Source organism: Solanum lycopersicum, chromosome 2 (assembly GCF_036512215.1).
Source record: "Solanum lycopersicum chromosome 2, SLM_r2.1".
In the NCBI taxonomy this organism is placed as follows: domain Eukaryota; kingdom Viridiplantae; phylum Streptophyta; class Magnoliopsida; order Solanales; family Solanaceae; genus Solanum; species Solanum lycopersicum.
This window is the reverse complement of record NC_090801.1, coordinates 49625503-49684768: the sequence shown is the minus strand read 5'-3', so window position 1 is coordinate 49684768 and position 59266 is coordinate 49625503. Positions and strand designations below refer to the sequence as shown.

General features: G+C 34.3%; 4 protein-coding genes and 1 long non-coding RNA gene across 12 annotated transcripts; 2 read left to right on the top strand and 3 right to left on the bottom strand.

Annotated features, from left to right (window-relative positions):
* Positions 1-21544: 21544 nt before the first annotated feature.
* On the bottom strand, positions 21545-29155 carry LOC104645983 (la-related protein 1C). Of its 4 annotated transcripts, none has more exons than XR_740217.3 (7): positions 28327-29155; positions 27574-28141; positions 27343-27487; positions 27147-27237; positions 23120-23191; positions 21774-22331; positions 21545-21681 (listed from the first exon to the last, which is right to left on the bottom strand). XR_740217.3 is itself a non-coding variant. In XM_010318946.4 (6 exons), the coding sequence occupies exons 1-6, from the start codon at positions 28711-28713 to the stop codon at positions 22107-22109; spliced, it is 1488 nt and encodes a 495-aa protein (XP_010317248.1). In that variant the 5' UTR covers positions 28714-29155; the 3' UTR covers positions 21545-22106. The 4 variants fall into 4 exon arrangements, 2 of the variants coding, with proteins under 2 accessions (XP_010317248.1, XP_025885013.1); XR_011214591.1 differs by having other exon boundaries at positions 27343-27460; positions 28327-29149; XM_010318946.4 differs by having other exon boundaries at positions 21545-22331.
* Positions 29156-31148: 1993 nt separating this feature from the next.
* LOC138341721 (uncharacterized) lies at positions 31149-38844 on the bottom strand. Its single transcript, XR_011214590.1, has 2 exons — positions 38708-38844; positions 31149-31629 (listed from the first exon to the last, which is right to left on the bottom strand). It is a non-coding gene; the product is annotated as an uncharacterized lncRNA (long non-coding RNA).
* Positions 38845-39766: 922 nt separating this feature from the next.
* LOC101255266 (la-related protein 1C) lies at positions 39767-45736 on the bottom strand. 2 transcript variants are annotated; one of them, XM_004233520.5, is made up of 6 exons: positions 44813-45736; positions 43883-44468; positions 43654-43798; positions 43462-43552; positions 41469-41540; positions 39767-40578 (listed from the first exon to the last, which is right to left on the bottom strand). In XM_004233520.5, the coding sequence occupies exons 1-6, from the start codon at positions 45332-45334 to the stop codon at positions 40282-40284; spliced, it is 1713 nt and encodes a 570-aa protein (XP_004233568.2). In that variant the 5' UTR covers positions 45335-45736; the 3' UTR covers positions 39767-40281. The 2 variants fall into 2 exon arrangements, with proteins under 2 accessions (XP_004233568.2, XP_010317249.2); XM_010318947.4 differs by having other exon boundaries at positions 43654-43771; positions 44813-45703.
* Positions 45737-51055: 5319 nt separating this feature from the next.
* LOC101255465 (uncharacterized) lies at positions 51056-55063 on the top strand. Of its 2 annotated transcripts, XM_010318949.4 has the most exons (9): positions 51056-51345; positions 51462-51566; positions 51746-51832; positions 52410-52460; positions 52725-52818; positions 52907-52991; positions 53125-53358; positions 54178-54275; positions 54473-55063. In XM_010318949.4, the coding sequence occupies exons 1-7, from the start codon at positions 51214-51216 to the stop codon at positions 53294-53296; spliced, it is 726 nt and encodes a 241-aa protein (XP_010317251.1). In that variant the 5' UTR covers positions 51056-51213; the 3' UTR covers positions 53297-53358; positions 54178-54275; positions 54473-55063. The 2 variants fall into 2 exon arrangements, with proteins under 2 accessions (XP_010317251.1, XP_004233987.1); XM_004233939.5 differs by lacking the exon at positions 54178-54275.
* A 118-nt stretch (positions 55064-55181) lies between these two features.
* LOC101255758 (L10-interacting MYB domain-containing protein) lies at positions 55182-58795 on the top strand. 3 transcript variants are annotated; one of them, XM_026029226.2, is made up of 3 exons: positions 55182-55424; positions 57341-57700; positions 57983-58795. In XM_026029226.2, exons 2-3 carry the CDS (start codon positions 57341-57343, stop codon positions 58520-58522), a joined length of 900 nt encoding a protein of 299 aa, XP_025885011.2. In that variant the 5' UTR covers positions 55182-55424; the 3' UTR covers positions 58523-58795. The 3 variants fall into 3 exon arrangements, with proteins under 3 accessions (XP_025885011.2, XP_010317250.2, XP_004233570.2); XM_010318948.4 differs by having other exon boundaries at positions 55209-57241; XM_004233522.4 differs by lacking the exon at positions 55182-55424 and adding an exon at positions 56180-56427.
* Positions 58796-59266: the final 471 nt, after the last annotated feature.

Sequence of the window (59266 nt, the reverse complement as noted above, 5' to 3'; positions counted from 1 at the left end):
TATTTAATAAGAAAAATTTGAATCATAAGAGGAAAGAATATGTAAAACTTATAGCTTGTTAGACGGTGTTAGGACTTTGAGTGGTAATTATATTCACTCGTAATAACTTCTATTATCTCGAGTCTAATTCAATAATTTTAATATTTTATTATTTTAAAATAAATATTATTCGATACAATTTGATATTTTTAGGGCAACTTTCATATATAACAAATAAAAAATTCATATTTGTACGCTATAGCAAAGTTTGCATAATTGCGCTCTATAGCAAACATAAAAACTGTATAATTCGCTATACATATACAGTTGAAGCAAATTGTATAAAACGAAGTGTATAAAACAAGAAAGAGAAAGACACTTGGACAGAGAACTGTATAAAAACGAATTGTATTATTATAAGTGTATAGAACGATTATATACAATTTGAATTTGTATAAAATGAGAAAGAGAGAAAGACAAAAGAGACTTGACAAAGAATATACAATTGAATCGAATTGTATAAAACGAGAAAGAGAGAAATTAGATACAATTAGAAAATTGTATAAAACGAGAAAGAGAGAAAGACAAAAGAAACTGGGCAGGGGAGTATTTTTATTGTATAACTTTAAGTGTATAGGACGAAAATATATGTACTCGCATGTGTATATACAATTTTCTCACGCTTTACACAAACGAAAACACAATTTATACATTTCGCTTCTGTTTGTATAAGTGAGAAAGGCGAGGGTGGCGAGCGAGATTTGAGAGAGTGGCGAGCGAGATCTGGAAGAGGGGAGAGATAGAAACAAAAATATATGTATTTATACAATTTTCTCTGCTTTATACAATTAGAAACAATTTTATACACTTGTTTTTGTATATAAAGTAAGGAAGCGAGCGAGATATTGGAGGAGAGTGGCAAGCGATATATTTGGGAGAGAGGTGTCTGGCAATTTTTTGCAAATGTTTATTATGGAGCAATTTTAAATCAAACCCTAGCTATTCAATTTATTTTAGGTTATTAGTTTGCTATTATGTACAATTTTCTCTATTTTTTATTAGCTTTTACAAAATAAAACTCTAGCTAATTATTCGAAATGGTTATAATTTGTATAAAAAATACTTTATTTTATTAAAAGAAACCTAAAAAGCAGTTAGGTACTATTTGATTTGATCAATTCTTTTTAAAAATCATTGACACCTGCTAACTGATTAAACAAACACAGCCTTAATTGAGCTTAACCCGCATTTTTTTAACTCATCTCACCCCGCATAACATTTCTTTTTTTCATTTTCAACCGGCCTTACCCCAACCTACATAGACCCATTCCGCATAATATTTTAAACATTTTTTTCTAACTAAGTTTGGTACTAAAAATAGAATTCATAAAAATAAATTATTTTTCGTTAAATTGTATTAATTTAATAAGAATTAAGATAGTGACTTAAATTTTAATTTTTAGAAGTCAATTAAGAAGCATGTAAGAAATTGAATTATTTTTTATTGCATCATTACATTTACTATATTGAATATTTTTTAGTAGCTTTAAAGAAATTATCTTAATAAATAAATAAAAATTAAATTTAAAATACCTACAACCCTCTCCGCCCCCATAAGCGCTGATACATTAATCTAATGCACGAGATACATTAATTGCTAAGTAAGATACATTACATTTCATACATGATACACTGATTTGATGCGCGAGATATACTAATCTGATGCGCGAGGTACATTTTACACATAATATACTATTATGATGCATTAGATACACTAATGTGATGCACATAATACATTAATTTGGAGATGCTGCGTAGGGATGGCAATGGGGTGGGGTGGGGCGGGTGGTGCGGGTTCAAGGTTGTGTAGGGCAGGTTTAAAGAGAGGGATTAATTTAGGATTAAAGATAAAATAAAATGAGTCATATCATATTTTTTAATGGGTCGGGTTAGGTGGATGGATGACTAAATGATTTAATTTATTTTTTAAATTTTTGGTTTGTTAATATCAATAAATTTTAATTAAAAAATAATTTAATAGATTGAGTGACATTCTGAGGAAAGAGTGGATAGTTGAGTGACTTTTGAGTTAAAATTCAAAGTTGAGTGACTTTCTGAGAAAGAAGTGCATAGTTGAGTGACTTATTGAAAGTTGAGTGACCTTTGAGTTAAAATTGAAAGTTGAGTGACTTTCTGAGAGAAGAGTGCATAGTTGAGTGACAATCTGAGGTATTAACTCCATAAAACGATTTATAAGTACGAATTGCAGAAAGCTAAAAATACCACCCAAGAATTGGTGTCATAAGTATAAGAGCTTCTAAAATACGATACAAGTCTGAAACTAAAATGACAAATCCAACATAAAGGATATCCTGTCTGAATACTAAATAACAGAATAAGTAATAGATAGAGGGAGGTGTGAGCCACAGAACAGTCAAGCAGCTCAACACAACTCCAAGACACTCCAAACTCGGACTCGAATTGCTCTACGAGATGTGCTCGTACTCGAAATCGAATCTGCACCAGAAAGATTGCAACAAGTGTAGTATGAATATGAAATCACGTGTACCCAGTATATCTCATTGATTAACAGCGAAGAGTGAGTGACGTGGGTTTATATAAGAAAAATCAATAGAAGTAATCAAACGTCTAGTACTTTTCAACCACCAATAAAACACATAATTATCAAGAATAAAGGATGTCATGAGATGCAATACAATATGACACCATGAAATGATATGCCTTAGAATATCCAGTACTCTCTCAACCGTATATACATGATACTCCTAGAAAATACATCGAGAGTTCATGACTCATGGGGGACTCGCGAGATCTATATACCGACACGAACGATCTCCACGTGTCTGTGCGAACGATCTCAATGCACTATTATAAAATCAAACAATTTCCGCACGGACGATCTCCACGTGCCTAACTTATACTCAATCTCATGTCAATGCATGTGCACAATATTATTTCAAATAAGGGGAAGATGATGCACCTCAATCAATCGGATATCGACATAATACATACGGGTGTAATAAAGAAAACACAAACACACAAGTATTTCAACTCAATAATATATCAGCTAATGCCCACATGCTTTGACATTCTCAAATTACAATCCACATTCTATAGTAGTAACTTTTCCTTTTATAACACTGTACTCGTACAATGCACGTCACATCATTGATACGAGACCCCCATCTTTCGCCCTTACCCCTTTGTCTATTTCATTTTTAATTTTTAATTAGGAAAATATCATTCAACAAATCTAAAAGTCTTAACATACCTTGAATGCCGAACACGCCCACGAATACTTAAGATGGTTCCTTCACTTTTCGCAAAATTTCGGAACATAAAAATTTCGGAACATTTCCAATCTACCAATAATGCAACATTCGTAAGTAAGCGAATTTGTTGACATTCAAATTATTATATGTCTATGTACACCCTAAAACTCATTCATATCTCTAATCAAGCTTCAATTCTTGATATAATTTATTTGCCAAAATTATCATATTTGCTAAATTTCAAGCCAAGAATTTTGACCTTAAACTCTCCAACTACCCTAAAATTCAATGTTAATCATATAATACACCTAATAATTAATTACCTATCTCACTATATCAAAACTAGTATCTTAATTTGATATATGAATAAAATAATAATAAATTTCAAAATTAACAGCGCAAGCACTGCTGCAATGTGACCCTTCTTCTCCCTAAAATCCATTCTGCAAATTGTCATCTCCTTAAGGCCAACAGCAATTCAAAAAAAAAATTGTCTTCTAAACCCAAGAAAACAACACTACGCTATACTCACTGCGCAACATAGAAATTTTCCAATTACTTAACAACCTTAATATATGATAATATTTTAGTTTTGAGACTTAGCAATTAGGCATGAAACACTTTTTTTAAAAGAATTTATTCCATCCACTCACCTGCAATTATAATCGATATCTCACGTCTCCGCCTGTAAGTTTGTGCCCTTATTTCTTTCACTTGCTCAGATTATGATAAAATATATTAACCGTTATAAAATCAAGCTCATAAAAATATAATCATAAAGAGAAGAAGACAAGAGAAGTAGATAGAAGAAGAGGAATTTTCTTCTTATTCAAGTCTCATATGTATATCTATTACAATAGTGAATGAACAACCCTATTTATAGAGTGAGAAATCACTCCAAAGGTCATCATATTAAGTATCATAATTGTTGAATGCCTTGAATTGGACCCTTAATTATCTGTCAATTCTGTATTTTGGGCCCAAGCCTGTTAGGGCGTAGCTTAGCACTATATAGAGACGCTATGGCAAACCCTATTCTGTAATTCTGTTTTTGCCTCTCCATAATAAAATTGCTCCCCCTCTTCCCGTGGACGTAGCCAATTTATTGGTGAACCACGTAAATCTGTTGTCTTATTTTTTGCATTTATATTTTCTCGTATTATCTCGAATTCCGCATAACAAATTGGTATCAGAGCCTCTCGGTTAATCGGTGTTCTTGGAGAATTTCGAGATGTCTGCTTTGAACGTGAAAATCGACAAATTCACAGGGAGGAACAGTTTCAGTTTATGGCAGATTAAGATGCGGGCTTTGTTGAAACAACAAGGCTTCTGGGTGCCGTTGTCGAAAGACAAGAACGCCGTCGTTACTCCTGAGATGGCGATTCTGGAGGAAAAGGCGCACTCGACGATCATGCTGTGTCTCGCGGATGACGTCATCACGGAGGTCTCGGATGAAGAGACTGCTGCTGGTCTGTGGTTGAAGCTGGAGAGTTTGTACATGACAAAATCTCTAACCAACAAGCTGCTTCTGAAACAACGTCTATTCGGTTTACGAATGGCTGAAGGTACACAACTCAGGGAACATTTAGAGCAATTGAATACTTTGTTATTAGAATTGCGTAATATCGATGTGAAGATCGAGGATGAATATGCTGCCCTGATTCTGTTAGTATCTCTCCCAATGTCGTTTGAGAATTTTGTTCAATCGTTCATTGTTGGGAAAGATACTGTGTCGCTGGAAGAAGTCAGATCGGCCCTTCATAGCAGGGAATTACGGCATAAGGCTAACGACACAAGTACAGACATACAACCTTTCAGTCTGTTCACCAGCAACGAAAAGGGAAGGAAAAACGGCGGAAAGAAAAAGAAGCCGATGTCGAAGGGTGCAAAGCCGGATGATGTTTGTAATTACTGCAAGGAGAAGGGACACTGGAAATTTGATTGTCCGAAGAAGAAGAAGCAATCGGAAAAACAATCAGTTTCTGCTGCTGTTGCTTAAGAAGACACCAATTCTGAAGAAGACATTGCCCTAGTTGCGGATGAGCACACTCATCATTCAGATGTGTGGGTTCTCGATTCTGGGGCATCCTATCACATTTGTCCTAGGAGAGAGTGGTTCACGACTTATGAGCAGGTAGACGGAGGCAGCATCACGATGGCCAATAGTTCTGTCTGCAAGGTGGTTGGGACAGGCTCGATCAAGATAAGGACACACGACGGTAGCTTTTGCACATTGAACGAGGTCAGGCACGTTCCATTGATGACGAAAAATCTGATATCTCTCAGTCTTTTGGACAGCAAGGTATTCAGCTGGTCGGGAAAAGATGGAGTCTTGCGGGTCTAGAAGGGTTCAAATCTGATTCTGAAAGATGTCATGCGTGGTACTTTGTATTTTCTACAAGGTTCCAGGGTTACAGGTTCAGCCCATGTTGCATCGTCAGAAGTTCACCAGAAGGATATGACTAAGTTATGGCACATGAGACTTGGTCATATGGGTGAAAGAGGGATGCAAATTCTTTCAAAGGAGGATCTTCTTGCTGGTCATAAGGTTAAGAGCCTAGAGTTTTGTGAACATTGTGTCTTTGGAAAACTACATCGCAACAAGTTTCCAAAGGCCATTCACAGAATAAAAGGTACACTTGATTATATCCATTCTGATTGCTGGGGTCCATGCCGTGTTGAGTCTTTGGGAGGCTGCAGATTCTTTGTGTCCATTATTGATGACTACTCAAGGATGACTTGGGTGTACATGATGAAGCATAAAAGTGATGCTTTCCAGAAGTTCAAGGAGTGGAAAATTTTGATGGAAAATCAAACAGGGAAGAAGATCAAGAGGTTGCGAACTGATAATGGGCTGGAATTCTGCTGGTCTGAATTTGATCAATTCTGTAAGGATGAAGGGATTGCTCGACATTGTACAGTCAGAAATACACCATAACAGAACGGTGTAGCTGAGCGGATGAATCAAACACTTCTGGAGAGAGCAAGGTGCATGCTCTCTAATGCTGGGCTAGATAGAAGATTCTGGGCAGAAGCGGTTAGTACAACTTGCTACTTGATTAACCGCGGACCACACACAAGCATACAGTGCAAGACACCTATGGAGATGTGGTCAGGAAAAGCTGCTGATTATTCAAATCTGAAAGCTTTTGGTTGTACGGCTTACTATCACGTCAGTGAAGGTAAGTTAGAACCAAGAGCCAAAAAGGGAGTATTTGTGGGCTACGGAGATGGAGTGAAAGGTTTTAGAATCTGGTCTCCAGCAGAAAAGAGGGTTATTATGAGCAGGAACGTTGCCTTTTATGAAAGTTCTCTGCTTAGAACCATTGTGAAGCCTACAACTACGTCAGAAACTGGGAGTCTTGATAAACAGGTGGAGTTTCAAGTCATTCAGAACGAGAGCGATTTGAAAGAACCTGAAAAGGAGGATCAAGAGCCACAGACAGAAACTGATATTCCAGAATCTATGCCATCAAATATCCATCAGAGTATAGCTCAAGATCGGCCAAGGAGGGTTGGAGTTCAGCCACCTACAAGGTATGGTTTTGAGGACATGGTGGGTTATGCACTGCAGGTTGCTGAAGAGGTAGATACATCTGAGCCGTCTACTTACAAAGAAGCCATTTTAAGTCCTGATTCTGAAAAATGGTTTGCTGCTATGGGAGATGAGATGGAGTCCCTACACAAGAATCAGACATGGGATCTGGTCATACAGACTTCGGGGAGAAAGATAATTACTTGCAAATGGGTTTTCAAGAAAAAGGAAGGGATATCACCAGCAGAAGGAGTCAAGTATAAAGCCAGGGTTGTTGCCAGAGGTTTCAACCAAAGAGAGGGAGTGGACTACAATGAGATCTTCTCACCAGTGGTCAGACATACTTCCATCCGAGTGTTACTAGCGATAGTTACACATCAGAATCTGGAGCTTGAACAACTTGATGTGAAGACAACGTTTCTACATGGAGAGTTGGAGGAAGAGATATACATGACTCAGCCGGATGGTTTCCAAGTTCCAGGGAAGGAAGATCACGTCTGCAAGTTGAAGAAGTCCTTATATGGACTTAAGCAGTCTCCAAGGTAGTGGTACAAAAGGTTTGACAGCTATATGGTGAAGTTGGCTATACTCGGAGCTCATATGATTGTTGTGTCTACTACAATAGGCTCAAGGATGATTCATTCATCTATCTGGTGCTTTATGTAGATGATATGTTGATAGCTGCAAAGAAGAAGTATGACATTCAGAAGCTGAAGGGTTTACTTAGTGCTGAGTTTGAGATGAAGGATCTGGGAGCCGCTCGGAAGATTCTAGGGATGGAGATCATTAGAGACAGAGAGAGAAGGAAACTTTTCTTGTCACGGAGAAGATACATTCAGAAGGTCTTGGCGAGGTTTGGCATGTCTTCATCTAAGCCTATTGATACCCCCAGTGCTGCCAATATCCATCTCACTGTCATGTTCGCTCCACAGCCAGAAGAAGAGAAGGAGTATATGTCACGAGTTCCTTATGCCAGTGCCGTAGGAAGTTTGATGTATGCTATGGTCTGTACAAGGCCAGATTTAGCACATGCAGTCAGTGTAGTGAGCAGATTCATGGACAACCAGGGAAAGAACATTGGCAGGCTGTGAAGAGAATTTTCCGGTACCTTCGAGGTACATCTGACGTTGGTCTCATTTATGGAGGTGATACTCAGTGCTTGGTTACTGGCTATTCTGATTCTGACTATGCTGGAGATGTTGACACAAGAAGATCGATGACTGGCTATGTGTTTACCCTTGGAGGATCTGTCGTCAGTTGGAAGGCAACTTTGCAACCTACAGTGACTTTGTCTACTACGGAAGCGGAGTACATGGCCTTGACAGAGGCTGCAAAAGAAGGGATTTGGCTGAAAGGGCTTGTTAGTGATCTTGGTCTGCATCATGATCAGGCTACGGTGTATTGTGACAGTTTGAGCGCAATTTGTCTAGCCAAGGATCAAGTCCATCATGAGAGAACCAAGCATATTGACGTGAGGTATCATTTTCTGAGAAGTGAGAAGAGAATCAAGGTGAAGAAAGTAGGAACTGTTGATAATCCTACTGATATGTTCACAAAGCCGGTTCCACAGAGAAAGTTTCAACACTGTTTGGACTTGCTCAACATCAGAAGCTGTTAATTGCCCTGCGGGGCAATTCTGAGGAAGAGGGGGAGGCCTGGCACTATCATAGTGCGTCTGAAGAATCTGTTTGGAGAATTCAAGTCAAGGTGGAGATTTGTTGAATGCCTTGAATTGGGCCCTTAATTATCTGTCAATTCTGTATTTTGGGCCCAAGCCTGTTAGGGCGTAGCTTAGCACTATATATAGACGCTATGGCAAATCCTATTCTGTAATTCTATTTTTGTCTCTCCATAATAAAACTGCTCCCCCTCTTCCCGTGGACGTAGCCAATTTATTGGTGAACCACGTAAATTTGTTGTCTTATTTTTCGCATTTATATTTTCTCGTATTATCTCGAATTCCGCATAACAATAATAAATAGATACATTCTTATCCAAAAAGGTTCATGTAACCTAGTGAATATGAATGGTTGTTCATGTACCAACCTTACTGACTATCCACTCATTCAATGAATTTATAACACTCCCCCTTGGATGTCCATAGATAATGTGCCTCATTAAAACCTTAGTAGGAAAAACCCTGCGGGAAAAAATTCTAGTGAAGGAAAAAGAGTACACATACCTTTTGATACGCACCATTTGTTGCCTCATTAAAAACCTTGCCAGGAAAACCCAGTGGGAAAAAACCTCGATCAAGGGGAAAAAGAGTGCAACGCGTATTATACTCCCCTGATTAAAACATCACTTAATTTCTTGTGATGATGTCTCCAATGTTCATACATTGTGGTTGGTATATTCCCTTTTTAAAGAAAAACCACACATTTCTTGAATATGGTGTGTCATTTATCTCAACCAGATGCACTTTTGACTTGCTTCATGGAGGACTTTTATTTCTGCAGAGCAACATTTGCTTCATTGATCCCCAGGATATTATTGTGCCTCCACGTACAAACACATAGCGTGCTTGAGATAGAGCTTTATGCGGATCAGATAAATATTCTGCATCTGCATAATCAATCAATTTTGTCTTGAATTCCTCGGGATAGAATAAACCCATAAGTATGGTCCTTCGAGGATATTCAATCATGTGCTCAACACCATTTCAATGTCCTTTTATCGGGGAGAAACTGAATCTTGCCAGTAAATTTACCGCAAAACAAATATCTGGTCAAATATTGTTAGTAAGATGCACTAGTGCCCTGATTGCACCAAGATAGAGTTTCATCACCAAGAAACTCTTCATCCTTCTTTTGAGATCAAACTGAATCATCATTTATGTCAAGTGATCTCATAATCATTGGGGTACTCAATGAATGTGATATATCCACATAAAATTGCATCAAAATTTTTCAGTGTATGTGCACTGTTAGACAAATATTTTATTTGTCAAATTAACAATCTGTAGGTCTAAACAAAATTTTGTCTTACCAAGACCTTTTCATAAAAATACAAGGAAAATTAGGGTCATTCTTTTGTACCCTTTTTCTTCCTTGACTATTTCAATCCATATAAGGATTCTTGAAGCTTTATTGGAAAAGTTTCTTTCAAACTCTTATATGCTTCAGACACCTCGATTGTTTCAAGAATTTTCATATAACCTTCATTGTCTAGATAGACATTACAATTATTCATTTACATGCATTCAAGTTTTCATATGTTGCCAGATCAAAACAAACCTCATTTCATCCACCAAAGGAGAAAACATCTTCACTAATGTCAGGATTTTTGCGATAAACCTTTATGCCCCAAGGCACAAACCGTATTTGATATCTTACGGTTATACTATCGCATAATAATTTATTTGTACCCCACTGACATTATACCTTGATTTATGGACTACCAGTCCAAAATGTCACTTTTCTAAGTGAAACAAAATATACTTGAATTGTGCATTTTACTTGGCCAACTATTTATCTGTTCACACTATATGACAGATTTGAATACAAGATCCTCATCACAATTTATATCATTGAGCGCTACCTCATATCAAAGATACCGTCGACGGTTATTTGATATCGATTTCAACAAGACATAACTTATCGAGATATCTTCATTTTTCATTATTTCAGGTACCTGAACCTTTTTCAAGATTTTATGAAGTGATATATGTCAATGTGCTCTTTTATAGCACTTGCCTCATTATCATGACCATATTGATCATTTGCTCCTTCCTTCTTAAGGAATTTTATATTTGGAATCGATTGGTCTATTACGCTTCCGGCGTATCATAGACTCTGTCCTTCAAGGACTTCATATTGGAGCATTTGCAGCTGAATTATATCATAGGGTCAGTGCATTCATCTGACAACTGATTTGCAACATTATGCAACTGAATTATCCCTTGAACTTTAAGTTCACATATTTATTTTAATGAGGATCTAGATAATTCATAATTAATCTCACACATAATTTTCAGCTGTCAATCATCTCTCCCCCTAATGTTAGAAAATCTAACATTCATTCCAACCTTATTTGGAAGTTCATCTTTGTGCGTGGTGGAGCAATTAAAATCATAATCGCACATTCAATATTTTAGATGAAAATTATATAGTTCCTGACCCTGAACCAATTTTAATGGGGAAACCTTGTTGGTTTGATGCATACATGTGTTGCTACATGTTAAATAAAATTATCTCATACCAAATCTTATTTGGGAGTTTTGTTCTCATAACCATGATTTAGCTATAATTGGAGGCATACAATTTCTGCTAAATCAACCAGCATTATCAATATAATTTCATAATTTGGAACTATGCTATTAATTTTAACAATTCGAGCAAACAACCTTACAAAAACCAATTTGTAAGTTGACAACAAAATATATGTGACCATCGCATAGATGCATTAATCATATAGTTGCAAATGATCCACATGACAGGTGAACAGGCCCATATTCACCCTTTTATATGTTCCAAAAATTTTTAGGGGATTACAGTCCCGACCTTAGCTGGTACAATGACATTTTATCAAGAGAACAAGCAACACAAGAGAATTCTTGAAGAATCTTTATTTCTTCATCATATAAATCACCTGAATTCTCAATCACGTTTGCATTACATTTAATCGGAATGGTCAACCAGTAATGCCAACTGATCTTTATTTTAGTACACTTATAATTTACTTTTACATGTGATTTCATTAGCATGTACATGTTTGTATGGAACAAACAGGAAGAAAAGTGGGGTAATCTTTTACATAAACATTATAACCCTCTTCGGTTGTAGTGATTTATAGTCTCAATATTTATTTTCATTCATCCGAAACTTAAAAAGTTTTTTTTGAGACTTACTACAACCCCAATATTATTCCTCTAATAATAGCACAACTCGTTAGAGCTTGCAATTAATTTTGTGTACTATCACATATTGCATGACATCATCCCTTTGGTGAGCATCTCCTTCAAAGAGGAAATTATATTATTATTGTCATGGTCAAAATCATTACGAGCAAGACGTCTTTCTTGCTTTACTTTTGTTGTTCCATAGGTACACAACCAATGACAAATTTGTATTGCCACACAATAATGAACACAACCCTTATAGGCAAGAACTATTTCTTTCTTTTGCCCTTTTGGTAGTTTATATCATAGTGACGTATAAAACGTACAATACAATTAGTCATTTCTACCAAATAAAATTTATTTCCTCTCAAATCTCCCGTAGAGATGAGAAGTGACATGTATCATTTTTTTTTCTCAAACCTTCTATAGAGGTGAGTTGTGACATATATCCAACCCATAATGATTTTATCACATCTGAACCCATTCTCTTATAGAATGGTCGAGCATTCACGATACTCATTACAAGTCACATTCTCTTCAAGGATTGGACTAATTATTTATATGTACTTTATAAATTTGCATTATAAGCACATTGTCATGGCTTTAAAATTCATCATATTTCCATGACACACCTCAACATCACTTTGAAAGATTAAGTGCTCCATCACTTTATCTTCTTGTATCATGATAGAAGATTTATAAATTTGTCAAATTATTGGGTTGACAACATTCACAAGTCTAATGACCTTTCATACCATTTTGATAATAAAAATTGCCTTCACATTTTGAAGGACTATTTGTAGAACTCATAGTGTTCTTCCTTTTATCATTACCACAATGATGACTATTATAATTATGTCCCTCCACACCCTTATTCATATCATTAATCATTTGTCATCTTTCAAACTAACATTCACATCTACCACATTCATATGATTGAATGGAGCAAGTTAACAGGCGAATTTCAGAGTTATTACATGTTGCTACCACATTCTTTTCAAGGAATGAAGCAAATTCAATAGGACGAATTTCAAGATTTTTCATCAAAGCATTAGTCATCATTATATCATCATTATGGTGCATTGACTCAAACTCAATGTCTTATCCATATAAGGCGTTTTACGCCATAATTCTATGGGACTTGAACCCAATCACGGTGCATCAAAACTCAAATTGACATCTTACCCTTTTGGTGCAATAGAACTTGAATCTATCGTCTTATCCTCAAATATTTTTCATTATGGTGCATCCAGACTTTAATCAGATGTCTTACCCTTTTGGTGCGATGAAACTTGAATCCATCATCTTACCCTTAACCAACAGTATAATAGACCGAAGTACAACATGACTCACCCTTTCAGTCTTTCAAAACAATCAAAATAACATTCAAACTCATGCTATTAAAATTTTATATGTCTTCGGTTCTTGATAATTGTTAGTGACTGAATATTATTTTTATTCTAAATCATAAAATATTCTAGAAAATACATACCTGATTTTATGCATATAATACCTTGATTCTCATAACGAGATCAACCAAAACATGAGTTAAAGAAAAACTAAAACTCAATCTTAATTGGCTAGAGATTTGTGCTGATAACGTGTTATAAAATCAAGCTCATAAGAATATAATCATAAAGAGAAGTAGATAGAAGAAGAGAAATTTTCTTCTTATTCAAGTGTATTCAAGTCTCATATGTATATCTATTACAATAGTGAATGAACAACCCTATTTATAGAATGAGAAATCACTCCAAAGGTCACCATATTAAGTATCATAATAAATAGATACATTCATATCCAAAAAGGTTCATGTAACCTAGTGAATATGAATGGTTGTTCATGTACCAACCTTATGGACTATCCACTCATTCAATGAATTTATAACATTAACCCCCTTTTACTTATTTTAATTATGTGGGCCAAGTGATTAAATAATTAAATAAGTTATGGGCTTGACTCATTAATTATTCAACTACATTATTATGTAATAATTATTCATCAACTAAATATTCGTAGCTATCAAATAGTTTAAAAGTATTCCTTTAAATTTTTTTAAAAAATCAAAATAGTCCTATTTATCAAAACGATCTAGCAGGTTGTTACAATATTTCAACAACAAATAAACAAAATATTGAATCGATCAAAATTTTCTAAAGGGTAAGAGATTTAGCATTAAAATACACGAGAAATTGATGAATGCAAGTAAAAGTTACAGTGTATAACTGATTAAAATACTATAGAAGATGATCTTGACGATCATTGTGCTCAACACAGAACTCCAAAACAAACAAACAAAGAGTAGAGAGAGATGAGCTTTCTCTCTCCTCCCTTTGCTGTATTTTCTACTTTGCTTAGCAGTAGATAAATCCCTACCTTAAAGTTCTACTTGCACTGCAAAAGTATTTCACGGTCTCCAAGTTGTCAATTAATCCGGTATAAGGTAATTTTAAAACAAAATATAAGATTACTTTATTCTTTTGTTTGAATATCATAGCTATTTTTAATATTATTTTTTTAAATATTTGCAAAATAGGGATAAATAACTTGTTTCTGTTATAAAATTAAGCTCATAATATAACAGAAAGAGAAGTAAGATGAAAAAGAGAAGATTTTTCTTTCTATTCAAGTGTATCCTTCAAATGGTGAGTGATATTTTTATTTATAGTGTTGAGATATTACTCTCAAAAGTCATCCAACTAGTAGATACATGCTTATACCTTAATTTTCTTATCACCTTGGAAGCATCCATACCTGAATTGGATTAATTCTTGGATAGACTTAATGGACAATCCACACAATATAATGAATTTATAACACTCCCCCTTGAATGTCCATAGATTATGTGCATCGTTAAAATCTTACTAGAAAAAAATTAGTGGAAAAAAATTCTAGTGAAGGAAAATGAGTACACATATCTTCTGATACGTATTATTTGTTGTCTCATTAAAAATCTTGCCAGAAAAATTCAGTGGGACAAAACCTCGGTCAAGGAAAAAAGAGTACAACGCGTATTATACTTCCCCTGATTAAAACATCACTTAAAGTCTTGCAATGTTGTCATCCAATCTCATACACCAGCTTCTCAAATGTTGAAATTCACTGTGTCTTTATGATTAAATCGCATTAACAAGTTATTGCATGGTTGAACCCATCCTAATATATCATTGTCTTATTTCATCGATATGACGAGGCTTTGAGCTTAGCCGAATAGATACTTTAATATCATTTTATTTGTCATGACCTCGTAATTGCAAGTAAATTGCTTATTAAACTTGTTCACGACAATCATCTTATGGCCACATTCGTTTGCAGATGAATATCTTCGTACATTATGGTTGATATATTCTCTTTTGAAAAAACTACATATTTCTGCAATATTGTGTGTCGTTGATCTCAACCATACGTACTCTCGACTTGCTTCATGAAGGACTTTTATTTCTATATGATTCGAAGAAGTGATTACCAACATTTTCTTTATTGATCGCCAAGACATTATTGTGCCTCTACATGTAAACAAATAGCGTTTTGTTACTGAATTTTATGCGAATCAGATAAATATTCTGCATCTGCATAAACAATCAATTCTAACTTGGATTCTTCGAAATAAAATAAACTCATGTCAATGACCTTTTGTTGGGGGAAGAACTGAATCTTGTTGCAAAATAGATATCTGATGAGTATTGTTAGGAAGATGCATTAGTGCCCTGATTGCACTAAGATACAAAGTTTTATCACCAAGAAGCTCTTCATCATTCTTTTGAGATCAAAATGACTCATCATTTATGTCAAACGATCTCATAATCATTGGGATAGTCAATGAATTTGATTTATCCATATAAAATCACATCAAAAATTTTCTATGTATGTTGATTGATGAAAAATATTTCATTTGTCAAATTATCAGTTTGTAGGTCAAGACAATTTTGTCTTACCAAGACTTTTTCACATTTTCAAACACTCAACAACTTTTGAAAGCTCTTTAAAAGTGCTAATGATGTTCAAGTCATCAACATACACAACCATTATAACAAATTCAGACCCTGACTTTTTCATAAAAATGCAAAGACAATTAGGGTCATTCTTTTTGTACCGTTTTCTTCCTTGATTATTTCAATCCATTTAAGAATTCTTGAAGTTTTATTGATAGTATTTTTAAACTTTTAGATGTTTCAGACACCTTGATTGCTTTAAGGATTTTCATGTAATCTTCAAAATTGTCTAGCTAGACATTATAATTATCTATTAGGCTTAAGTCATATGTAGCTCCTTAAAGTTGTCCACGTAATTCATTTAGACACCTCAACTAGAGGTAGTACCTATTGAACACGTATACCCCTTAAAATTGATACCTATTTGAGATTTTTTGACAATCAACCAAATATATGAGATGTGTGTACTACACACGCCATGACATGACAGTGACATGACAAATTGGTAAATTAAATGATGACATGTGGCATTTAAATTCAAAAAAATTATTTAAAAAATGATATTCTAAAATACAACTATTTTGGTATATTTACTAACTAAAAAAAATTAAAAAGAATTTTCTGAAAAAACTACCCACCAATAGAAGGATGACACATGGATTGAGTTCAATTTTTTTAAAAAGCTCTATTTAAATAATTCAAAAATAATTTTATAAATATAAAACTTATTTTGTTTTTATTGTTTTATTTAACCCCCGCCCAACCTATTGTCTTCACCGCCGCCGGCGACAATTACGACGCCAGCAAATCATCGCCTTACCTCTTCCTTCTCTTTCATTCAATTTTATCTCTTTCACTGACATAACCAGTGCATTACCTTCGTGACTTTGGTCGTGAAATGATTATAATTATAACATTTTCTGGTAACAAATAATTCGCCGAATCAATATTTGAGACGTAGATCTAAAAAAAAGTAAAAAACAAGAGAAGAACCATAAATTGTGAGAGAAAGAGAGAGGTACAGGGCATGGGGTGGGTTGTCCATAGTTGCAGGTAAGGAAAATAGTGGGGTGGGTTGTGCATAGTTGCAGGGGAAGAAGACAACTCTTTCTTTCTTTTTTATTTTTGTTAATTATTCCTTTTTAAAAAATATTAAATTAGGTGTAAAAGTTAGAGAAAAAAAGAAAAAAAATTATTTTGATACCTTTACGTGCTTAAAGAGAGTAAACGACACATTTTTTTTGACATGTCAGCATTTTGTATTCAATGGGCATGACATTTGAACCATTAAGGTGTTCAATAGGGACATCCTATAGTTGAGGTGTCTAAGTGAAATATGCGGACAACTTTGAGGGGTGCATATGACTTAGGCCTATCCATTATATGCATTCAAGTTTTCACATATTGCCACATCAAAACAAATTTTATTGCATTCAACATAGGAGAAAATATCTCCAATAATGTCAGAATTTTTTCGACAATCTTTATGCCCAAGGCACAAGTCGTACTTGATATCTTACGGTTATATCATCGCATAATAATTTTTTTTACCCCCACTGACATTATACCTTAATTTATGGACTATCAATCCAAAACATCACTTCTCTAGGTGAAACAAAATATACTTGAATTATATATTTTACTTGACCAATCATATATCTGTCACACTCTATGATGGATTTGAATTCAAGATCCTCGGCACTTGAGTGCTACCTCATATCAAAGCTACCGTCGATGATTATTTGATATCGATTCCAACATGACATAACATATATCTAATTCATAGTATTTTTTATTATTACTTGACTCATTCACTTTCAAATTGATCGAACATGCATCATATTTATCACAAGTCACAACCTCTTCATGAGTTGCCATAACCATTTAAACATGTGACATATTTACTGACTCACCTCGATGTCACCTTGAAAGATAAAGAACCCATCGCTTTACATTCTTTCTTTTGATAGAGTATTTATAAACTTAACAAATCAGGTTGTACGATAACCGCCTATCCAATGACCTTTCATGTCATTTTGATGATAAAATTATTTTTCACAGTTCAAAGGAATTTTGAAAAACTCATATTATTCTTACCTTTTATAATTACCACAATGATGACTATTATATTACAATATGTCCCTTCACGCCCCTATTTATACATTTAATCACTTATCGTCTTTCAGACTTATTATTCACCACTACCATATTCGTACTATAGAATGGAGCAACTGGACAAATTTTAAACTTATCATTTACTCTTACCACTTTCGTTTTAGGGAATGAAGAAAATTCAATTAAACGAATTTCAAGAGTTTTCATCAAAAATATATTATTTTGCCTTAGTCATCATTTTATCATCATTATGATGCATTGACACAAACTCAATGTCTTACCCATATAAGGCGTGTTACGCCATAATTTTATGGGATTTGAATCCAATACATTATGATCAAGGTGCATCAATACTCAAATTGATGTTTTATCCTCTTGACACGATAGAATTTGAATCTATCTGTTGACATCCTTTGAATGAGAGCAACGTCACAGTAACTCAAATTAAAAAAATTAGTTAAAAGAATTTTAAAATATTTAAAAAGGGTTAAAAGGGGGTAAAATGAGTTTAAAGAATTAAAAGGAGTCGCCACCTAATTTTTTAGGAAAACTAGGAAACTGATTAATTAATTAATTAATTAACTTAAAAGAGAGTTTGTGAAACTAATTTAATTCTAGGTGAGGGGTTCAAGTTATTCCAAAGGGAAGGAGTCAGGCTTCCTTCGAAATCCACAACTATGGTTTCCGACTGAGTTCCTTTTTTTTTCAAATTGAGCAGGAGAATAAAATAATGTACAAATATAATAAACATGCAATATACACAATAAAATAAAATAACAATATCGGCCTAAGGTCTACCTAACATCAATATATATATATATACAAAATAATGAATTAAAAAAATATAATTCGAAGTCCTTTCGAATAGCTTCAAGTAAGCAAGCCTTGGATATCTGTAAACACACTTAGTAAAAGTGTTAGTAATAAATAAATATGAATAAAATTGAATACATGAAATAATAACTTAAAAATAAAAACTCGTCTTATTAACATGGGAGGCCTTGGAAATTGACGGTAATTTCTTCATCAGCCAATTTTAACAAACAAAACATAAATATAAACATAAGTTCCGTATTCTAACATTGGGGAGGCCTCCAAAATCGGTGGAGAGATTTTTTCATTGGCCATTTTAACAATTTTAACAAACAAGTTATATGAACTTAAACTAAAAAATTTCCGCCTTTTAATAGAAAGAAGATGACAAGAGAAGTAAGATGGAAGAGAGAAGACTTTTCTTCTAGTCAAGTTTATCCTTCAAATGGTGAGAGATACCTCTATTTATAGTGTTGAGATATTACTCTCAGAAGTCATCCAACTAGTAGATACATGTTTATCCCTTAATGTTCTTATCACCTTGGAAGCATCCATACATGAATTGAATTAATTCTTGGATAGACTTAATGGACAATCCACACAACACAATGAATTTATATCAATTTCATATATATGGTGGGATAACTTATTTGAGATAAAAAAAAAATTAATGATTGTGATGTTCTGGTTAATTTTCTCGCACCTCAACTAATTTCATAGAATACAAATACAAGATAATTCTATCTAACAAAGCTAAGTCATACTCTTAGGTGCTGGGACAATTAATCACATGATAGATAACATGTTCTCAAACAACCCCTTTCAATCTCGTATAGTAATCGGATAAGAAATACGCTATTTATGTATTGATTTTAATATAATTTATACAATATTTGTTAGTTATATAAGAAAATAAGTTGTTAAGCGTGAAATGAATTAAATGTCAAAAACACTCATACATTATTCCTCTTTTTTTAGCTTCATATCTTAACTATTTAGAGTGCGAAAACACACCTAATCTATCAGTCTTTAGTTTAAAAAAACAACACCTCAATATTGATTGGACCAAATGTGTGCTCAGGCGCGTTTGGCTCAAAATTTTGTTCACATGACGTTTTTTGTTTGTTAACAATTTTTTTATCAAGGGTAAAAAATAGATTCAATTCAAACTAATTAATCATTTTTAGTGTCATACATAAATTATTGATAGCGTGAGAAATACACCTCAAAACTGAGTGGACCTAAAATGTTCATCCACGTGGCTTCCTTTTTCTTTTTTGCTAACACATTCATTTTCATAATTTTTCAATTTATTTTTAGAAAGTGATGTTATGTGTTTCGAGCTATATTTTTAGTCGGAATTGTCACATGATATTATCACTATTTTTCCTTGCCCATTTGTATGAAATGTAACTGCAGTTCCTTTTTCCATTTTTTATGAATAACATTAATGTAGGTATAATTTGATAGACCACCTTGTTAATAGAGATTTTCTTTCTCTCTTAGGGTCCGTTTAGCCATGAGATATCAAATTATGATACAAAATTATGATATGGTATCATAATATGAATCATCAAATGAAATTAAAGTATTGTTTAGACATGCAATATATAATTTTTGTGTTATATCTTTTCTTATAAACACAAGAATCTTATAAGTTGTAAAACTGTTAAAATAGCCCCAATTGTCTAATTAATTTTACCAAATAAACAAAAATTTATAAAATTGCATTATAAATTATTACAAAGTTATTTGTTCCCACTAAAGTAACTGTCTCATCAAACTTTAATTCAATAAAAAAATTAAACATAAATTGTATTGAACTAGTCTTTACTCTGTAATATAATTCTCACATAATACGGACAATCTCCTCACATTGAACTTGCATTTCTTGATCATGTGATTGAGAAGACGAACCAACATTGTTACTTTGAGCCATTTATTTGTCAATATGATTCGCAACTATATTTTCATGCTCATAGACCATAAATATTTCAGCACTCCTTTAGTATTCTCACAAATAATTATATAACACTGCACAAGCTATCACAATTTTCACTCATATGTCAATATCATAATGGTTCATGCCTTGAGTCAGTATTCTATTCTGAAATTTTTCCAAGTTTCAAAAGTCCTTGAAATTTTATATCGTAATTTTTGGAGAATATGAAATTACATCTCATGATAAGGAGTCATGAGATGTAATCAGCGTGAAATCGCATATACAAACGCTGATTCCATTTCACAATTCATATGGTGATATGGTATCACATGATTAAACGACTACACATGTTTTCTTTTTTCCACAAACTCCCTCACTTGTAATTTAAGGGACAACCTTAAATATATATTTTATCTAATGAAGTACATTAATCGCCCACCGTTAATTAATAACCAAAGACAGCTGCATTCTCTCCATAATAATACCCTATATATTGATACGGTATCACATGACTAAACGGCTACACGTTTCTCTTTTTCCACAAATTTCCTCACTTGTAATTTAAGGGACAACCTTAAATATATATTTTTATCTAATGAAGTACATTAATTGCCCACCATGAATTAATAACCTGAGACAGCTGCATTCTCTTTGTAATAATATCCTATATCGTGATATGGTATCACATGACTAAACAGTTACACGTGTTTCTCTTTTTCCACAAATTTCCTCACTTGTAATTTTAGGGACAACCTTAAATTTTATCTAATGAAGTACATTAATCGCCCACCATGAATTAATAACTTGAGACAGTTGCACTCTCTCCATAATAATTCCCACTAGCCCACAGAAATGCTTCCATACCATTTGAGCTATCGGGGAATGGGGAGTGTGTAAGCAATACATGGGAAGTGCCATTCAATCAATAGATATTCTTTTTACATGTTTACCTTGTATAGCAGTAAGATAGATTATCACGAATAATTCAATAAATCAACAGCACACACGTATATATAGGTTCCTCATACACACACACAAGACACATGTGTGTGTGACCAAGTATATCACAACCAAGCATGAAGATCCTTCTTAGGGTTTACAAGGGAAATAAAAGGTATAAATATAAAAGAGAGTCATCAATGGCGTCATGTTTGAAACGAACAAAAAGAAATTACAAGATAATCATGTGCCCACAGGTCTTCACAGCAAATCCAGCAAGACCATTCTCCCTCCTGATCAGGAAGACGAAAAATCAGAAGCCCCAAAGATTTTGGTTTTAAAAAAACAATGCTCAGGGGGGAAGTAGAATCAAAATTCCCCCTACCTGTATAACAAATAACCATGACAGAGGAACAACATAACATAAAAGGAAAACAAAATACTAAATCCCAAACAAAACAAGATATACATCCCCAACAAAATCAAGCTACTTAAAAGTCGTTATAATTCTATTCAAAATTCTGTTTCTTCTCTTTTATTCCCCGTCTATTTTCCTTCATTGCCATCACCAAATGTAAAGACTAAACTCATTGATTGCTTGAAGAAGCACACAATAGCTTCCAACCCCTGGTCGACGTAAAAATCAACTCTTTAACTTGGATTTACAACTGGACTGCGAATGTTGAGCACCAGCTTGTCCAGCCATCTCATTGCCACACTAATTAGATGGAGTACTTAATTCAGCAGATGATGATCTACTAAGATGTGCTTCGACATTTCCATGTGTTACAGTCTTATCATCAAATGCAACACGTTGGAGATTTTCAACAAGTAAATCAGAAGCAGACTTTGGTAGAGATTGAGGACTTGACACTGTTGAATTCTGAACTGATGGTGGCATGAGCCAATTAAACCAATCATTTCTCCGCCTTAACTTTTCACCCTGCAACACAATGAAAAAATATTTCAGAACCTCTGACACAATTTTGAGGCAAATACTACCCGGGTGTCCTAATTTAAGCATATCCACTATACTTTTTGATAACCATGGTGTCTGGGCCAGACAACACGGTCATCAACTAATTCCACATGATACCTGTCACCTCCCACAAGCAACAAGTATCAAATAACTCTGTCCACCATGACTTACGGCAGATGAGAAGAATCACCTAGTGTTTTTCGTCTCCGCTGGAATTTGAACTTGAAACCTCGTGCCTCTCCTAGTTATGAAGCACTAAATGCCGAAATAGGCACATGCAAGAGTGTAAATGCAAATACTACCAAAATAATTTCATGGTTAGGACATCAAAGCAATTTCCTCATTCTGAAGCACTAAATATCTTACTTAGCTCCGGACATCAGCAAACAAACACTATACAGTTCAAACAGCAGCGGCTGTGAACATAACAGGGATAATACGACCCATAATATTGTTTCTAGCAGATCTACTTCAAAGAACATGGTGGACAATGCATAAGGTTATTGACTTCTTAAAAATCATTTAAAAGGGTAACAGACTCTAGGTGTATACAAGATTCCATGCTCACATCTCTAACAGCTTTACAAGTGCTCCATTCTTTTATAACACAAGCACTCCACCAAAAACTCAAATAACACATAGTGAACCCTTATTTTATTTTATTTATTAAATTAGTGACCCCTTTCTTTTTGGCCAGAGAAAGTAGAGACTAAAAGTCTAAAAAGACCACAAACCACATATAGAAAGGATACCTGCACTTCTACTACAGTAGAGGACCTCGCAGCATTCAGTATTAGTTGTATATTATCTGTCAACTCCATTACCTGCAAAAATGAAAATGTGGTTCTTATCTTAAAACTGCAATGTATTTTATTGCATGTAAATGAGATGTAGAACCCAAAATCGAGATAAGAGTATGTTTTGGTCTACAGTGTTTTATTAAGTACAACTAATTTCATTTAGACATGCATTGTTCACAAAATTTCGGGCCTTCTTTTTCATCTCTAATGATTTGACAAATTCCGCTTCTTGTAGGACAAAAATTTCTTTCAGAAAACACCTATCCCTTCTGTTAGAACAGGAATTCATAAGAAAAAATAGATTTGATTGTATAGTGTACAACCATAGTGTATACAGAAATGACAGGCCAGAACAACTCGAGTTTTTCAATGGCAAACAAAGTTACCACAAAAAGAATTCTTAAGGCATGCATATAAGTGAGGTTGTGCTGAATTATACTGAAGAACCGTTGATCTAAAAGGATATCCACAGACTTCTGATCCACCTTCCACTCAACCCTGAAAGATTAATCATCCGGCACCACTGCCTTTGCAGCAAAAATGACGAAAAGAATCATCATAATAACATTATTATACAGAGAGAACATCAGATTGAACAAAAGCATACAGTCCAGTGCAAACTCCTATACAGATCAGAATTCTTTATATCATCTTAGAATATCAGGTAATCAGCGCAATAGTATGTCACAGCATACTTGAGTTAGTGTTAACTTCATCCCTCGTCGTTGAAACATACGATGTGGAACTATATCACATAATAAATAAGTTTCTTGTATTCCTTTTTCATCAAATTCTCAATAAATCTCTTCACTTCCCACATATTTAGACCAGTGTTGTCAAATGCGCGCTTTAAGCGCGTTTAAGCCCTGAAGCGAGGCTCAAAACATGTTGAGCTTCACCTCGCTTTATGCGCACTTCAGTGTCGTCATCAAGGTTCCACGGCAAACTTTTCCTTGCCAATGAGCCTCTTCTGAAGAAGTGACACTAAACAATTGACATTTCACTTTATCGTAAAAAAAATAATTTCTTTGGTCATATATATATTTTTTTGGATGAAATAAGTAGTTGTATTGAAAAGGCATCAAGGAGATGCTTGAAAGATTACAAATCAAATGGTTATAACTCCAAACAGTGCCCAAAAAAAAAAAGTAAGAGCTGCGAGTTGAGAATCAAAAGCAAAAGGCTCAAGGCTGCTAAGCCGCTAAGAGGGAACTGATAAAATCTATAAGGGGGATGAATGATGATATCATTTCCCGGGGAAAGGTAGGTTGCTCCACTCCAGCTATAAATTCTATGGTCATATATCTGCCATTCATTTTTTAAGATTATTAGTCTTGGACTAAACATATATATATATGTGTATTTTTTTTCCTATGCGCCTTTTTCATTAAGCACAGGCTTAATTTGCGCTTAAATCCCCAACAGACGTCAGAGTTTTTTGCACTTTTCGTCATTGATAACACTGATTTAAACAACCCTTCAAATGATTATCAGTTGCAATATCTTTGAGGTAAGACCGTAAGATTACCTTTATAAGTTATACTCCTTGAACAACAGAAGTTCAACAAAAGGCAGCAAGGACCCTACCACCTACTGTGGCCGGATAACCTTTAGCAAAGAACATTCACTTATTGCATTCCTAACCATCACATTAAACAGGCAATCATAATAAAAGCATTTTGTTCAAGTGGCTCTGGAGATTTAGCAGGATGAAAGAGTAGTCTGGAATAAATTAACTGAAGCAGTCTATGGCAGCAAATAAGGCTGGTATCCCCCCTTCAAATGTTCTATACAATAGGGAAACAGATCTCCATATTTTTTTTAATTTCTTTTTATGCCAAGGAAAACACGCAGCCGCTACCCTTTGGGTGCACAAAGGGTAAAACCCCTGCTCCTGTGCAATAACTCTCGCAAACCACAAAGGAGAGGTAACCAGCACTAGGCAAGCCTGGTGTGACGAATTCTACGCAGAAGGCAAACCCCTTGCTTTCCCTGGCAAGGGGATTTGAACTTGAGACCTCCAACATGGAAGTTCCAAGCTCAAACCACTGGGCCACCCCGATGGGTAAAGAGATCTCCACATTATTGGCAGAGTTACAACAATTTACTAGATTGGAGGTGGGAAATGATGCGAAAATAGATTTTGGACTGACTTATGGACTGGTGATGAGTTATTGAAACAAAAAGTTCCTCTTTTTTTCAGTTGTTGCAGTAACATAACAAAGATGGAGTTGTGACTGATTTTTTTTCCAACACCGGGTGACAGATGAATTTTGGAAGGAATCTGAAAGATTGGGAAATTAAGGATTTTTGTCAACTACAACTCAATTATACCCACATTGATCAGAGCAAGGGGGATTTACCAGTATGCTTATCTAGTAAGAAAAAATCATTATAGGAATGAAGTGTTATTGTCTTCCAATGAAGCATACGGAATATCAGGATACTAGCTGGCCATGGAAAGGGATCTGGATTCTGGGGAACTAATGCTCCTACTAATTGGTTCGATTGCAACATGGGGAGCTGCCTTAGTCGGGATAATCTTCAGAAGAAAGACTTTGCACTAAGTAATATATGTTACTTATGTGAAGTAGAGTTGGAGACTGTGAATCACATTCCTATGCATTATAATGTTGGGAATTTCTTTTTCATTATTTGTGGGATCTCTTGTATCATGCCTCAGAGTATGAAGGAATTATTGGAGAGTTGGCAGCACCAGAGAATGCGAAAAACTTTGACGGAAATTTGCAGAATCATACCTTAGTGCATATTCTGGACTATTTGGCTAGAAAGAGAAAGAAGTAACACTTTTAGACGGGCAAAAGGACCATATTTATAGAGTTCAAAACAAGTGTTTATATAATTTGTTTTGTTAGAGTAGAAGTAGTTGCATTGACAACATAGATCAATATATGGACTTTCTGGAGTTGCTAGGGAGATGCTGTAATTGACTGTATGGATACTCTCAAGTCTTCTGTAACTCTTGGTACCATCTTGGTACTTAGTCAACACAGCTTTACCTTATTAAAAAAAACATTATAATAGAACATTGGTGAATCCAGCAATTTGATATGCAAACAGTCATTTCTTGTGCTGACATGACTTTCTACTCATGATGCATAAACATTCCAGTCTAGTGACTTCGAACTCCAAATAAATACAATGGACATTAATACTTGGAAAAAACATCACAACAGAGCCCCATATGACATAAATTATACCATAGAATGATCAAATCCATCCAATTGCTTACAACTACCTGGTCATATCATAGACATGTCGAAGAAAAGAGGGACTACAAGATCATGCAACTCTACAAGTGTTACACCCCGGCTAGTTCGGATAATGTAGGAAATCTTTTCCTCGTTAAGGAAAGAGATAGAAAAGTTCATTAATTTGACCTTTTTACTCGTGTAACTAACTGAGGAAAAGCAACAATGATACGAGAGATTGAGAATTAGACACAGAGAGACCTCCGATTGAAATGACTACTAACTACCCACGCTCCCCCCCCCCCCCCAAACTGTTTTTTTAAAATAAGAGTATGGATCTCCAGCTGATTCTGTGCTCAAGTATGTCCTATTTTTGACTAATTCTATTATGCTGTTACCAAATCTTGAGGATAATCCTAAGGATATCAAAAAAAATTGTTACAGAAGACTAAAGAGGCTCACACTTTGCACCAGAAAAAAAAGTACAAACAGAGAAGGGAACTCCAAAGGATCAAGTAGAAAAACATCAGTCGATGTCTGTCCCCTTGTCTCTCCCTGTATGAGGAGAAAATACCATTGGCGTTTTCTAACCCATAAAAAAGAGCAAAGACAATTAACCAGGCTCAGCAACATTATTAAGATTTAAGAGTTATCAGCAATAACTTGAATTAATATGCCGTGATGCTTTTTCAAAAGAATGAGCTACTAATACACCTGAAAATATTAATCACGAACTAAGGGTCAAGAGAACACTCCAACCAACTCACTTTATTGAAGCCCGCTATTAGTGTAACCGGAACCCATCCATGTTCATCCATGTTCTTTCGCAAGAATATGTCCTTAATCAAATTCTCATTACTGCAACAAAATATAGTGACAATAAGACTTCAGAATACCAATTCCCAGTTAAGGCAGTTACTAAATAAGAGCAATTACATGCAAATAGAACAAAGACATATCTACCTGAAATAATAATCCATCTGGTTCACTATTCTAGTTTGCAACTGGGTATCTGGTACATGAACGAAGACAGGCGGCACAGGAGAAAGCATAGGCATTCTGAGTGGATCAGGGAATGGACCTGGAAAATAAAATACAGGTGGAACTTCTGCATATTGGTTTAAGTATCAGTAGAGACACAAAATGGGGTTTAGTAACTCAAAAAGAAAGATCTCGAGAAGTAAGACATCTCACCAGAGTAAACCATGGGAGGTTGATAGGGCTGTACAGGCATGGGTCCAGGTATATAAGGTGGAGATGTATGAGGTGGGGCCCCCATGAATGGCCTAGCTGGACCTCTCTGCGGCTGCATGTGTGCATCCCTATTCCCCCAACCTCTGTGGGGTTGCCGTTCCTGATCACGCCTACCCCCATGACCATTATGATACATGCCATCTCCACGGGGGTGTGGACCAAAATTGCCTCTCCTATTTGCATTTCGTTGATGTTGGTGGTCATTTCCACCATGTGATTGAGCTCCAAATCCCCCCCAGTGTCCACCATCTCTACGATTGTTATCCCTCGAAGAAAACTCAGCACCATAATTAGCTGACTTCCCAGAATTATTAAGGACTGTTTCCACCTCAAAACCATGTGCCTGTTGCTGAGAGAAGACACCATTTGCTGATATATTATGGTTTGAGTTACCACCACCGCGCTTCATAGACCTTTGGCGGCTGGGTACAACATGGTTCAGCATTGTATTAGGGTTTGCATTGTTAGTATTAGCTTGCCTGTGAGAAGCTGCTACCATCCCAGTGACCTGTAAGATCCACACATTTACATATAAATGAGCTGGTGGAACAATTAATTCATAGTTATGTTGCTCTAGCATGTGCATAGAGCAAAAACAACAGCAATTAGTGTTCTTGAATCCTAAGGTAGTTAACATCAGGTATATTAATTCTCAGTTCCAAAAATCATAGCATTGAGGAAAGTGGGAATAACCTGTGTTTCAGAAACTGATCCATCGGGCAGTGTTCTGGGTGAATCAGAAGACGATTTAAATGAAGCCTTGGTGGAGTCAGAGAGAGCAGGCCAAGAGATAGCACCCATAACAGGACTAACATCAGCTGTACCATTTGAGGGCTTATTCCAAACTGTCTTTTTAGCCCCATTGCTATTAGTGTCACTCTCAAACGCACAACCGTCCACTTGTTCAGAAAGCGAACAATCAGAGAAGTGAACTACTTGTATATTAGATTCCGATTGACCAATCTGAGCCCAGGGCGAGTAAACACCACGCGCGGCTTCTTCTGGTCGGCTAGACTGCTGTGGAGCAGTGTCAGCGGCAGCATTCCAGTGAGAATGATGGTTAATAGTAGATGTAGCCATTAAAACTAGGGTTTGTTATCGGAATCAAAAAATTTCAAAAGTGATAACCCTAATTAATCTCGAACCAGTGTATCTATACTTGAAATCCACTGATTGACAATAAACAATACATCTATCGAATGGATCAAAATTTTCTACTGATTAAGCATTAGAATGACATGAAAGAAATCGGAAAACGGAAAGTAAAAGGTTAGAAGAGAGTATAAACAAAGCAACTAACGATGGTTTGGCCGATCAGTCGAGAGAGAGAGAGAAGCCGTCTCTGTATCTCTCTCTGTTTTCTTCTTTGCTAAGCACTGGTGAAAAACCCAACTCACATTTGTTGTTGATTCAGAATATAAATTTACCAACTACCCTAGTCTTTTGGCAAGGACGGGCTTGTTTGGCAAATACCTATTTTGAAAAAGTATTTAGTTAATTATTTTTAAATCTAAGTAGAAGTAATTTTTCTATTCATCCATATATAGATATATATACTCATTGCATGTGTAAGTTATCGCATTCTCTCTACATTTGTAAAGCAGTCTTGCCACGAGTATGTGCATTATTATTGACGTATTAGAAGTGTACGTTGTGTTAAATAGCTTTTACATGAATGTATGTGGTAAATTATGAACGATAACATCAACTTAGGGCCTGTTTGAATTGACTTAAAAATTGATCTAATCTACGTTTTTAAGTCATTTTTAGCTTTTGAAAGTGTTTGGCAAGATTAAAAATAAATTTAAAATGACTTTAAATAAAAATTAAAAAATCAAAAGCAGTTCTCTCCTACTTTTTATTTTTTTGACTTAAAATTTTTTTAAGTCAATTCAAACGGATAGAAAACACACGCTCCCACAATGAAACTCAAAAGAAAATTGAAATAATTAGGTATATTTTCTTACCCTTTGAACTCATTAAATTAATAGTGACTAACAAAAGTTCGGACCAAATGTTATTCAAAACATTGCCTCGTAATTAAGGGTATTAATTAATTATAATAACTTTCTCTAGTTCAACTAAGGAGAATGTAAGAATTTTTTGTTGTGATGATATATTATAGGAAAACGTTAATTTGCAGTAATTGCATATTTGGTACAAAATTTCTTAACTAATTGCCTAATTAGAACTCTTATGTTGATGATTTAGTCAACCCATTTTTATTAGCCGTATTACTTGGATTCATAAAGAACACACACTCATAATATTTATATGGTTACCCTTCTTTAGGAAAGCAATTATTAGATATAAATTTTAAATATGTAATTTAATACTTTTAAATAATTTAATTACTTGTTAATTATCATCTAAGATCAAGTGCCTTTTTAGGACAAACTCAATTCAATTCATCTCAATAAATTTCTTACCATTTTCTAAATTATGAAAATCTTTCAAAATTTATTAACTTTCTATTACAATATGTATTCAAAATATTATATAGGTAAGAACAATATGAAAACGATTTATTTGAAGGGTTTTCCCCTCTTGTGAGAAGCAAACTAAAATAAGTTGAGCTTCTTCTTTTTTTAATTGCTTTAAATTTCCTTTCTCAAATGGCTTCGCAAAATTAGATTTTACCAAGTGAGCTTTTAATAGATATCATTTTTAGTTTTTGACATTTCTCTTCTTTTTTATATTAAAAAAATAAGTTTCAATATGTTTATATGGTATTTTCGATTCTTAATGAGATGATCTAGAAAGTAACTGAGGTGTTTGATCTCAAAAGAAAAATACTTGATTTAAAATATAAAGTTGCGAATTTATTGACTGGAAAATCAACTTACTCTTGAAGAAGAACAAATGAAACTTCTCATTAAGTATTGTGAGGAGGATTACCAATTGAATGAAGAGATTAATTTTAATCATATCATCAAATATTCATTTATAAAATGCTCTAATTAATTGCTTACTAACCTTATGTGATCGTTCCTTTTGCAGCATGAATTGGTTAAATTTTCTCAAATTTTTTTAGAAAATAGCCTGTGAAAACTGGTGTTGGTTGCGGAACTTTTTAATGACATTATATTTTACATATTTATTGCTTTAGCAATAAGAGAAAAATGTTGTATATTATTCAAAATAAATTTTAACTTTCTCTTTAAAAATTCTTATTGTACTGAAATGCTTTTGATAAAATATATTAGGATTTTCTTATGATTCAGTTTGTATTAACATATATAAAGTCAAATAAATAAAAAAACATTATAGCAAAAAAATACAAATGGAAATAATCATTGAAAGAGACAAATGTTTGATGACATTGTTTCGCTATCAATTTATATATTTTTGAAAAGAATCATTCAAAGGGACTGATGTATTTTGACAAAATATCAACAACTATTATTTCTAAACTCATAATTTGCAGAAAAAAACCATTCACTGCTAAAGTTTAAACTCATCGAGTTGATATTCTTAATCTATCGATATATAATTATCAATACAACACATAAAAGGAAAGAAAATCAGAAGTCCATTGTTCAAATGTTTGAACTCAATCAATTCGATGTTTCCCACATTGAATACAACAAACTTTTGTCCTCATTTCGTGTATTATAAAAATAATTGTTGACATCCTATGAAATGTAGTATTATAAAATTAATTAGTTGGCATGAATAATTTGATCATCTCAAAGATGTGCATACTGAGTAATAGAGATACATTGAAGAACTAAAAGATTATTTAAGAATTCTCTATGTTGCTTGTTCTAGTGATAAGTTGATTGGATTAACTAAAGTTGGAACCAAATTCCCAAATTCTGAAAAGTATAAAAGGTAAATATGAATCGGTTCACCTATCATGTGATATGATAAAGAGATACATTTATAATATAATCACATGTGCGTTTGTTGTCAACTTGCAGTTTAATTGAGTTAAGAGCACAACTTTCAGAATATGAAATCATTGCTTGTGAAAATAAAGCTCCATGTACTGATCTGAAATATCACACATACAAAAGTAATTGTATGCATCAGACCAATAAATTATGAATAAATTTTATTTCAATTGATTTATGGTTCAGGACCACATATTTTTCATCTAATTATTTTGATATGCAGTATATAATCAATGAATTTACAATGATGCACAAGAATAGATTTTTCAAAAGATTGAAATATATGTTATTTTGTCTAACATAAGGAGGAGATTAGAAGCAACACAAGAGTTGTAAATACTCCTATTGAATGTCCTTAAGGATATATTCTATAACATGCATGAAGCGTGATAGACTAATCAATTCTAAATAAAATAATCCTTGAAAAAAGGGAGAAGATCAAAGATCAAAATGATCATAATAAGGAGACAATGTGATCTTGAAGAGCTTACGACATTACAGTTCATGAAACCTTATGAGAGGGGTATGTACCTAAAAATAATGAAGTGATGAGATCTCAATAAGTTATGTCATATTGTGAATCGATATAAAATGGTATATCGTTGACGATATATTTGATACAATAGCGCGGAATATTGTAAAAAACTACGAGGATATGAATTCTACATCAATTAAAGCATGTTGATGTAGAAATAATTATCAAGTGAAAAGTGGAATGATGCATCTTGGTAAGCGCAAAGTTTATTTAACTTGCAATCTAGGCACTAGAAAATGTCATACATCTGATATTGAATGTTGTCACTTGACAAAATTGATATAAAAGTATTCAATGGGTTCAATATCTAAAGCATATACAAGTTTTTGAGAACTTATTTATAGTCTTCATAAGGACAAATTGATTTAAAATGCATAAAGTACATACAAGTATTGTTATGCAAGTTGATGACTAGAATTGAAACTCTTCGCTTAAAGAAGTTGAAGTAAGGAACTTGCAGAAATCTTTGATTATGAAAAAAAGATTCATAAATGGAGATAGAAGGAAGCATAATTCGTCAAAGTATTTTTACACTCATGAGCTCCCGAGAATGACGATATCAACATACAACAAGTTTGTTCAAATAATATTTTATTAGATTTATTCACCAAGTCTCTACCAACTACAACTTTCAAGAAGATGGTGCACAAGCTTGGAGAACGAAGATTCAAGTTTTTGGATTGACGTTCTCATTAGGGAAAGTTAATATGTGATGTACTCTTTTTCCCTCACAAGGTTTTGTTCCATCGGGTTTTCCTTGTAAGGTTTTTAATGAGACATTCATAAATCGTATTTTTAGATATGTGTACTCTTTTTCTTCACTAAATTTTTTTCTCACTGGTTTTATCTAATAAGGTTTTAACGATGCACATAATCTACCGACACTCAAGGGGGAGTGTTATAAACATATTTGTGTTATAGTAAATGTCTAAATATATTGAGTCCTTTTAGGATATGGTTAGAAATCCTACTTGGGAACCAAGTCAGATTTTCCCTATAAATAAAGGGTTTTCGTTCATTGTAAAGAAGATCTATGATTTCTGAATATACTTTAAGATGAATAAGAAGGTTTTTCTCTTCTCCCTACTTTATTCTTTTTGTAAATTTATACAGTTTCATAACACTCTTTTTTTTTTTTTGAGAAAATTTCAGTTGCATTATCTCTTTATTACCATCCAATTTCTAACAAAGTTGTAATCAACATTCGCTGTCTTGTCTTGATCAAGCGCATCTTCTAGCAAGACTATCCTAGACTAGTCGAAGGTCAGACAAATACATAGCCTTTTTAACTTGTCCCTAAATTTTATTTTGACAATTCAACTCAACTTTATTTTCATTTTAACCCTCCCACTTCATTTCCAATTTATCATTTAAACACAAAATACTAACTGCATATATTAATAAAATTATTCACATTTAAAAATGTTTGAGGCATCCTTTTTAGCGTTAGTAATCAATATTTTATTGTTAATAACCTTCTCCTCTATTTATTTTCTCTTCAACCCCATTTTTTCCTTCATATCTACTTTATCTATCCATTTATTTTCTTTTGATGTAATTGTGTCTTTCAACTTGCCTTAGTCAGCATATATACCCTTCAACATTGGATGTGCATAAATAGATCCTTAAACTTGTATAAAATTAAAGAAATGAACACATTCATCTAATGTGACGTCTTACGTGTATTATGTCACGTAAAACATGTGTGCCTACTTATTTAATTTTATACAAGCTTAAGTGTCTACTTGTATGCTCTCAAAGTCTAAGTGCATATATTATGCCTTTATATTATAAACTTGTATTAGTAATCTATCTGAGTTGGAGGGTTAAAATAGAACAAAACTAAGTTGAATTGAAGTGCCAAAATAAAATTTTGAGATTGAGCTAAAGGGGTTGTGTATGATGTTATGACCCTTTCCAAGTCATAGCATCATACATAGATAGGCGATTCCAGTTCAATTTGTTTAAGTTCAACTAAATTAACCAGTGCTAGAACAAACAAGCAAATGATTGATTAAAAAATTAAAAGTAATTTTTCTTATAAGAGCAAAAAGAAAAACAGCTCAACTCAGCTAATCATATATAGGTATGCATCGATGTACTCAACTGTGTGTAAGCTATTTAACATTTGCTAGCAGATTTTTATAATCTGTTTTATGGATATTTTAAATCGATGAATCCAGCTATATGCATATATAACTTCAAGTATTATTTCTAAGCAACTGAACATTTTCTATAGAAAGCAATCAACTCTCAGGTTCATATATCACGATTGGTCTTGGTGCTGAATCTATTTTAAGATGTTATAAAATAACAACAGAAAGAAGAATAAATTAAATCATAGGCAATAATTATACATGAAGGATATTTTAGTACAAAAAAATTATTCAACATATATTCATTATCTACTTTGTTATGAATTACTATTAAATCAGTTTTTATTTTGAAAACTTTTGAAGTATTTGTTATTAAACTTTTTGATTAAAATTGGTGAAGTTCGAGCACTAGTAATTGTAAATATAATTATCAATCTTTTTATTTTCATGTTAGGTATCCAATATTTATATTCTAATTTGTATATTTTATTATCAATCCCACTTTCATTGACCATTTTAAGTCAAAAATCACAAAAGGGCTCGGAAAAATATCAAAAATCTCAAAATCTGAAAGAAGGGTCAAACTAGACCAAACTCGGCATTCCGGAGCTAGCCGCGCTGACGGAATTCTCATCCGAGTGCATTTACTCAGAATGTTGACTAAAGTCAAACTTAGCCTTTAACTTAAAGTTAAAACTCCTAATCACACCAACTCACACTAAAAACTTTGAGAGTCATGTCGACAATGCTACTAGCCTAAAATGACCCTTTCGAAACTGATGGAATCGTCAGAATTGGATTCTGATGTCATCTTCTTGAACTTTTAATCGAGATGACCTCTGATGGAAATTTCGACTGCGCCATTGAGTCCGGAATGTCAACTTTGGTAGGGTAGCATATCTGTTTTATTTTTATCAGGTTTCGAACGGATTTCGAGCACCCGTCGGAGACTTTAAAGAAATTACACAAAGCTGAAATCTGGTGCAGCCCTTTAACAACCAGAATTTGGGGTTTTAATGACCAGATTTTTGGGTTTATTAGCGACCAGCTTCGTCCTTATAAAAACCCAATTTTCAGCCTTTGTGTTTTACTTTAAAATTTTGATATTTTGAGCAATAGAACTCCAAATTGGGCGATTCAAAAGGCTAAGTTGTGAGATTTTTCGAGGGCAACGCATTGGTGAGCTTGGAATCTGATTTGGGGACCCGATTTGAGGTAAATTTTGTGTTTTAACAGCTGTTATAGCTCATTTTCGAGCTCAACTTTTGGGAAACTTTTAGAAGGTGATTTCTTGGCCATTTTAGGTCCGAATCTAGTGATTCAAGAGCCTATATTGTGAGATTTTTCATGAGGATCATTGTGGTGTGATTGGTTTTGGCTGTTGGACCTTCATTTTTGGTAAATTCTTGTAAGTAGCTGCTGCCATTGTTACTGATTTTTAGCGTAGAATTTGAGTTTTTTGTTGCATGTTCATGTTGGGACTGTCTTGAGTCCTGAATTGTGTTCCATTCTGGTACACAAGTTCCGAGAGTTGTTTAGGACTTTTATTTGGGGTTAATTCTGAATTTCTCAACGCAAATCCCACTTTTTCCATTTTGACCGCAAAATTGACCCGTCTCCGTTTCTTGCGATTTTAGTGTTTAAATGACCGTAATAACGTTATGACTCTATTTTTGATAGTGTATCAATATTTCGAGGCCTTTTAGAAAGTAAAAGATCCGGGGAAGTGAATTTTGGAGCGCGCGTGATCTGCGTTCAGGTAGGCTACGGTTTCTCTTCTTAGATTGAACTCGAACATGTGAATGCATGTTAATTAGTTGGGATTTGGGTTGGTTAGTTATTGGATCATGCATAGGTGTTAAAAATCATATTTTCGGCCTTTTTCTGAGAATTATCGGGTAACTGTGAGCATGTTTATTGTTACTAATTGACCTTCTTTGCTATATGGATTACTTGTATGTTTGAATACTGGTTATCAGAAGTATGTTGGGCCTTAGTTTAGGTTTGACTAGGGTTTTCCTTAGAAATGCATGATTCAAAGTCGGTATGACTTAGTTTAGCCTCGACGTCGCTCAGTCGGCTTAAATCCTTGTAGACTGATGTAGCAAACTTGAGTCTGATAGTTTGGTATTTATCTAGACGATGAGCTCGCTCCAGCGATAGTTACTCTTATTTCTTCGATGTTACAGCTTCTCGAGTTACGTCAATGACAATGAATTCTGCTCCGTGATTCAAAGTTGAGTTTCGATTCGGCTTTAAAGACTTACATTGATTAGCTAAGTATGGATGGTGTTCCACGGGTATATATGATTATGGATAGATAAAGACTCTTTCAACAGCTATTTGACATCTTTGTCGGGTATTCGAATTTAAGGTCCGGTCTCGACCATCCACATACTTATATAGAGCATCCGGTTAGAGGTCCGGTCTCAAGTATGTAGAGCATCCGGTTAGAGGTCTGACCTCATTTACTTATATTTTGAAATTGGCTACTTGTGTAATTCTGGTGAGCATCCGGTTCAAGGCCTGACCTCCGTACCGTCAGATTCTACTTTTTGGTTCGGTGTTCTTTGGCCTCGAGTTCTATTCTCCTTAAGTTATAGTTATTTTGTGTACTCGTCGGGCTTATGGGGGTCCGTTCGGGTTTTTATTTAAACTTGCGCACGAGTGTACCTTCTGGGCTTATGGTGGCTCCAGTTAGGTGTAGTTAACTTATTTGTATTAATTTAGTTAGATATTTATACACTCGTGTGCATTACAGTGTTACTTAGCCTTCCGTTCTTGACCTCTAGTTTTGTGATTCCGTCTTTTCATATTGCTTTACTTTTCTAGTTCAGTCGGCCTATGATGCCTACTGGGTACCTGTTATTTGGTATTCATGCTACGCTCTGCATCTATTTTCGTGATGCATGTCCGAGCACCAGTAGTCAGCGTTGATCGAGTTTGGAGCATTTCCGGTCTGGAGACAGGGGTGAGCACACAGCGTTTTGTACTATTTCAGTCTCCATCTATTTATATAAAGACTTGTCTTTTACTTTTCGAGACAGTCTAGTTTCGGTGGTCCACTGTTGGGACTTGTACTCGTTTTGTTGGTAGCTCTGTATTAGTGAGTTCCAGGCTTTGAAAGGGATCCTTAATTGTATTTATGTTTTGGTTTGCTTATGTTGTTATAGTAATTTTTCTTAGTCTTGTTTAGTTTCTACCCTCGCACCCATTACGTGTTGTTCTGGGTTACGGTTTGGCTTACCTACTGGTGGGTTATAGTATGTGCCTTCATGGCTCGAGAAGTTGGGTCGTGACAAGTTGGTAACATCATCTTTACTCTAACATTGAGTGAATACTTCTATGTCAAATCATGATTTGATAACATGTTTAGTTGATTACTAATTATAAGACATCTAATTTTTTAGAACATATAGCTCAATAAGATAAAAAGAAATGTTTTTAATAAATAAATAAAAATAAAATAAAATGATGAGTCCCACCTCCCACACTTTTTGACTTGAATTACACTGGTTAGTCGCTATAGCGTAATAGAAAAAGTGGCGCGACGCCTCGAGACCGGGATTGTGGGGCCTGGGGGCTCGAGGGTGGGGGTATGGGGGCTTGGAGATGCGACACTCGAGGCTTATGGGATGGGGGCCTCGGGGTGCGATGCCTCGAGGCTGGGGAATCCTCAGGGCGAGACACCTCAAGGTTTGGAGTAAGAGGGCCTCGGGGCAAGATGCCTCTAGCCAGGGGTGGGGGGCTTGGGGCGCAACATCTCGAGGCTCTGGGGGGTACCTTGAGGTGCGGCGCCTCGAGGCTTGGAGGAGGCCTCAGGGGGCGACGCCTTGATGATAGGGTAGGAAGGGCTTGGGGTGCGCGCCTGGACATTGGGGAAGTGGTGGCCTTGGGCGCAATGCCTGGAGGCCGGCGGGAGGGGGACCTGGAGGCCTAGAGGGGGAGAAGGGGGCGACGCCTCGAGGTTGGGGCAAAGAGGACCTGGGAGCGCGACACTTGGAGGTTGGGACGGGGGAATTAGGGGCGCGACACCTGGAGGTTGGGGTGGGGCCCTAGGGTGTGATGCCTCGAGATAGGGGAGGGGGCCTCGGGGCGCGATGCCTCAAGGTAGGGGTGGGGTGATAAGGCCTCGTGGCGCGATACCTTGAGGATGGAGCCTTACAGCACGAGGCCTTGAGGGTAGGGTAAAGGGGCCTCGAGGGTCCTCGGAGGCGGGGCCGACCTCGAGAGCCCTTGGAGGCGGGAGGTCGGCCTCGAGTCTTTGTAAAGGGGTCGGCTTCGGGGCTGGGGCGAGGGTGGCCTCGGGCATGGGCTGCCTCAAGGTCGTGGGGGGCAGCCTTGGGGGCACGGGTGGCTTCCAAATATGTAAAAAAATCATATCTAAAAAACATACATGCATTTTCAAAGATCATATACACATTATGCATCAAGATACAAAATTGAGATACGTCAAAATTGAACATTAAATACATATCAAAAATCATATACAGAAGTTCATATACAAGATCTGCGGCTTAAATAATAGATGAATAATATACACATACCTCACAATCACATTTTGCCGTCTACGGTTGAAGGTAAAAACACAATTGAATGATTAAAGTATTATTTTTACAATTCTGCTTGAACCATCTTATTGCTCGAATTGTGCATTTGTGGGTGTAGTCATTCTAGCACAATGGAGGACCAATAATGATGGTGGAGAACGTGGTTAGAGAGAAGGCAGGAAGACCAATAATGGTGGTGGAGGACGTGGGTGGAGAGAAGGGAGGAAGACTACGACTGGAAGATGAGAATTTGAATTGTTAATGTACCTATAATTAAGGAGTTCAAATTTTAAGATAATTATCCAATATCATATTTAAGAGATCTGTATATCTGACTTAACTTTTAACAAGTGATACTATTTTTAAACTGGTAAAAGATTATAAATATGGTAGTTAAGTATGTAGTTTTAAGGGGGAATAAAATTATTTGAAAGATCAAGGTGCAATAACTTATAAATAAATCACCTACAATGTTTCAAGGCTAAATTTTTTAAATATGTGAAAGACTTCCATGCTAGAATGTCCCCGATTTGAAGTAGTACATCCCATCGTCGCGCTGACATTGATCTCAGAATGGCTGAGTATGATGCCACTACAGACCCACATGAGCACATAATGGTGGCTAAAGATAATGGCTTGGCTTCAGACGAGATTGAATTAGTTCTGATCAAGAAAATTGACAAATCTTGTGGCACTTGGTTATTTACTTGCAAAGTTGAGTCTGTAGAAAGAACATCTCCGTCCATTATATAATCAGAGATGAATCACATGAACATCTCCATCTATTAAGTCGTCAAAAATGAATTACGCTAGTATCGTTGGCGCTATCATTAAGAGCAGATGATATACTTCTGTACATTAGGATAAATGAGTGATAAGCAGTTGGAACCTCAAGTATGGCGAGCTTTGTTGTAGTATTTGACTTGTTCTACATTTGACATATACTAAACATATTGGTGACCCCATTGCATTCAAATCCATATAGTTGCGTTTGTAATAAAAATAAGTAAATCACAACCAAGCATAAATAAGTGCTGCAAGGGCAACAAATGCCACTTTTTGAGAAGGTATAAATATGTATACATAAATATAAAAGAGTCAATGGTGCTATCTTTGGAACAAACAGAGACAATAACAAGGTAACCAAGTGCTCAGAGCCAGCACAAAAGATCAGAAGCCAGCAACTCCATACCTTTCAGTAAGCCTCTACTTCAAAAGATAAATGCCCCAAGGATTTTGGCTCAAGGAGATGAAGCTGAGGGGCTGCATGGGGAAGTAGAACCAAAATTGCCCATGCCTGTATAATAGATAACCATGACAGAACAACATAACATAAGGAAAAGAAAATACTTGTGTCCCCAACAAAACAAAATATACACCCCAACAAAATCAAGCTACAAGCATGCTTAAAGAAATTATAATTCTATTGTCAATTCTGTTTGTTCCCCTTTTATTCCCTGTCCATTTCCTTCATGAGATGTCATATAGCCACCACCAACACTATAGACTAAACTCATCGATAGCTTGACGAAGCACAACAGCTATCTCTTCACTCCAGAATAGTTAACTCTTTAACTTGGGTTTCCAAGTGGCATTGGCTGTGAATGCTGAGCATCAGCTTGTTCAACCATCTCATTGTCAAACTGCAGAAATGGACTACTTAATGCAGTAGATGATGATCTACTAAGATGTGCTTCAGTGTTTCCATGTCCTGTAGTCTTATAATCAAATACAACACGTTGGAGATTTTCTGCAAGCAAATCAGGACTAGGCATTTGAGGAGATTGAGGACTTGACATGGTTGAATTATGTACTGATGCTGGTATCAGCCAATGAGACCAGTCATTTCTCCGCCTTAACTTTTCACCCTGCGACACAAGGAAAAAAAAAATTTAAGACCCATAACAGTTGAGAGACAAATACCATCATGTATTTTCTAATTTTAGTATAAACACTACGCTTAAAGCCCATTTGGATTGGCTTGAAAAGCAGCTTTTAAGAAACAACTTTTTGAAGTTAAAACTTCAATGGCTTATAATTAAATCAAAAAAATAAAAAGTAGGGAGAATCCTACTTTTGACATTTAACTTATTTGAAGTTATTTAAATTTGTCAAACACTCCCAAGAGCTAAAAATGACTCAAAAGTAGGTTTGACCAACTTTTGATTCAGTCCAAACATACTCTAATACTCCTTCCATCCCATTTTCTATGACACCCTTTCCTTTCAGTCCATCCCAAAAAGAATGTCACCTAACTATAATTGAAAGCACTAGACAACAAAATAGGCCCATGAAAGAGTGTAAATGCAAATACTACCCAAGTATTTTCATGGTTAGGATAAGGACATAAAGCAATTTCCTAATTCTGAAGCATTAAACAATCTCAATCAGCTTAGAAGACATCAGCAAATCATTAAATAAATCAAACAGCACAACTGTGAACCTAAAACACATTAACAAGGATGAATTGCAAACCATTATTTTGTTTCTAGCATGACCAACTTCAAAGAACATGATAGGCAATGCATAAGACTACTGAATTCTTAAAAACTATTTACGAGGGAAACAGGCTCTAGGTGTACACAGGATTCCACGATCACATTCTCTGATATTTTAAAAAAGTGCTCCATCCTTTTACAACACAAGCACTCACCGAAAAACTCAATTAACACATATTGAACCTTTCTTTTTAGACAGAGAAAGTAGAGACTAAAAGCCTAAAAAGACCACAAACAATATATAGAAATAGAACGGATACCTGCACTTCTACAACAGTAGAGGACCTCACAACATTCAGTATCAGTTGTATATTATCCGTCAACTCCATTACCTGCAAAAATAGAAATCCGATTCTTATCTTAAAACAAACAATTTGAGGTATTTTATTGCCTGTAAAAATGAACAGTCCATAAATCGAGATGAAATATATTTTGGATTCTATATTAAGTTCAACTAATTTCATTTAGAACCCGCATTAATCACACAATTTCTTATGCTACCTTTTCAAAAAAAAATCACGAAATTTCGTATCTCCCGTACTCAATAATTTCCACAAGCACAAATTCTACTTCTTATATGACCAAAATTTCTTTCATGAAATACCTATACCTCAATTCGTACAGAAATTCATAAAAAATAGATTTGATTGTAGTGTGTAATTGTACACATAATTGGCAGGCAAAAAGTAAGGCAGGTTTTTCACAGCAAACAAAATTATCACAAGAAAAAGGCTAAAGGAATTCATCAAGTAATGCTGCACTAGGATATAATGAAGAACGGTTGATCTCAAAAAATATTCACACATTTCTCCAAGGGCCTTCACCACAACCTCGAAAGATTAATTATCCAACATATGTCACGGGAGTGTCAGCAAAAATGGCCGAGCTATCACAGAAAAGGTTATTATACAGACAGAACACTGGTTTGAACCAAAATCATACAGTCAAGTACAAGCTCCCTAAAATGTGGTACAGATCATCATCCTTTATACCATCTTAGAAAATCAAGTGTTCAGCGAACTAGCATGTCAGAATATTTGAGTTAGTGTTGAGTTTATCCCTCATTGTGTAGATATAAGATGTGAATTGCATCTCCCCCAATGAATAAGTGTGTCCTGTATTTTCCATTTTCGTCAAATCCTCATTAAATCTCTTCACTTCTCTTATTTTCTCACATATTAGGACAACCCTTCATAATAGTTCATACGATTTTCAGCTGTCAATATTTTCAAGGAATTACATTTTCAAGTTATACCCCTTGGACAACAAAGTTCAACAAAAGCAGTCCTACCCTACAACCTACTGTGTCCAGATCACCTTGTAGCAGAGAGCATTCACATATTGCACTCATAACCATCCCATCAAACAGGTACTGACTCAAAATAGCCCAGCTGTACTATATACATAGAACATTGGTATATCCAGCAAACATCATATGCAAACAGTCATTTATTTGACATGAATTTCTGCTGATGATAAATAAGCTATTCAGTTTAGTGACCTCAACTCCAAATTAATACAGTGAACATTAATACTTTGAAAAAGCATCTGGATAAAGCACCACATAACATAAGTTATACCATAGAATGATCCAATCCATTCAATTGCTTACAACCACCTGTCATATCATGAACCTGCCGAAGAAAGAGGGCAACATCATGCAACTCTGCAAGTGTTCCACCACAACTAGTTCGGACAACGCAGAAATTTCCTCCCAAAGGAAGGAGTTTATAGTCCTCACTAATTCTACTCTTTTTTCCTCTTGTAATACTATTAAGAGAGAAAAGTTAACAGTGATTAGAGAAATAGAGACAGAGGCCTGGCTCTTTTCCACTGATTTCATGTTCAACTATGTCCTACTTTTACTAAAATTCTATTATGCCGACACCAAATCTTGAGTACAACCTAAAAAGCTCGAAAACAAGCTGTTACAGAAGACCAAAAAGGCACACCATTTGCACCAGAAAAATGTACAAATAGAAAAGGAAAGTCTAAAGGATAAGATACAAAAACATCATCACCGGTCGTCAATCCCCCTCTCTCTATCCCTGTTAAAGGAAAAGATATCTTTGGGATTTTCTAACCAATAAAAAAGGATCCAAGGCCATTAAACAGGCTCACCAACATTATTAACAGTTACCAACAATAACATGAATTAATACGTGGGATGCATTTTCAAAAGACTGAGCTACTAATACACACGAAAATATAAGCCAAGAACTAAGGGACAAGAAAACACTCCAAACAACTCACTTTCTTGAATCCTGCTATTAGCGTAACTGGTACCCATCCCTGTTCATCCATCTGCTCTCGCAAGAATATGTCCTTAATTAAATTCTCATTACTGCAACAAATTTAGGGACAAGAAGAGTTCAGAATACGAAAACAATTAAGGAGTTAGCAAATAAGAGCAATTACAAGCAAATAGTACAAAGATGCATCTACCTGAAATAATAATCTATCTGGTTCACTATTCTATTGTGCAACTGGGTATCTGGAAGATGAAAATAGACAGGTGGTACAGGAGAAAGCATAGGCATTCTTAGTGAATCAGGGAACGGACCTGGAAAATAAAATAATGGTGGAACTTCTGCATATTGGTTAAAGTATCAGTAGAGAGACAAAATGGGATTTACTAACTCAGAGAAAAGATTTCAAGAGTAAAACATCTCACCAGAGTAAACCATGGGAGGTCGATAGGGCTGTACAGGCATGGGGGTAGGTATAAAAGGCGGAGACGTATGAGGTGGGCCCCCCATAAATGGCCTAGCTGGACCTCTCTGTGGCTGCATGCGTGCATCCCTATTCCCCCAACTTCTTTGGGGTTTCCAATCCTGATTTCGACGGTCCTGATCACGCCTACCCCCATAACCATTATGATACATGCCATCTCCACGGGGGTGTGGACCAACATTGCCTCTCCTATTTGCATTTAGTTGATGTTGGAAATCATTTCCACCATGTGATTGAGATCCAAATCCTCCCCATTGTCCACCATTCCTATAATTGTTATTATCCCTAGAGGAAGACTCAGCACCAGAGTTACCTGACTTGACAGAATTATTATGGACTGTTTCCACCTCAAAACCTTGTGTCTGTTGCTGAGAAAAGCCACCATTGGCGGATGCATTATGGTTTGAATTACCACCACCGCGCTTCATAGATCTTTGGCGGCTGGGTACAACATGGTTCGGCATAGTGTTAGGGTTCACATTATTAGTATTAGCTTGCCTATGAGAAGCTGACGCCATCCCAGAGCCCTATAAGATCCACGCATTAACATATAAATGAGCTTCTGGAACTAGTGTGGACAATTAATTCATACACAGGTTGCTCTAGCATGTACACACAACCAGAAGATATATAATCAAAATATAGGACATGCAATAAAACAACGAGAACCGAGCAGCAGATGGAGCAAAAAGAACATCAATTAGTGCACCTTAAACCTAAGGTAGTTAACATCAGCTATATTAATCCTCAAATCCTAAACTAATCAGTTACAGCAGAGTACAGAGAAAAGGAATGGGGGAATAACCTCGTTGTCAATAAAAAGGAATGGGGGAATAACCTCGTTGTCAATAAAAAGGAATGGGGGAATAACCTGTGTTACAGAAACTGATCCGTCCGACAGAGATTTGAGTGAATCAGAAGAAGGCAATTTAGGTGAAGCCTTAGTGGAGTCAGAGAGAGCAGGCCAAGAGACAGCACCCATAACAGGACTAACATCAGCTGCACCATTTGAGGGTTTATTCCAAGCCGGCTTTTTAGCCCCATTGCTGTTGGTGTCACTCTCAATCTGAGTGTCTATAGCAGCATCTTCTGGCGATAAGGAAGACGCATTACCGGCTGTCAGCACTTCATCAGGAGGCGAACAATCAGAGGAGTGAACAACTTGCTCACAGGATGCCGGAGGAGAAAGTGGAGGTGAAGAGGAGGTGACCGCAACGGTAGATTCTGATTCGCCAGTGCGAACAGCCTGTGTCCAAGGTGAGGAAACACCACGCGCGGCTGATGATCGCCGTGACTGCTGTGGACTGCTGGGACCACCGGTGCCGGTTCCGGTTCCGGTTCCGGTGTGAGAATGATGTACCGGAGCCGGGTTAGTAGTAGGGGTAGCCATCATCAAAACTAGGGTTTCTTTGTACGGAATTAAAAAAAAATCAAAAGTGATCTCCGTAAATCTCTGGAAGACGGATTTCTAATTAGTGCCTCTATTATACTTGAAAATCTGTTAGACTACTATTCCCAAAGAACAAATAAACAAATATTGAATCGATCAAAATTTTCTACAGAAATACTGTAAATCAATGAATGCAAATAAAAGTTAGAGATTATTATAACTGATAAACAACAATTCGAAGATGATTTTGCACCAAAACAAACTCACAGAGCAGAGAGAGACGAGCTTTCTCTCTCTTCCTCTCTCCTCCGAGCTTTCTCTCTCCTCTTTCTCTCTCCTCTTCCTCCTGTGTGTGTGTGTGTTTTATGTTTATGTTAAGAGAGTAGTATTTTTCTTCTTTGCTTTAATAGCAGTTAGAGAAAACCCAAACCAAATGGTAGTAGAAATCTTAGATTTACGAAACTACCCTTGTTCTAGAGTTTACTTTGCGGTAAAAAACTAGTTTTACCCGCATGGTTTTTATCGGAGGGTTTTACCCTCGTTATAGTTATAATAGTCAATTAAATATCAATATACATACCCATAAATGTATTTTACCTAGCAATTGTAAAAATTTTAGACATAAAATAAGGTTTTATAGTATTATGAGGTTATTTATAACTATCTAATAATAAATGGCCTTTTTTTAGTAAATTTCATTTTTAAATTTTTAATATTTAAAATTTAAAAATAATATCTTTTCACGTGTTAAACGATAATAATTTTATAATTTTCTTGTATAATTCAAATTTAGGATGGTGTGTTAGAGTTCATCTCTATTTGAATTATTTGCTTATACGTTACGCTGTTTGAGAGTTGTCGTGTAGCATTTATAAACAATGCATTGATCACTATAACTTTTCACGTTTTTATTTAAATTTTGAATTTAATTATCTAAAACTATAATTAAAGGGTATTATGTGAAATCAGAATCTTCCTAGTGACATCAGTCTATCTAAATACAGAGACATTAAACTTGATGATTTACTTATGTGATTTAATATATTAGTTTGATTTGGATTTTTTCATAAATTTATTTAACATTTAGCTCAAATAAATAATGAACCAATATTAAAGTTAAATATTGAATCACCAAATCAAATATTGGTCAACAAAATATTTATGGGATATTAATCATTTTTAATTCAATTTGAATGTTAAATTATTAATTTTTAAGAAATAATTACATATGACATAAAATTGTAATCTTTATAATTTTATATAACGTCTAAAATTTTATATTTACATAAAAATTATTTTTATATTCAATAAATCAAATATTTAGCACCAACTATCATAATGAAATCTTTGTCCCTCCATTTGGTCAAGATACCTTTTCGTTTCTCTTCTTAAATTATTTTGATTGATTCGAAAATTAATATTTAATCACAAGAATATGAAAGGTCATTTTTTTTAACCTTCCGCTTTCATTTAATTTTTTTTCAAATTTTCTCTTCTTAATTATTATTATCATTATTTTTTTTTAAAATAACCTTATTTAAATTATATTTTAATTTTAATATTATTTGTTAAAATTATAACTAAAACATACTCGCTTAATCTCAAAATTTTCAAATAAAATAAAAAAGTAATATGTAGTAGTCTGTATACGAGATTGAACATATGCCATTGCATTCTATCAAATCATCAAGTTAAGTGATTTTGATAGATTTTAGTAATTTAGGACATAACTTATATATAAAAAAAATGCATTTAAATTCTTAATATTTTTTGTTGAAAAAGTGTCTGACAAACGATGAACGGTAATATACTCATACAATTTAATTGTATTAAGAGGTTATTTGTAATTATTCAATAAATGATTTGATTGTATAAAATATTTTTTTAAAAGTAAATTTTACTTTAATTTCTTAATATTTAAGATTTGAAAATAATATCCTTTCACATGTAGAACGACAATATTTTTACAACTTTTTCAACAGATAGTCCAAATATAGAGTGGTATATTCGAGGTCATCTCCACTTAAATTATTCATTCATTTGTCACGTGATTTGAATTTGTCATGTAGCATTTATAAGTGATACGTTGATCACTATAAACATTTTATGTTTCCGTTTAAATTTTAAATATAATTATCTAATAATAAGTGGACATGGCATTATGTGAATATAAAATCTTCCTTCTACTGACATGAGCCTACTACTATCTATATGCAAAGAGTTTAAGCTTGATGATTCACTAAAGTAGTTCGATATATTAGTTTGATTTGATTCTTTTATAAATTGAATTAATATTCTACTTAAAAGAAATAATGAATCAACTTAAAAAATTTAAATACTGAATTATGGAACTGATTAATAAAAATAATTAAGAAATATTGATCCTTTTTAATGCAATTAAAAAGTAATTATATATAAGATAAAAATGTAATGTTTATTATTTAATGTAAGGATTAGAACTTTCAATTTACCTACGGATCATTACTTTCAATATTTTGATCAATCAAATATTTGGTACCAACTATCATAATGAAATTTGAGTCTATCCATTTTGTCAAGATATCTTTTTATTTTCTCTTCTTAAATTTACTTTTGTTTATTCGAAAATCAGTATTTAATCATAGAAATAATTAAAGAAAATTATTTTTTTTTACTTTTTACTTTTAATTTATTTTTTTTCAAATTTTGGACTTTCTAATTACTATTATCTTTATATATATATATATATATATATATATATATATATATATATTAAAAAATAACCTTATTGGAACCGTGTTTTATTTTTTTAGAAAATCAAATATTATTTGAAAAAAACTATAACCAAATCATCCATAATTTCAACTTCAATTTTTTTTTTTTAAAAAAAAAAGCGAAAAAATAATTTATAATAATATGTTGTACCCCGTATATGAGATTTAATTTATGACATTGTATTCTATCTATTTCGAACTTGGAACAAATTTAATTATATATAATATATATAAAAAATTCAGTTAGTGAAGTTAGGTAATTTTACTATTTTTTAGTGATTAGGGATATAACTTATATCAGTGTATTCAAATTCTAAATATTCTTTATAAAAAAAGTGACGGACAAATGATAAACAGCAATAAAGTTTAATTGTATTAAGAGGTTAGTTGTAATTATCTAATTAATTACTTGATTAGATAAATGATTTTTTAAAAATAAGTTTTACTTTACCTCCTAATATTTAAAATTTGAAAAAATATTCTTTCACATGTTGAACAATGACATTTTCACAAATTTTCCAACAGATAATCCAAATTTAAGATGATCTGTTCGAGGTCATCTCCACTTGAATTGTGCGTTTGTATATCACATGATTTATTTTACAAATAACGTGTCGATCATTATAAACTTTTACGTTTTCATTTAAATTGTTTGAATTTAATTAACTAGTTATAAGTGAACATGTATTATATGAATTCAAGATCTTCCTACAGGTGACAAGAGCCTAACTACAATCTACACATACAAAGAACTTAAACTTGGTGATTCACAAATGTAGTTTGACATTTGAATTTGGTCTTGTTTTTTTTTTTAATAAATTGATTTAATATTTGACTAACAAAAAACTAATATAGAAGTTAAATATGGAGTCACTGAAAGAAATATTGATCAACAAAAATAAATACAAAATATTAATCATTTTTAATACAATTTGAATGTTAAAATTATAATTTTAAAGAAACAATTACAATATTACATATAACATAAAATTGTAATCTTTATAATTTTACGTAACATTTAAAATTTTGAATTTATCTAATAATCTTTTTACCTTCAATATTTGATATATTGGTATCAACTATAATAATGAAATTTGAATCCATCTGTCTGGGTCAAGATTATTTTTTCGTTTTTTATTCTTTTTTTTTTGTTTTATTTGATCATGAAAAAACTAAAAGTTCCGTTTTTTACCTTTCCACTTTAACTTTTTTTTATTTATAGAATGTTGATTATTTTCTATACATTTTAACAATTAGAATTGTTATTTTTAAGAAATAATTACATATAACATAAAATTATAATTTTTATAATTTCATGTAATGTCTAGAATTTTGAATTTACCTAAGAATCTTTACTTTCAATACTTGATAAATTAAATATTGGAAAAATTATATATAATGACAATTAATAGATCAAATTAATTGCTATAATCATCATTTGATTTAATTGTGTTTCGTAGCAAATTGTTTGTCAGTCACCTCTCTCCCTCAAACTCTCGCTCGCCAATCTCCTCTCTCGCTCGCTTCCTCTCACTTTTATACAAACACAAGTGTACACAATTTGTTTGTATTTGTATAAAGCAAAGAAAATTGTATAAATACATATATTTTTTGTTCACCTCTCTCCCATCTTCCAGATCTCGCCGTCACTCTTGCTTACACAATCTGAAGCGAAATGTATAAATTCGTTTCTGTTTGTATAAAGCAAGAGAGAAATTATATATACACGTGTAAATACATATATTTTCTTCATATACACTTATAATTATACAATAAAAATACTCCTCTGCGCAGTTTCTTTTGTCTTTCTCTCTTTCTCGCTTTATACAAATTCAAATTGTATAAAATTTCTCTTTTTCTCATTTCATACAATTCGATTCAATTGTATATTCCCTTCCCAAGTCTCTTTTGCCTTTCTCTCGTTGTCATTTCCAAGTCTCTTTTTCTTTCTCGTTTTATACACTTCGTTTTATACAATTCGCTTCAATTGTATATATATAGCGAATTATACATTTATATGTTTGTTATAAAGTGCAATTATATAAACTTTGCTGTAACAAACGAATACAAATTTTATATTTGCTATGTGTGAAAGTTGCCCTTAAATATTTGATACCGACTATAATAATGAAATTTGAAACCACCCATATGGTCATGATTTTTTGGGTTTTTTCTTCTCAAAATTATATTTTTTTATTTAAAAATTAGCGTTTGATTATGAAAATATAAAAGATTATATTTCTTTTTATCGTTTTCACTTTTATTATTTTTAATATTTTATTCAATTTTTGTCCTTTTAATTGTTTTTAATATAAAAATGAACTTATTTAAACTATTTTTTACAAGAAAAATATATTCAAATAATATTATTTGTAAAAGTTATAACCAAACCATCTTCAACTCCAACTTCAAAATTTTTAAATAAAGTAAAGAATATTTATAATGGTATGTAGTAGTTCGTACATGAGATTCAATTTATGATATTACTATTTATATTTCAACCTATATCAACATTTATTATATACATGTTTTAAACTTTTAGGTAATCAAGTTAAGTGATTTTGCTAATTTTTTTGTAATTTGATAGTATAACTTATATCAAGAAAAAGTACATTTAAATACTAAAAACTCTTTTTAGTGAGTACGATCAAACACAAATTAAATTTTAAAATTTTCAAATAAAATGAAAAATATATGATTTGCATGACCAAATGCCCATTATGGACGTGTTGGATATGCAATATAAAATAATGATTTGAAGTTTTTATTGGACATTCAATTTGAAGTTTTTAAATTGTATTTTTTTCGATAAACATAAAAATCCATAAATAATATAAAATATCAAAAATTTTCAATCATCTTACCGAATAGCCAACTCATATATTTTTCTAAAAATAAATGATGTGATTAAGAAATTTTCAGTTACACATAATGTTGTTTTATAAGATCTAGTAACCCAAAAATAATAATTAAGCATTTAATATAGAAAAATAAAAAATTAAACACCCTTGAGGGCAATATGTACAAAAGTTTCTTCTTTCTAATTTACTCCTAGGCGCATAAGAAAAAGTGTTGCAAATCAAAGGGATAAATTTGTAAAACATCAAAGTACAGGTTCCCAACGGCGGCATGGTAGCTAACGGGGACGACGGCGAACCGGCGGGTACATCTCCGGCTGAAGAAGTAATGACTACTTTTTCTCGCCACCATTTCGGGACTTCCGAAGACACCGCCGATGGCTTCTCCGTCACCATTATCGAGGTCTTTCCTCTCTTTTATATCTCTCTAATTCACAGCTCTATTATGTACAGTTTCAAAAGCTAGCGACACAGGACGAAAGGACTCATCACAGCTAATTCCTTTTGGCATGTAACTAGAACATGAAAGAAGAGTACGGTTTGTTCGTATGGCCTTGCAGTATTATTCTAGCTGAGTACGTATGGCAACAAAAGTCGCGCTTTACTGGCGCATCTGTGGTTGAGGTAATGAACCACAATTTGCTTTGTTCTATTACTTGTTCTTTCTGTTATTGAAAATTATATGACTTCGTTGCAAATTGATATTGAAGCTTAGCAGTGTTTGTTGCCTGTTTTGCGTATTGTGTTTTATTCTTAGTTTGATTTGTGCTTTATCTACTTCTAATTTATCATATGGGTTGCAGCTTGGGGCAGGGACCTCGTTGCCTGGGCTGGTTGCTGCAAAAGTGGGTGCAGATGTGACGCTGACTGACGATTCTAACAGATCAGAGGTCTGATTTTGATACTAGTTTTACAGTAGACACTGTATTGAGACTTCATTATTTGATCATAGCCCTTGAAACAATGTTTGAACCGCGTTGATAAACTATGGATATGTTACATATCTATATTACTGGTAATCTAAATTGAGTTCAAGAACTGGGCATATAATATCACACAACAGAATGCTGTATTTTGAGGCCTTTATTGTCATGAAAAATCTGCGTGCCCATAACAATATTGGTAACTCGAAGTAATATGCTTACAGAAACTGTTGGACTGTTCTGGGTTTTAACTTGTAGAATTTGTCCTGGGGATGCTTTATATGAAATATAGCTGCCATTGACCCTAGTCTCACACACTCATGTTGCTTCAGTATTAGTGATCAACAATCTGAAATTGCAGTAGTGATTTATGTCATTGTATTACTAAACAATCGATGCTAGTAGGTAGGCTAGAAATTACCAATCCTGAGTAAGAATGTCTCAAACATTTTGAAGAATTTATTTCTCAGCACCTTGAAACCCCATGTATTCACCAAGATACTTACTTCAGTTTTACTAGAACTGTTTGTCTGTTAATATACAGGTGCTCACTCATATGAGAAGACAGTGCGAGTTAAATGATATCAAGTGCAAGGTAATCTGCATGCTTTTGTTCTCTATATATGCAAATTCTCATTCCACATGATGCATTTTGTGTTGAAGGGTTAAACTGTGTCCATTTTACTTGAGTATCTAAGAGCATACAGAAGCCTTGGAACAACAATAGTTTTTATGCGTGTCTCCTCCCTAGGTGTTAAGATCTTCTTTCTTGCCTTTATTTTGTGCAAGATATCTATTTGAGGTCTTTCATTTTCACATTGCCCATGCTGTCATTGAAGTGTTTAATTTTATCTTCTAGATACACGGACTTACATGGGGTGTGTGGGATACACAAACCTTCTGTCTGTGCCCAAACATTATCCTTGGAGCTGATGTCCTATATGACAGTTGTGGTAGGATTATCTTTATTTATCTTGTTCTTTCCTTCTTTTCTGGACCTGTCTACTGAAGTTGAAATGTCTATCTTGCATGGTTACCAAGCTTTTGATGATCTTTTTGCAACTGTGGCATTTTTACTCCAGAGTAGTCCATCTTCCGTTTTTATTACTACATATCACAACAGAAGGTACATTTCTATCTTCTTTCTTGCTTTAGGTTCAGCTAAGGACTCTTTTCTTGTGTACTTAGCTCATTCAGATGTATAGATGATCCAACTTCTGAGGGAGATGTTTCCTCTAATTGATTTAAACCATGTGTAGCGGGCATCACCTAATTGGATTCTTAATGGTGAAATGGGGCCTGAAGTGTGTTAAGCTTCTTGATGGGTTCTCATTTATGCCATCTTACAAGACGTCTAGTTTGAGTGGTAACATTCAATTGGCTGAGATTGTTTTGGACACAGCTAACGGAGACGAGAAAGAACTGATGTAACTGAATTCAAGCTTGATGGTGCCAAATATTAGGTTCTGCTGACGTATTTTACTTCCTCCACTGTAAGTCAGTGATCCACTACTTAAATATATGGCATTTTTAAAAATCTTTGCTGCTGTCCTCTTATTTTTTACATTTTAAATGATACCATAATTTGTAATAGTTCAGGTTTCAATGCAACAACTCGTGATCAACTAAATAGAAGTGACTAGTGCAGCAAGGTCTTATGAAAAGAGCCACTATTTCCTCTTATTATTGTCTTCAATATAATGAACTATAATAATACAGGGAATGATAGATAAAAGTAGAATTAACTTTGAATTAATCAGTTAACTGTCATACAATTTTTTTTTAACCTTGTCACCTCCTGTAAGGCTGCTCATCTTTGATCATAGAATTGGAAAAAACTTTGGAGAAATGTGCTTTTGAGCTAGTAAAATCATAACCATATCTTTAGTTTTGGAGTACTTAAATAAAGCTTGTTCTGAATTAAACAAGCTCTTCCACCGGAGAATTAGCTTGTTATATATTATTATAAAGGTGGTTAATGATGGATCTATGGTTCTTCCCATGTTTCAGTGAATATCTGTTCTTCAAGAGTGCTGCAAAGGCTGGGTGTAATGTAATGTCATAGGTGGTATTGAAGTTGTGTATCCATTTATTGCATGATGAGCAATGGAAAAAAAACCCCTAGACTCTAGAGATAGAGTAGACCATGTGAGATTTGGAGCTTTGTCATATTCACCCGAGAGAGCCATCAAAGTCTTCAATTGATAGATCTCTCCGAGAGAAACTTTGTTGAAGTCGATTTGTTCAATGCTGGACTTGGCAGCTGTGTTGTTTCACTAGCTTTTGATTTTCACCCTTCTTTTCTTTTTCAGGCATATTCACTAAGCCCACCAGAGCAAATCAACTTTATTAAGCTGGTAGAATATAACATTGATTGCGTTTACCTGTTTTGGTAATACCATGGCAAAAAGTAAGAAATAACTTTAATGCGCGATATCACTAATTAATAGGAAATCACTAATTTTCCCCATTTTATAATGTGTATGACTTTGTCAATTGTCATACCATTTATCTACTTTTTTGGGCATCCTAGAGTAATTAATATTAGAAGGAACTGATATACTGCATTGCTGTCCTCTTTATATGTTTTCTGTCTGCTTATCATAGGGGGAAATTTATTATCACCAGTGCATCTATCGCAACAAAGGCTGAAGTATATGTGCATGAGACTATGCTGGGGCGAAGAGCTTCAACTGCTTTCTTTGCATTATCAAGTAGATAGGATGTGTGCAAAGAAACATTAGGAGGACCATCTTTTTCTGCCAAGTTATTCCCTTGGAGTTCAGCAAAACCAAAAGCATCACAACCCGTCAAGAAGGTAAAAGGGGAATAAAATCGTAAAAAGAAGAAACAACGGAAGGGGGGAGTGTGAGAAAGTTTAACCATTATGGGATTTTTATAATTGAATAAGGTTTGTTGTTGTGTACTTGAATGTCACTATCATGGAAATGCATCCTTGGAGGTGCTGCAGGCACTGTTTTGTCCTTCTTTGTGGCCTCCTCAACAGCTTGTTTGACTTGCCTCAGGGCTTGTGAACTCAATACGGTACAAAATAAGACTGATTCTTTATGCCACCTACATAAGAATGGCAAAGGCTATTTATATGTAGAAGGCCAAAGTTGTGTTATTTCTTTGAATTGGTTGATTATAAATGGTTGCTTAAAATAGTGAATTTGGTTGCAGGCATGTTTGCTACAAGTTGTGGAGGTTTCTTTTGTTAGTAGATATATCATGTTACTTTTTGTCTGTCCACCTTTTTGCAGCCTGCTGAACCTTGCCAAAGGGGTACTATATAAACCAGGCATCCCCCTCCCCCCTTCTTTTTCTTTCTGTTGTTGGTACTGCATGCTGCGTTAAAGTGGTTAATCTTCAAAGCTAGGGATGTGATCTCGCGGTTAATGCATCACTTGAAAATAATGGGAGAGCAGGGACAAACTACAGCAGAGACAAAATACCAGGTGTTTTTTAAAAAAAATCCATTTTACCTGAAGTCTTGGCGGATAAAGTTACTTGTACTCAGAAGCTAGTTAAATACCACGATTATATCAAGAACAAACTGGTTAGTCTTCCATTAAAAATACTGTTATTCCTTTCATAAGTGGCTTGTTTTCCATGTCTCCTTTTTGTTAGTTACAAATTTTGAGTGGTTAACCGTTCTAAGTCAAAGTAATGAGAGCATATAATTGTACGCTACCTCCTTGCGTTTTTACTTAGTCACAAATTTCTTTTCGAAAGTCGAACTATGTAAATTTTGATCAGCATCTGTAATTTTCATCACATTAAAATAATACAAAATTATATAAATAGTTTTAAATATCTAATTTGGATTTTCAAAGTATTTTCGTAGGTGCTTCTTTGCTCAGGTACACGTTTCACAATTATTATATATAAATCAATTTGATGCTTTCAGAAAAAAAGAGATATTTCATTACTTTGTTTATGGACTTAGTCCCACGTGACAAATGTTAAAGTTAAGTCGGAAAACACAACTGGGGAGAAAACAAATCAAACACTTCAGAATAATAACTTTGTGAATATTTGACATTTAAATGTCAAATATAGTATATTTTTACTTTATAAATTAAAAGATAGAATTCAAACTATAGAAGATAAATCTCGATCCGAAATAGGAAAGAGTAAAAACCAACCTCGGCTACTAACATGAGTCATGAAGTGATAAGTACCGTTCAGATTTCGAGTTCGAGTCTTTTTAGTACGAATTCTCCTTTGTTATGGCACGCTTGACCTCAATGTAAGATTTTCAGATAAAAACGAATTTAGTTAAGCTTCCATATGAATATCAAACATCTAGCGGGAAATCTCTAGAAAAAAAAGAAGTTACCTCGGTCTATTTGCACTACTGTCAAAGGTTAGGGGGTGTAAGTGCAAATTGCTAGAAGATTTTGGATTTATAAATAAAAATATATTCTCTTGATCACGTATGCACAAGGAGAAAAAGGGCTATGCCGTGTTTGGATGACGGAAATTGTGAATTAGGGGAAAATCCAGTTGTTTACTGTAACGAAAGTAGGTCAGTTTTTACAGCAGCAGTTTCCTCAGAGGTAAATTCTCTCTGTTCGATGTATACTTTTTTAATTATTTATTCGTCTGCATTTTTCACATATAAAAGATCACAAAATTTCTCTTCTGTTTCGTAATTTCTAGGGCTCTCTTTTTTTCACCAATTTGAATTGTATAAACTGGAAATTTTAGAATTTTATCAAGTTTAAAATCGAATTGGATTAACTTTTGGCGCGTGATTAGTGGTCAGACGAGATTTATACAAGTGGCCACAATGAAGTTGTTTTAATGTTGGTTGGTCTGTTTATGTATGACCGATGAAAATAAATCGTCTAATGTTTTTGTATCTCTTGCGATTTGAAATTCTCAAATCACTTTGTTGACTATTGAGCAATGTCGATAGACCTTTAGATATTTATTCCTTTGTGGAAAAAATTTATATATTTTAGTGTTTTTGAGTTAACAAATGTGAAATTGCTAATTGTTGTGATAGGTCGAACGGTAATTGGTTCATTTGCATCTGTGTATGCATGAAAAATTGAAACTTTAAGGAAATGGGAGAAGAGGGTATATTCTTTAGTGTTTGGTACATAAGAGAAGAGGGTATTCTTTAGTGTTTGAAGCATAATTTCTTGTTAACTAGAGGATACCGTTTCTCCTTTTTCATATAAACTTCATGTTGTCATGTTGGATAACGCCTCAAAATCTTTACATAAATACTAAATTCTCAATGCAAGTGTCTTTGGTTATACATGTATTCATCTTTGAAGATTACTTGGATGTTTGAATGCCTGCTTTGAGATGAAAAACAAAGCTTGAAGTTCTGTTATCTCTGAGTTGTTCTTGCTTGTCATGGTATGGCACAATACTGCTGTAATTAATAATTGTTCTTGCTTGTCATGGTAAGGCGCAAACTGCTCTAATTAATAATTGTACTTTTGTTCAATCAAATAGATGGCTGGGAGGTCGACACGTTTGAAAACACAGGTAACTGTGCAGCAGCGAGAATCCCAGTGTAGAGCTAAGTGGACAACATCTCTTACTATAATATTGGTGGGGTTGATGGTAGACGAAGTTCAAGGAGGGCATAAACAAAACAAGTCTTTTAGCAAGAAAGGTTGGAAATGTATTTGTGAGGAGTTTCATAAAAGAACCGGTCTTACATGGGAGAGGGAACAATTGAAGTATCGATATGCTGCACTAAGAAAGCTTTTTGCTACTATGAAATTGCTACTTGATCATACTGATTTCAAATGGGATGAAACTACAGGTTTAGTGACAGCAACAGATGAAGCTTGGGATCGGTACATGAAGGTGTGTTCCCACATTTTCTGTTACTTTAACTGCTAGGACACACTTTTCTGTTTGCTAGTTGAACTCTGGTTTCCTTTTTTATTTTCTTATATCTCCGAATTCCAGAAGATTCTTGTGAATGAAACATCCTTTTTCAATGCTTAAGTAATTCATTGATGGATCACCAAAGTGATTTATTGATGGATTGCAGTTTACGATATCTATGTTTTTCATGCCAAGGTCTTTATATTGTTCTTATAGAAATCATCCATCACAAAACCCCCCTTGACATGTACTAATCAGGAACATCCAGATGTGGAGACCATAAGGAGCACAGGCTGCCCGTTTTACAAGGGACTGAGTGTGATATTTGCAGATTCTGGAAGTAGAGGTACAGATAATGGATCTACTATGCACAAGGACCGTCTTCCCGGTTCATCATCTCATCCTCAACCTCCTACACTGTCCCAGGAAGAGTTGTCATATTCAGAGTCTGAAGAAGGTCCTGATTCCAATGAGCAAGAAATCGTTCAATCTGTGAGCTCACCTACTGATACTGTTCGAAAGAAAAGGCGTAAGGGGGTTGATGGTGCTATTGCAAGAGCTATATCAGAGATGGCTGCTGCTTCAAGACTTAGAGCTTCTGCTGTTGAGAAGTGCAGTGACAAGTTCACCATAACCGACTGTATTAAAGCGTTGGATAAATTGGAAGGTGTCAATGACCAAGTATATTATGCTGCTTTGGATCTCTTCAACAATCATGCAGCTAGGGAGATTTTCTTATCTCTCAACGTTGGGAAGCGGCTTACCTGGTTGACTGGCAAATTGTCTGGTCCTCCCTAATTTAAAAAATAAGTCCTACTAATCTTGTTACATTCAAGTAAGCAACCATCTCCTATCTCAAGTAGTCATTTATTGGTTTTTACAGAGCTGGAAGCTTCATGTATAGACCACATTATTTCTCCTTTTTAACAACTAGGGGTAAGAATATATTTCAGAATTTGGCAACTGTTAGATTAAATTTTGGCAGGAGTTGGAAATTGCTGCACGAGGGAGCATTTTGTTAAAAAATTGAGCACACTCATCCTGCATTCGGATGATTGTTTCAGTGTGGAAGCTAAATCTCTTATAAACTGATAACATTCTCTGATAACAAACCTTAGTAGCTTGTCTTGCACAAAATTAATCAAGCGCAGTCACCACTTTCATCAACCGTACTCTGTCAGAAAGGTATTACCTTTGCTATTCACTCTTCAGAAAATCTGCATTACCAGGTTTTCGATGAATTCTATATATACATCAAGTCAACACTATTTCTTCCTTCCAGTGTGTGTTTCGCTGTCTCTCAAGCTAACATCTATTGCACCTCATCAGTATCTTTAGCTTGAGTATTATGTATCGACTCAAATGCATGTGTCCACACATTGATGGTCTCTATCAGCAAACCCACCCACCTGTAGATCATTCTTTTATACTAGCGGTGTTCAGGTCAGCTTGTGTGTACCTTGACTATTCCACCAGTTACCTGTTGCCTCTCACCAGTATAAATACCGAGTGATTAGTAGGATCTGGAGATTATTCAATGTC

Coding starts and splice junctions, on each gene's coding strand:
- LOC101255266 (XM_004233520.5), bottom strand. CDS start 45,334: ATGATGGCTACCCCTACTACTAACCCGGCTCCGGTACATCATTCTCAC. Junction 43,553..43,653: donor CAGATAGATTATTATTTCAG/GTAGATGCATCT, acceptor AATTTGTTGCAG/TAATGAGAATTTAATTAAGG. Junction 41,541..43,461: donor TAATAGCAGGATTCAAGAAA/GTGAGTTGTTTG, acceptor CTATTTTTGCAG/GTAATGGAGTTGACGGATAA.
- LOC104645983 (XM_010318946.4), bottom strand. CDS start 28,713: ATGGCTACATCTACTATTAACCATCATTCTCACTGGAATGCTGCCGCT. Junction 27,488..27,573: donor ACCTCCCATGGTTTACTCTG/GTGAGATGTCTT, acceptor ACCAATATGCAG/AAGTTCCACCTGTATTTTAT. Junction 23,192..27,146: donor TAATAGCGGGCTTCAATAAA/GTGAGTTGGTTG, acceptor TCATTTTTGCAG/GTAATGGAGTTGACAGATAA.
- LOC101255758 (XM_004233522.4), top strand. CDS start 56,329: ATGCCGTGTTTGGATGACGGAAATTGTGAATTAGGGGAAAATCCAGTT. Junction 56,428..57,340: donor CAGCAGCAGTTTCCTCAGAG/GTAAATTCTCTC, acceptor TCAATCAAATAG/ATGGCTGGGAGGTCGACACG. Junction 57,701..57,982: donor CTTGGGATCGGTACATGAAG/GTGTGTTCCCAC, acceptor TGTACTAATCAG/GAACATCCAGATGTGGAGAC.
- LOC101255465 (XM_004233939.5), top strand. CDS start 51,214: ATGGTAGCTAACGGGGACGACGGCGAACCGGCGGGTACATCTCCGGCT. Junction 51,567..51,745: donor CTGGCGCATCTGTGGTTGAG/GTAATGAACCAC, acceptor TATGGGTTGCAG/CTTGGGGCAGGGACCTCGTT. Junction 52,819..52,906: donor TGTCCTATATGACAGTTGTG/GTAGGATTATCT, acceptor ATGGTTACCAAG/CTTTTGATGATCTTTTTGCA.